Source organism: Gymnoscopelus microlampas, assembly GCF_963454915.1.
Source record: "Gymnoscopelus microlampas genome assembly, chromosome: 16".
Taxonomy (NCBI): Eukaryota; Metazoa; Chordata; class Actinopteri; order Myctophiformes; family Myctophidae; genus Gymnoscopelus; species Gymnoscopelus microlampas.
The window spans coordinates 25,406,787-25,478,875 of record NC_139953.1 but is presented as its reverse complement, the minus strand read 5'-3'; the positions used below and the strand labels follow the sequence as shown (position 1 = coordinate 25,478,875).

The following is a 72,089-nucleotide window of genomic DNA, read 5'->3' as shown; positions in this document are numbered from 1 at the left end:
ATTAGTTCAACTGTCAAAAAAAGAAAGAAAAAGAAAACATCTTCGGAGAATGCTTTGAACTTTGCTATTGTTTTCCCCCCTGGGGCCTAATTTATTTCCTCTGTTGGAGACTTTTGGCAAGGCGATTGAAAAAGGTTTTCACATCACAGAAAGTGAGAACCCAATAAAATTGCCACAGAATAATGTTAGCTCTTGTTTATGCAAACTACTGAAACATAGTAGCATGTCAACGTTTAGGTTTAGGTTTAGGTTACGTTTAGGGCTAAGGTTTATGGTTAGGGGTTGGGTTTACAGATAGGTTTAGTTATTATGTACTTCGACTCTAGGATTGAGTCAACATGGTCCACATCTAGGCCGGTGCACATGCAACATTATTGGGATGAAAAAGTATGGGTTCAAGGCTTTTGCAGAAATGTACAGTGACATTGCCGTCTCTGGCAACCTGGTTGGGATTTTCAGTTCAATGAAAATGATGAAACATTTGATGCTTTTTTTGTAAAGGCTAAGCCAATTATTTGAAGAAAATGGACTGAAGTCTATTAATGAAAAGTCCATACTGTAGCCATGCATGTTTCTAAATGTAATAGGAAGGAAAAGCCATGTCTCATTTTCCAGTGAGAAATGATGAGAGACTAGGAGATCTGAATCAACAGCGAAAAGGAACAGGTTATAATCACAGGCTGACTTCATGGCATTAACATAATATAGTAAGACGAACAAAGGACTTAAAATGGTCCCTTGAAGGATCCCAAATGTTAACGGTTGAGGTGAGGACAGAGTGCAATTCACATCCACCACTTGTTCTCTGCCCCCCTCAGAAAATACCTGCTCAGGTGACTGTGAAGTGAGTGCAGGATGTGATCAGACTGTCAAGAACAGTCCATCAACAATTACATACAGCAGAGATGAATAAAGCATTATAGTAGGGTTGCAGTGCATAAGCCCCTCATTACAAAGTCAAATGCACATTTGAGAGTTCAGTGTGCAAAAACCATTGGCAGAAAAGTCAAAGTGAAATGATCAGATGAGTCATCCTTTGCCATATTCTCCACAAATGGGCGAGGGCGAATGTGCCCAAGAGAACGGTCCAAGCTAGAATGCATGATCCCTAAGTGATCCCACTTAGGTCATTGCAAAAAAAAAAGCTGCAGAGAAACATCTTTCAGAATCAAGTCAACTTAGAGGGCATTTAAGGTTTGGACAAGCGTGTGAATAAATCAACTGGGTAAGATTGATCACAAAATAATGAAAAATCACAAGATACTGGTTTAACCCAATCCCAGACGCAATCCCAGATCACCAGCCAAAACCATTTTTACGTCCTTTAACAGCAAAGTCGGCAACAGTAGTTTAACACAGATGTATTGTAGGCCTATAACAACCAACAAATTATACAGAGGCTCTTAGCAATTTCTACACTCTGCCGGAAAATGCCAGTAATTTACTTGCAAATTGATTCAGACAGAATTACAGTGTTGCTGTTTGTCTCCATCTCTGTATCTCTGTCTCTCTGTCCCCCCAAAAATGGACTAATCAGAACTCAGCTTACACTGCTACAGAACATACAGCCAACCACATAGCTCAGCTCATGCTGCTAATGTACATGTATACAGCAACCAAAGACACCGGTACCATCATTTGCACACAAATCATTGGTGATATGTAGGGCAAGTGATTCTCAACCGTTTTCATTTCAAGGACCCCCAGGTTGATATGAATTTGGCCCACGGACCCCCGTTTGATAACATTTGTTTTCTTTGGGACACCAGTCTACAGTGTAAAATCCTCAGTGTTAAATAACTCTGAGTGACAGACCCAGGAGGGTCCGTTTGGACCCTTGATGGTCCCTGGACCCGACGTTGAGAATAGATTTATAGATAGATACCTTAATTCATCCCGTGGGGGAATTACAGTCGCCCTGAGGCAGCACAGCAGTTAAGAGTTACAAAGTTGCAGATTGTTGGAAATGTATATGCGCAATGGTTTATTATGGGATGGTTCCTTCACTCTTAAGATATGTACACAGTCTTGTACCATTTTTTGCCAATTTCCCAATAATTTTGAATTTTGAATCATGACCATAACAAAAAAGCAAAAATCTGTATATTAAGCAAAGTGATGAATCATGACTCATCATGATTCATCACTTCACTTAATATACATTTTTGGTAGGCAGGTCTCTGACCTGTTCAATGAGAGACTGAGTGGATGGAAATTGTGCCATCATTATACTGTATGAAGATAAGGTGGAAAATGGGTGAAGTGATCCTTAAAAATAAGATTTGTTTTAGCTATGCTCTAGTTCAGACACAGTAGGATTTCCATGTGAAAATAACAGCCTGCCCTGACAGTAAAAACATTCCGTCTTTCTCATTATTCCAATTTTGTCAGCCATTTAAAGTAGAAAAACGAATGTGTTTTGGATCAGTAACTAGCTTGCAAGACTATATGACAGCACGTCATTGCAGTGGCTTGAAGCAAAGCACACTGCCAAAACAGGAGGATGATTTCAGTGCCATGACGCGTGAAATGTTTATGAGCACAGAGTGGAATGGGTGTTGGGCGATAAGACGTGGGAGACTAGACTATAGTGCTAAGGACATGACATTGTAATTGCTTTTCAGAAACTGTGTGGAGCATGAAGAAGAGCATCCAAAGCAGAATATGGGGTAACATGTCTCTACGGAGAAATCATCTCAAATTCTGTCCTTATATTCAGATTTCATACATACTGTATCGTCACTGTCGGGCGGAAACCTTGTATGTCCAAAACGGTTACTTTTCAGAAATTGTGTTCCAGTGGATCCAATGTAGTTATTATTTATTCCCAAGCTCTTGTTAATACTTTTTATTGGTTCAATGTTTATAAAACTCATAGACACACACTTAACCACTTTCACTTTCTAAGTGTGATAGAAGTGCAAAAATAGCAGATTTACAAGGTCACAACGCATCGCGATGCAACACGTCTTGAGTTGATTCATGAAACAACATGAAACGTTGAAATATGTACAGTAGAAACAATGTTTCTGTCCGACAGTGACAATTTGCAACACACTTGTGTGCACACATGCACTTGCACACACACATGCCCAATTCACAAATACATGTACTGTATGCTGCAAACACAAGTGCACACAGGGGAACAAAGTTCAGCCCATTACTCCGCAACAAAAAGCTGAGGTTGGCATTAAACAAAAACCTGAGGTCAGCATTAAAAGAGGCAACCGCATCTGGTGTCACAACATCCTCTCGCATGCTATTGTAATGACAGAAGGGAATAGAAAGGAAACTGCACTGTTCAGAGACGGAATAAGAGTAAATGAATACTGAATGTAGCTGAGTTAGCAAAGCCTTCTGTGCACTCACTCCTCTGCCGGTGAGAGAGCACGTCTCAACAGTGTCGAACTTTAGTCATAGTTTTTTGAACAAAATTCTGTTTAGTTTTAGTCATATTTTAGTCACCTGAAATGTTAACTTTTAGTCTAGTTTTAGTTGACGAAATCTAACATTTATTTTTGGCAGGCGGTGATGGCATCAAAAGGATTTTCACTTAGCTGCATGCCGAAAATAGCCAATCTACAAGCTCACAACACGTCACAGCTTGTAGATCAACTATTTTCGGTCTGTGACCGAACCCACGCGCACCCATGATGACTTGTCCTACAGTAGTTCTACTGGATCTCTTCTCCACCAGTCCCTCCCAAACATTTTAGTCTATAGTTTTTATTTTTTGACAAAATTGTCAGTATATTTAGTCATAGTTTTGGTCATCATAGCTTAGTTTTCATTTAGTTTTTATTTAGTTTTCTTAAGTGAAAAAAGGCAGTCAACAGACATTTTTCAACAAAATCAACACGTCTCTGTAATGGATTCATCGGCTGCGCAGCTGTCTGTGATGCTGGCAAGCACAGGGATCCTGTGATGAGAAAATACTGTTAATAGTGTTAATTGAACTCAGTATCTTCCACAGTTAAATTAACACTTGGTGGTAAAGTGGTTTCAGGAAATACTACGTAAATACTACATCTATTTAGACAAGGCGTAGTGTCAGCTTAAAGGAGTAGTTCACACAAGAAATTACTTATTTTCTACAGTATCAATTACACACCCCAAGCCAATAATTTGATGACCGGCGGAGACTCAAAGGGACTCAAAGAGTCTCCTACTGAGTCTCTTATTGACCGATGACCGGTTATCAAATTATTGGCTCAGGAATGCAAAAAAACAATAGTCCATGAATTCAAGGCTTCATGGGGTGTATAATTGATAGAAAATAAGTATTTCTTTTGGGTGAACTACTCCTTTAACAAAGGCCTTACTGAAACTAAGGCCTGAGCTTACTGAAAGTCTGTGTCATTACATACAGTAGGCCTACACTGCAGCACTACTGCCATTTGACTGACTGCATGCAATTGGCCAATTGTCTCGTCTCTCTTTCGCCCCCGTCTCTGTATGCCTGTTGCTATAATTATCTGTTTCTGCCGGTCATCTACTGCCTTGTCCCCCCCCCCCCTCTCTCTCTCTCTCTCTCTCAATGTCTCAACATTGTACAGTGAGAATCATTTCTATAACTCTGCATCACTATAAGGAGTGATGCAAATCTGGAAATCACAACTTCTTTGGATCTTGGGATTAATGCAAATTTGAAAACTCAGCCCCCTGTTGCTTTATTTCATCCAGCCTACTTTAATAATGGTGTGACTTCCCTGTGAATCTCTGACTTCCCTGTGAATGTTGATGACATAGACGCCTGAATGGCGCACACTCTTTTATTCACGTTTTATTTAAACGTTTTCTGATTTTTACGGGGCCAGGCTTCCAGCATGGACCCGTATTGTTATTCGCATTATTCCATTTCTTCTTCTTCTGCCGTTTTTGCCAGTTCTGGCTGAACCGTGCATACGCTTTTTATGAAACTCGGCCATATGATAGATGGTCATGAAAAACGATCAAAAAATAAATCTCACAATCTTTCGTCAAAAGGTGGCGCTATAGCACTCAGTTGAAAATGCCAACTTTGAACAGGTACAACTCATGCCCTGTTTTACCTACAGCCATAAAACTTCAATACACACATGCGTCTCCTCATGCTGAACAACTTTCACCCTCTGACTTTTGACCTCTGACCCTTAGATCTCCCACCATTTCGAATTATATGAAAAACAGTTAAAACCTATCTCCTCCTGGGATTTTTGAGTAATCTGCACGAAACTTTTTACACATGAACTTTGGACCTATACCAAAAAACGTTTGCAAAATATCTTCCATAAGTGAAAAAATGAAGCTTTAATGAGCCAATGAATATTGCAGTTTTATGACAATTATTCATCTGCCCCTAACACATACATGCAGACTTACCATTCTTTGAAACTTTGCAGAAATGTAAAGGGCCATTCCAAATATCACTGAAACCAATCTTACTCCAATTGGTCAAACGGGGGCGCTATAGCAATTTTTTGAAAATTGAAACTTTAAACAGGCAAAAGTCATGCCTCGTTTGGCCGACAGCCATTAGACCTGCTTACACATGTGCCTTGACTAATGAGGAACACATCTATCACGTTGACCAGTAAGCACCGCCCTTAGATTGTCCGCAATCTTGAGCAGTTTGAAAAACACTTAAACCCAGGATTTTTTAGCTATTTGCGTGAAACTGTATGATCAGTGTGATCTCTTTTTTCCGAGGTTTGTCTGTTGGTCCAATAGCGTCCCGCTTAAGTGTATGTCTCACAACCTCAAGGTCACAAGTTCAAGTCTCACTTGGTGCAGACTTCATCTAAGTTGCATTTCACACAACATGACTATCAATGAATACATCTGCAATTGTTAAAGATAACATGAAATACTTAATTGAGTGTTTTTTACATACTTCATTGTGAAAATAGCTGATCTACAATCTCACAACTTTTCAGATAGCAATGAGAGTATGTTTTTTCAATGTATAACATACTTCATTGTGAAAATAGCCGATGTACAATCTGACAACTTTTAATGGTTTGTGAGCTTGTAGATCGGCTACTTTCACTAGTTTTGCTTCTGAGGAGATGTACAATTTCTTCATTGGTAAATGGTTTGTGAACGAGTGATCTTAGTGTTAGTGAAACAGAGGCTTGGGTCATGACAGAAGGCAAGAGTTTGTAATCCTCAACAGACAATATCAGCCTGGACAAAGCTATAGCACTATAGGTAGTGTTGCAGCTACCTAAGAGTGCCTCACAACCGCAAGGTTGCCGGTTCATGCCTCACTTGATGCAGACTCATTTAAGTTGAATTGCAAAAAACATGGCTCAATCTATTCTGTTTCCATGGCTCTCTCTCTTCAATCTATTCCGTTTCCATGTCTCTCTCTCTGTCTCTTCAATCTATTCCGTTTCTATCTTCAATCTATTCCGTCTCTCTCTCTCTCTCTCTCTCTCTCTCTCTCTCTCTCTCTCTCTCTCTCTCTCTCTCTCTCTCTCTCTCTCTCTCTCTCTCTCTCTCTCTCTCTCTCTCTCTCTCTCTCTCTCTGAGGGGCGGCCATAGCTGAGTGGTTAGGGAGCCAGAGGCTCTGGTTGCCCCAGGTACGATTCCAGGCCAGGTCAGCAAATGTGTCAATGAAATTTGTCCCTGAGCAAGACTCTTAACCCCTAATTGCTCACAGGCCCTCATTGGAAACAAGACCGCAAGGACTTTCATGAACTGACCTGTTAAAGGAATTATCATTTCTCTTTCTCTCTCCTGGCCCCGTATTATCGCTGCTTGCAGCTATATTTGTTTTTGTTTTTTAATCCAAAAAGCCCACAACGCGTTGCAGCGAGACATGTTGAGAGCTTGTAGATCTGCTCTCCTCCAAAGCCGCAAGATATGTTTTCTCCGCCCCCAGGCCCCCTCTGTTCCATTGATTCTACACTCACACAGTCACCGCGGGAAGTGTTGACTGCCTATCTGTTCCGTTATTGGATGGACCGTCTCTTCGGGCAATGGGATAAACCATGACTACACTGTCCGGGAGATGGGGTCTAAAATAGAAGCTGTGCCGTGTGCGGACTTCAAAGTTTTTTTTTAGAGCAGACAAAACTTTGATCTGTGCGCTCATATCCTAAAATGCCTACATGCTGTGTTTAACGGGTTGAGAGTGAAAGTGGCCCATTTGATTAAACTGCAGAGATACTGAAGTGCATTATAATTATAGTCTATCATTCTGAATAACAGTGATCAAAGCTACTGAAGCAACACATTAATTTATCTTTATTCATACAATCGTGCTTGTTGTGCATGGTATGGGCTAGATTTGAATCCATGTCAAACAGCTCATATATGAGAAATACAGCGGCATCTAATAAATACAACATGACATGCGGTAGGAGCAGGCAGGAATCTTTCTACCAGAATGTGTGTGTGTGTGTGTGTGTGTGTGTGTGTGTGTGTGTGTGTGTGTGTGTGTGTGTGTGTGTGTGTGTGTGTATACTGTTCTCGCCAAACCTGGCAACAGTATTTCCATCACCAACTACCCTTCTGCATATAAAATTCTTAACTCGCATCTACTCAAAACAACACCTGCATTGCTCACTACATGTACACAATTACAAAAATGTTCCAACAATTTTCTGTGTTAACCACACAGAAACTCTGCGCCCGAAGGGCGTGTGAGGAATTGGAATGTGGCTGTAAATGTACTGCCCAAGGCCCAGCGACGGGGGTCAAACAAATGTCACTGGTTGAAGATGTCATATAGATGATTTCAGACGTCAGCCCAAATGGAGGGAAGGGGGGGTTGAGATTATGAATTCATGAAAACACAAAATGTTAAAAGAATTGGGGACTGACTTTGTTGGCCTACTCGCAGCATGCACAAAAAATGTGGCACGAATTGGTGTTTTGCAAGATCGGCTGCAGACAGACTGACAATTTGGGGGACATACATACTCACACATATACATGCATGCAGTACATACATACATACATATCGTACAAACATACATACATAGGCTACATACTGTACATACTGTACATGTACCGTATATTTCCAAATTGTAGCCCGGGCGTTTAATACACAAAATCGATTTGTACCCCGGGTGTTTAAAAGGAAACAGGCGGCTGTTTGCAGCAGGCTTTTATTTATTTTTGCACCGGCCTGCACCGGGCCAATTAGGCTGAAGAAACTGAAAATAATAGCCCCGGCGTTTACACAGACCCAAATTAGGCTTAAGTAACTGCAAATAATAGCCCCGGCATTTACACAGACCCAAATTAGGCTGAAGTAACTGCAAATAATAGCCCCAGCGTTTACTTGGACGGGGCTTTTAATACGAAAATACAAAATGGTGTCAGACCCCCGGCGGGTATTAGGTAGTGGGCGGCTATTTGCATTAGGGCTACTATTTGGAAATATACAGTACATACATACACGTACATACCTAAATACATACATATAGAGTACTACATACATACGTACAGTATACATACATACTGTACATACAGACTAGTACATGGACGAACACACTTCTAGATGGCTAACGGCTTTGGTGCCACATGTAATAATAGCAACCTGAAGAGTAAAAGGGAGCGTATAGGTTATTGTGGAGCCAGGATTTCAGCGAGGCTCATTCAGGGTTGATGGATAGAGTACTGATCGTAATAACCACTGGCTGAGTGTTATGGCCAGGTGTGAGTAAGCAGCCATTCGACCGCCTAGTTTCACTGGCTGAGTGTGTGAGATATGAAGTCATTCAACGTGCTGATTGACTATCACCCTGTCACACCCACTTCTGGTTTCACGTGCAATTTGATTTGTGTGTGTGTGTGCGTGTGTGCGTGTGTGCGTGTGTGCGTGTGTGTGTGTGTGTGTGCGTGTGTGCGCGCGTGTGTTTGTGTGCATTTCAATCTGTGATGGTGTTTCTACAGTAGTGCTTTATACCTCCACACAACAGATATTCAGCGTAACCACATGAACCCTAGCAGCATCCCTATCCTGGGCATGTCATGACAGGCAAACATTTGGGGAACATAGCCGATCTACAAGCTCACAATGTAGATTGGCTATTTCAGGTGAAGAAATGTATTTAAGAGGGAAAAAAGGAGAGGACCAAGTACAGACCCCTGGGGGACCCCAGTCAAATACGTATTGTGGATGTATTTCCTGGATACTTGTAGAAATGTGTAGACCAGACAATGCTTTTCTGGGAGTTAACTTAACCTCGAGTTTATTGCCAAACAATTGAACACAGTATACAGGTTGGTTAGTAGTTTGCAGCGGGTTGAGGCATCGGGTGCGTTGGAGCAATCTCTCTGACACAGAGACCTTCTGTGTCTCCCTATATACAGACAGATGGGCACTTATTTCACAATATCGGAAGACACCCCAGATGACAGCTGTCGTAATATCTCACTATTAATATCACACCCACTGACCAGTCCACCTATCATGCGATCGTCTTGACCTTACAAGGGCCAACATTAAGGAGCCTAGGTCAGGTGCTGGTTGGCAGCCTTCAGATGTGGTCACACTAAGGGACCATAATAGCCCTGAATCAGAAGTGCGAAGTCACTGTGTTCTCCTCAGGTTCAACTTCTGGCTATCCTTTCAGGCCTCAGCCTCTAACTCTCTGTTAGTCACAGGGCTGTCTTATAATACACAGCTTTATAAGTAAATTATGCATAGATACTAACAAAAGACATTGACATACCCTCCTAATCCCGGTTACCACCGGGATTCTTACGAATCTATGGCATAAGCAGCTCATGAGAAGAATCCTTCTCATGGGCACCTTGCACCACGATAACCATGGTTTAGCATTGAAAACGTTTCACTATTTTAATAACTGCTGTTCTTACTGTACTCTTTGTTTAGATGAAAACCTGTGACATCATCAGCCAAAAGAGGCTGATGTGTTTTTCCTGTTGAATACCTTTTCTTAACCGTCTTACTCAATAAATGTTAAGTTTTTTACTGAATAAATTCCTTAGCCTATTTTGAGCCTTACGTCATCTTAGTCTGTATTCCAATATTTTCCATAGAACAATAACATTTTTATTTCACACTTGTATATGATACAATCTTTACATTACACTCCATGCGTTTACTGCAATGCCGTTTCAATTTTTTCTAGGCATAAATCATTACATTATATTTAGCAATTACTCATTTCCTCCCGTAATATAATACAATACCCCTAAGGGTCAATCACTTCAAATAATGAAATCATAAAATCATAAACATAGCAAAAACTCTCAGTGTGACAATGATTCGCCAACACCCTCCTATGTCCCTTTCAGATCCATGTCCGTGAATCTGAGATTACTCATGCTACCCTTGTATTGGCATTAATCATTGTCAGGTCCACCTTGAGTAGTATCAGCGTCACTTTCCCTCCGGAGAGAGTCCCAGACGGGGCTCAAATCCGGACGCGGGTTCATAAGGTTGAACCATTTGTCCAGAAATAGGTTGAGCAGTTAAAGCTCTTACCTGTGATCTGACTCTGGACCTTACCGACGCGCACCTGAGAGGTATGCAACAGGAACAAATCACGACAAAGTCAATTAGTTTGTTCGTGCTGCATGTTTAGCTCACCGTTTGTCGCGTGGGGTGATCGCTGAGAAATCAATTTTGGGGGGCGGTCAGTTGTGACAATTTGGGTTTGACTGTCCCGCCGTATCCTTTTCCATCAATTCCAGTGTTATAATCTTCATGAATCTGTGATGAAGACAACACATCCAAAACATCCTGGATTACATTTTTCCTTAACTAATATGTCATTTTCTTTATTTAAAATGTTTTGCCTATCTTTCCTTTCACCTCCCTCCTTGGCTAAAATACCTTTTCGCCACATGTGTCCCATTTTGCTGTTAGTATGACAGATAAATTAATCACATTCTTGGAAGGTCGATGGTCTGAAACACGCTTTTTTCTTGCGCTGAAGAACGCTTTACTTCGCGAAATTACTCCCCTCGTTATCTCCGATTTGATGATTCTGTGATTGAAGTTCCATAGTTCTGTTGACAACGATTGTCCCGACTGTTGTTACCACATCTCTTCCTGTGGAATCTTCTTTGTCCTCCACTCAGCCTCTCTGAGGAGACAGTGAGATGATCCGTGTCATCCACCCACTGACCTTGGGGAGACAGTTCTTGTCTTTAAGTCTCCACTACCAGGCCACCCTGGTCCTGGTAGGAGCCTGTGTGCGTGACAGAATTTCTGTCCACGTGATGTCCTTTGTTACTTGCACCTGGGGCTCCCATCTTGGGTTGCTTATGATGTCTGTGTCACCAATGACCGTAGGCCTTTCTGTAGCCCCATGTCCGGTCTTGTGATGCAAACCCTCTTTACAGCGGACACGTCCACACCAACTCGTTGGATCTGTCCTCTCAGGTACTGGCTTTGATGTCATCATGTACCTTTGGAAACGGTTAGCCATACTCTACCTACCTATCTCATGTCATATAGGCTAATTTTTCTTCTAGGTTTTAATCCTGTATAACATTTTACTTTAGTTCTGGTGTAACTTTATCCACCTTTATTTTGTGCTAGAACGCATGTGTATTTGACTGAAAACAAAAGAAAAAAAACAACAAAAACATTATTTACGTTACAAGCTAATGTCCCATATATATATTGATTATTATTTTTTATCTAGGTTTTCTCTTGCTTTCTTAGTTTGCTCTCCCATCCTCCCCTTAATCCAACCCATTGCCCCTATAGCTCGTGTGCCATTCCACAGATGTTTACCTAATGTTATCATATTATTTATCACTCTGGCCCCCTATCAATGCACACACAATTTTGCAATTATTCCAAATATCTTTATCAATACTTGGCACCCTCCTAGTGTCAATTGGGTACCCTCCTGGTCAATGTTTTTTATTTCACAAAAAACACATCATTTTCCTTTACCATATGGTGCTTTCAAAATGCCAGTTTTCCGTCACTGCCTAAACCATGACAGTGGGTTGTATTGCCTGAGAATCAACCTGTCTATATAGGCCGGCTTTGAGCAAGTGTAATGGATACCTTGTGGCTGTGCAGGTATGTCTGGCCAGAGGCGGGAATCGGGACATGATCACGTGGGACAATATAGTCCTCGTGATCCAGGGAACCCTGCATTGTGCATTCCCCTCCTCTTCCCCCTCCCTTTTATCATTTGGGCCTTTCTTCCTTCCCACCCGTGCAACCACTCTGTCCTTGAGTGACGGACTTGCTATGTTGGCAGCCCCCCTTTTGACGGAACTTGGCTAAAAACGAACCTCTTCCGTCGGATGCCTATAACAGCACGTGATTTGCTGATGTGCTTCCCAGGTCATTGTATGTGTCCTTGACCGCTGGGTAGTAGACGGCTTTACATTTCTTCAGGCAATCTGATTTTCATAGTTTGAAAACCTATAGGCAGCAGGTGGAAAACTGGCGCTTGACTCACAACCTTTCCAAATGTATTAAATATCATAATATATATTCCTTAAATATTACGCTATTCTGTGTGCATTGAATGCTTCCAATATAGGGTGTAAATATTTATCCTACTTTTGTGGAAGCCTTCGGAAGCCTTGACATTCTGGGGCTGTTTGAGGATTCGTGGCACATTAGAAGTATGGACACCATCTAGAAACAAAAACAACAAAAGGGGGAGAGAGACAGAGAGATCCATTATCCTATTTTAATTAATATACCTTCTGTATTTGATTTGTTTAATTGGATATTACTTATTCCTGGTGAATATTGTGTTTCCTGTCTGTCTGTTGGTTTTACAGCTCCTCTCCCATATGATGATTTTCCTAAACAAATCAGAAACATTGTTAGTCTCTATTCTTTTTTTTTTTTTTTTTAATATTTCTCAAACTGTTGTATTGGACACCAATAATTTTTCACTTAGTCTTCTTTGTACCGTCCCTCTGACCCAGATTTTCTAGAGGACATAGAGAGAGTTACTAGCATTATGTTATACCATTTTTAATTAATATTAACAGTTTTCAGTCAAATACATCAATGCATTTTACAATTCTATCGTCTCTTCATGCTTGTATATATATATATATCTCTTTGGTATCTTATGTCTTTTGGCTGTGCTTCCGGAAATACCATAGAGGTGTTAATGTTCCTGGGCTTGCTTATCACTTAGCCTTGTTATGTGGCAAAGTTCCCGGAAATACCTTACTATGAACACCTCTTAAAACATAAATCAAAAAACAAACAAACAAATATCTCCCTCCTTTATAACTAATTAAGTTATAACTGATATTTTTAGTCTGATTTAGTTATCCTATTGCCTATATATCTATCAGGGACTAACGCCGATGCATGCATTTCTTGTATTATTTTACCTTTTAGTCATTATACATTTTTTTACCTAAACAGTGTTAATGTACTGTGTGGTGGCCTCTGTATTAATAACCCTTACTGGGATTTAAACAGTATCTACGATCCTTGATCCTACTGTTTGTGGGCTTTCCTCACATTCAGTAGAGTCCACTGATGACTTTTCTTCCTCCGGTACCTGTATGTTATCGCAAGGTATTCCTACTTTTCTCTCTATTTTATCCATTAACCGTTTCATGCTTTCTAATGCTTCCTGCTGACACAAACCTGGTTGTAACTTTAATTTGTCATTTAGAGGTATGTATTTGACGGATAATATTCCCATAGGACCAACCACATTCCAATCAATGATACCAGATTTTCTAGTTTCAATACATTTCAGACCCCCCTTTTTATGTACTTTGGGAGGCTTCCTGCTCCGACAATTCCTTTGTATATGCCCCTTTCCGCCACAGTACCAGCAACATAAGACAAACTCTACTTTGGTTTGCGACATAACACCCATTACATTTTTAACTGAGACATTTGGGGTAATTTACTGTTTAGAAGACGCTGTCTTATTTTTATTTCTTTATTATTTCTTTAACTGTCTGTTTGCTTGTACTCACGACCTTTGATGCTATGCTTGTACCTCGTCAGGTACTCACCAGCCCCTTTTCCTGCATCATTGACAATAATGTTAGAACATTAGATTATACCTTTCTTATGCTATGGGCAGGAAATATATATATAATATTTATGTATTCCTTTTTACTTTGAACTGTCACATATATCCTTAGGAATGTCACATGCATGTAAGTTTGGTCGTTAAACATTTTTAAAGCTTAAACATTACACTCTTGCAATATCTACACTTTTTTGTCACACTTAGCTTGGTCCAGAATATACATTTATTATTAATTTATACCATTGTTTCTTAAATTTAGGGCAATTACTCAGTTTATTTTACATCTCTTATGAATTATTACCTGATTTATTTATTTATTCATTTATTTTTTAAACAATTGGTTAACAGTTTTTTATATACTGCTTGAAGAGTACATTGTTATCTGTAATTTGCATATTTTCATTTTATCTATACGCAGTTGTAACATGTAACACTTTGCATTTATATTGGATCAGTGACCATATTGGCACTATTAGGTGTGCAGTTCCTAACTTTGTCCATCATATGGTGACATGGTATAACTTATAAACATGGAATGTCAGACTTGGAGAAGGCAACTTGGTGTCTGCAAATAGCAGCTTGTTCCTTAGCAGTACATGCTGATAAGACTTGTGTTTTTTGCTCTAAATGTCCCAAAAATGGCTGTAATGCCTTATTTATGAAATTACAGAGCATCTATGTGTCAGATTTACTTTTAACACTTTTAGAAAAATACATTTTTTACCAGATTTTGAGTGGGTATTTACCCCAAATGGGTTTTTATACTAAGTACCCTGGTACTATATTTTTTGAGAAATTTGGCGCGGTGCCAAGTTATTGATTTTTGATCAACCAATTGATTTTTTACATCAATTTGTTAATTTTATCAACTTTTTCTTTGCACGGTGCCAAATTGCTGAGTGTGTAAATGGTCTGTTTATGTGTGATGCTTTGTGCGACACTTAATTAGGGATGCCTTCCCAGTGCTGGTTAAAGCTGTTAGTAGTCATTTAAGCAGTGACGTCACTTTGTAGCTTCCTGTACAACATGTGTTACAATTGTCATGCATGCACTGAGTTGGGAGCATCCTGCTCAATGAAAGTGGACATCATTGTAGCACTGTGTTATTGTTAACCATAACATTACTTTTAAACATAGAGCAAGTCTTGTCGAATCTTACAATTTGCAGATTTGCAGATGGCCTTACAATATTTAAATGTACGGTCTGGGATCCCTTAGATATGCTATCTACCCTTGCAAATGTACATTTACCTTCTAAAGGTATTTAGGTTTGTAAAACCTTCTACTTAAGAGTGTACAGCAACCTTCCTATTCTATTGTTGAAGGATTTAACGCTCAAATTACCACTCTTTTTTAATTAATCTCTCCTCAAAAGAGAGAGACTTTGCTCTCTTGTGCTCCCAGCCTGCAGTACAATTCATCCCTTTTACTCCCAGCTTGCAGCTGCTAGAAATACTTTCTCCCTTACAGTAATTTTAACGACGTGCAGAACGGACGGCCGGCAGAGCTACAACCCCCCCCACCCTCCCACATCCACCAGGGCCCCTTTCTCTGTGCTACTCTGATATTTTTTATGTTAAAAAAAAATCATACATTTTCTTAAATATATATAAAAAAAATATATATATATTCTGACCTGTTCAAATTCTCTTTGGACGTCCTTTTGCCTTGGCAGGCGTGATCGGAGAGAGAGCGCTGCAGCCGCCAAACCTCCGTTCAGTCGTTATCCTGTTCGATGACGCCAATTGTGGATGTATTTCCTGGATACTTGTAGAAATGTGTAGACCAGACAATGCTTTTCTGGGAGTTAACTTAACCTCGAGTTTATTGCCAAACAATTGAACACAGTATACAGGTTGGTTAGTAGTTTGCAGCGGGTTGAGGCATCGGGTGCGTTGGAGCAATCTCTCTGACACAGAGACCTTCTGTGTCTCCCTATATACAGACAGATGGGCACTTATTTCACAATATCGGAAGACACCCCAGATGACAGCTGTCGTAATATCTCACTATTAATATCACACCCACTGACCAGTCCACCTATCATGCGATCGTCTTGACCTTACAAGGGCCAACATTAAGGAGCCTAGGTCAGGTGCTGGTTGGCAGCCTTCAGATGTGGTCACACTAAGGGACCATAATAGCCCTGAATCAGAAGTGCGAAGTCACTGTGTTCTCCTCAGGTTCAACTTCTGGCTATCCTTTCAGGCCTCAGCCTCTAACTCTCTGTTAGTCACAGGGCTGTCTTATAATACACAGCTTTATAAGTAAATTATGCATAGATACTAACAAAAGACATTGACAGTATATATGTGGTTTAAGTGGTTAATGACGTCACCCCCAAAATGACTTTTTTTCTATCGATTAGTCACGCCATGGAGACTTGAATTCATGGATATTTTATTGTTTTTGACGCATTCCTAAGCCAATAATTTGATGATCGGCAGCGGTTCCGGAAGGAGACACAAAGAGTCTCCTTTGTATCTCACTTGCTGCCTATCATTGGCACAGAGAAAGTTAGCTGCTCATTTGAACGGGCAGACAACACATTTACCATAAGCCATATTTAGGTGGTGCAGTAAGGTTATACAAGTACAACCACTTATGTTGACTGCAGAATCATTATCCTCTGAGTCTGAGGTTATTCTCCTTGACTATGACCCAATGTAAGTTTTACAAAATGATGCTTAATGGGAACTTGAAGCTCTCTCAGAGCAATTCACTTTGACTTTGACCTCAAGACGTGGAGGAGGAGAGTACATCTCACTGTGCATGTACTGTACAGTACCAGGCGTTCAGCTGAAAACTGTCTCATGGATCTGTTTCCATTCTCTATTATTTAAAATCATGTTTTTTAAATATATTTATTGATTAAGACCGAGCTGTAAAATAATCTGTAATTATTAAATGAAATGTAATGAAACTGTACTTTTGGCTTCGTGTAAACCTATGTTTTACTCTGTTCATTGGATTTTCCACAGAAGTATTCAACATCAAAAGTTGGTATTATGGAGATACGTAATAGCGTCCTCCAGTGCAAACCATCAAATACAAAAATTGCAATTAACAGATTGTATTAACAACCAAACACTCAAAACATACAGGAAATAGAGGTTAAAAAAAAAAAAAAAAAAAAAATCAGATAAACACAGGCAGATAAACAAAACAAAACAACATCAGTCAAACAGTACATATTAATGACACATCTATAATCCACATAGCAGCACAAACTCCCCACCACAGCAAGCCCATTGCATCAACGCTACACCAGACCTCACGTATCCTCCATCAGGGATGGCTTTAAATTCTGGACATACCTTCCCAAGCTTACTAATGACTTATCTGAACTTATCTAATCTTTTCTAGTTTTAGACAGTACAAGATGTCTCTTATCCAGTGAGTGTGAGAGGGAGAAGTAGGTGGTTTCCAATCAATCAAAATGAGGGTCTAGGACTTAGCCAATAAATTGACAAAAGCCAAAACATCCTTTTCCAATTTAGAGAGCGAGGGCAGTGAGGGAAAAACCCCAAACAGAGCACTCCGCTCTTTGCCCCACTAAAACCCATGTAGGTTTATAGGGGTTAATAAAATAATGGAATGAAAACAATAAAACATGTAGAAGGTAATTCAATTTTGCATTAAGGATGCCATGTCTAGCCTCCATTTTTTCTTTATCACCTTTGTAATCCTGTTCCCTGTACATCTTTATGGGTCATATAGATAGATTCATACAACAAACTCACATGGAGTTAAAGGACATCATGAACTGTTCTGTTCAAGAGGCCAATGCACAGAATTAATTGACCAAAACCTAAATCAATTTTTTTGAAGTGAGGGAGCGTTGCTCCCTTACACTCCCCCTCCACTAAACACTCTGTCTGTCTGTCTGTCTGTCTGTCTGTCTGTGCGCAGCTCATCTCATAAACCGCTGGACCAATCAGCGGCAAACACAGACGGCTTTCTGTCAGGAAAAAAATATGAAAAGATTTACATATATGTGGGTTTGCACTCTTGCACACCTCTTGCAATCAAAAATCCATCCAAGTTCAATATGACACTCACGTTCAATGGTAGAATACATTCTGGTTGACTAAAAAACAATAATAAGAATGTCTCCATGCGTCTTTGGAGAGCAGAGCAGTGAGGGAAGAGAGAGGGAGAGAAAAGGTTCATGCAATTTATTTAAGTAGCCTATATTACTAATTTAGAGGCCAAGAATACAAGTACTGAGTCCTTCACATAATGCCCAGACTTATGCTTTACTTTTGTAACACAGTTCATTAAGAGATAAAAAAAAACGTCAATGGAATATTTTAAATATCAATAGTACTCACAATAGTTCAGTGTTTCTCAAACTTTTTTTGACTTCTGTACCCCCTTTCCCTGCTTTCTGAATCCAAGTACCCCATTTATAAGACTACTGCATACATAGAAAATATTGACATCAAAAATCAAATTTTGATGTCAATATGTGGTGCAAATAAGTAGATACTTTCTACTCAGTAACAGTTGTGCTATAAAGTTTTTGATTTTGTTTGGTTTAAAACTTTACAGATCATTAGGTTCACACAAAGTTTCTTCATGTTTCATAGTTAAACATAATCTTTTTTCTTTCTTTCAATTTCCACTTTCTTTCACGTACCCCCTATAGTACCTCCGAGTACCCCTAGGGGTACATGTACCCCCATTTGAGAAACACTGCTATAGTTAACGGCAACAGAGAGCTCTAATTATATTGTATAGTGCCAATATGAAGAACAAAAATGGCTTCTCTCTCTCCATTCTCTCCTCCCTTTACACAGAATGTCATTATCTTAATGCAAATGCACAGGAAAATGCAAGCAGAATAATGTCATTACATCACAGAGTGGGAGGATGAAGTTATGCTTCCAATGTGTGAGGGATTATGGCAATAAACACTTGCTGTCAATCACACCCAGAAGACAACAAAACCTTGTTCTACGCCTCGTCTTTAATCCTCAAGTACACTTCTTTGTACGGCCGCGTCGCTCATAGAAAATAACAAATTCTCAGCGGAGAAAACGGATGCATCGTGTCACTTAAGCATCGATTCAACCACACATGTGCGGTCTCTACTCTGCTTTTCTTACCACTTTTTTATTTTCATATAGAATAATAATAAGGGGGGCACGGTGGCGCAGTCGGTAGCGCTGTCGCCTCACAGCTAGAAGGTCCTGGGTTCGATTCCCGCCAGGGACGCTGTGGGCGCTGGGGGCGTGTTCTCTCCTCCACGTCATCGGCGCCCATACCCTAGGTGGGGTTGGTGAAAAGGGCCTACTCTGTGTGGAGTTTGCATGTTCTCCCCGTGTCTCCTAGGGTAGTTAATACCCTCACAAAAACATGTAGTAATCCTGGTCACTATACTGCCTCCCCCTGGTCAGCCGGGGCGCCTGATGGAGGAGAAGGGAACTGGTTGGAATAACGTGTTCCTTCCACGCGCTATGTCCAACGAGGGAAACTCCCCCCTGTCGGGTGATAAGAAGCGGCCTGCTTGCTCCTCATGCATTGAAGGAGGCATGAGCTTCAGCTTGGGCTCTCCCTAGGCTGGCAGAGGGTAGGTAGTGCCCAGGATTACATAGGCAATTGACACTGGGTGAAAAAAATGTGGGTTACAAAATCGTGGGATAAAAATTATTAAAAAAAGAAAAAAAAAAAGAAAAAAAAAGAATAATAATAAGGAGATCATCTGTTCTCAACAAAATTCCTATGCTTAGTCACCATGGTTACTGACATGTAACTAGGATGAAACGGGGGATGATAACAGGGTAGCAGGGATAGAGGGGAAGTAGAAGTAGAAGTACACAAATGCAGTCGGAAGCAGAGAAGACGCAATTCAGAGGATTTATTAATAAGGCAGGAGGTAAAGTATATATTAGAATCCGACCAATGTATCGGTCTGGTCGATATATCGGTCATTATTTGACTTTTTTGACGACACCGAATAGGCGGTTGTTTAGCTGATGTGTGTCCCGGTTTTTAACCAATTTCAACCATTCCGTCCATACAATTTGGGCTTGTCAGTCTGAGTGAGCTAGTAGAATGGCTGTTTTTGAATATTTTTTAGAATAAGTGTTTAAATAAACTAAATTGTAGTTAAATGTTCTCAAACAGAATATTTTATCCGATCAAAGTTTTCTCAATTGATTTGAAAATGTTGCACTTTTTGACAAAATCTCGGTAAAAATCGGTAACCGGTGCTCTGTGACTGTCCCAAATCAGGATCGGCATCAGAGTAAAAATTCTGGCATAGGTCGGTCTTATGTAATGTATGATATTCTGCCAGGAGACTCCTGGAGAGGGATGGAAGCCGCCAGGTTTAATTGCCCAAGACACACCATGATGAGAAAGTGTGAGTTCCTAGCCATAATTGGCACTTAATTTTCATGTGAACCTTCCACTGCCCACAATCCACAAGACGCCTCGGCTACTGTGTATGTGTAACCGTACCCTAGTGAGGGCTTGATTGGTTCTCAAACTTTTTCATGACAAGGACCCACAAATAAATATGTATTTTGGTCACGGACGCCCATTTGAAAACATTTTGTGCCAGGGACTCCCATACAAGATTTGTGTTGTTGAAATGTTTCAAAAATATTCAAAATGTCTTCAACTTTTTGAAAATAGCAGATGTATATGGGTTAAAGTGGTTAAAATGATTTTCATTCTGTATTAAATAATTTTGCTGGGGACCCCAAGGGGTCCCAGGAATGAGGTGCAGGTGGGGAAGCTCAAGTGACTGCATGGCCGAAGAGAAAAGTGGGAAGAGGCGTAGCAGGTCTGGGGAGTTGAAGGAAATGTGGATAGACATACAGAAAGACATAATGAGGATGGAATGGGTGAGGAGAGAGACAGAAAGAGAAAGGCAGGCCCGGACCACGGGGCCTGGCGTAGCGCGTCGCAGGTTCGAGCCCCGATCCCAACGGCCTTTGTTGCATGTCACTCCCCATCTCTCTCCCCATTTCCTGTCAGCCTACTATCCAATCCTATCCAATCAATAAAGGCAAAAAAGCCAATTTTCTTTTTAATCTAAAGAGATAGGCAGAGAGACAGATGTGGCTGGAGAGGAGAGACAGATCATAGACAGGTTACAAGGTCAGGTCAGCAGAAATGCAACTCGTAGCTGCATATTACTGTTTGTTTGCTAACATAAAAAACACGGTAACTCAGCTGTAACTCAACGTATACGTGTTTGTCAGCCTATCCAAACCTTTAGCCACAGTACACACAGATGGAATATATATAAGAAATATAGCTGCAAGCAGCGATAATACGGGGCCAGTGAATAGAGAGAGAGAGAGAGAGACATGGAAACGGAATAGATTGAAGAGAGAGAGAGTGACATGGAAACAATAGATTGATGAGAGAGAGAGATGGAAACATAATGGTTTGATTGGACATCTCAACCTACTGCCATTAACAGGATTCAAACTCTCAACCTTCAGACTAATAGGCTGCAACACTACCTATAGTGCTATAGCTTTGTCCAGGCTGATGTTGTCTGTTGAAGATCATAAACTCTTGCCTTCTTTCATGAACCAAGCCCCTGTTTCACTAACACTAAGATCACTCGTTCACAAACCATTTACCAATGAAGAAATTGTACATCTCCTCAGAACCAAAACTAGTGAAAGTAGCCGATCTACAAGCTCACAAACCATGAAAAGTTGTGAGATTGTAGATCAGCTATTTTCAGATAAAGTATGTCATGCGTTGAAAAAACGTACTCTCAAATAAGCATTTCAGGTTATCTTTACCATTTGCACATGTATTCATTGATACAGTCATGTTGTTTGCAATTCAACTTAAATTAAGTCTGCATCAAGTGAGGCTTGAACTGGCGACCTTGGAATTGTGAGGCATTCATTTAAGGGAGACGCCATTGGCCCAACAGACAAGTAACTGTGAAAAAGGAGATCACACAGATGATACAGTTTCACGCAAATAGCTGAAAATCCTGGGTTTAAGTGTTTTTCAAACCGCTCAAAATTGCGGAAAATCTAAGGGCGGAGCTTACTGGTCAAATCGATACGTGTGTTCCTCATGAGTCAAGGCACATGTGTAAGCAAGTTTCACGACTTTCGGACAAACGAGGCATGACTTATGCCTGTTTAAAGTCTGCCTTTTCAAAAAATTGCTATAGCGTCCCCTTTTGGCCAATTGGAGTAAGATTGGTTTCAGTGATATTTGGAATGACCCTGTACATTTCTGCAAAGTTTCAAAGAAATGTGAGTCTGCATGTATGTTTTAGGCACAGATGAATAATTTTCATAAAACTGTAATAGTTAAAATCTATCTCCTCCTGGGATTTTTGAGCAATCTGCACGAAACGTTTAACACTTGAACTTTGGACCTCTGCCTACAAAAATTTCCAACGGATTTTCCATAAGTGAAAAAATGCAGAAGTTAGGAGCCAATGACTGTTTTTCATATAATTCAAAATGGTGGGAGATCTAAAGGTCAGAGGTGAAAAGTCAGAGGGTGAAAGTTGTTCAGCATGAGGAGACTCATATGTGTATCCAAGTTTCATGGCTGTAGGTCAAACAGGGCATGAGTTGTACCTGTTCAAAGTTGGCATTTTCAATTGAGTGCTATAGCGCCACCTTTGGACGAAAGATTGTGAGAATTATTTCTTGATCATTTTTCATGACCATCTACCATATGGCCGAGTTTCGTAAAAAGCGACAGCACGGTTAAGCCAGAACTAAGATTAGCCTTCAATTGAGAGGGAGCGAAAAACAATTATCAATATAGCTGCAAGCAGCGATAATACGGGGCCAGTGAGAGAGAGACAGACAGACATGGAAACTGGAGAGAGAGAGAGAGAGAGAGAGAGAGAGAGAGAGAGAGAGAGAGAGAGAGAGAGAGAGAGAGAGAGAGAGAGAGAGAGAGAGAGAGAGAGATGGAAACTGGAGAGAGAGAGAGAGAGAGAGAGAGAGAGATGGAAACTGGAGAGAGAGAGAGAGAGAGAGAGAGAGAGAGAGACATGGAAACGGAATAGATTGAAGAGAGACATGGAAACGGAATAGATTGATGAGAGAGAGAGAGATGGAAACAGAATGGATAGATTGGACATCTCAACCTATTGCCATTAACAGGAATCGAACTCTCAACCTTCGGACTAGGATAAGGATAATTCCTTTTAACAGGTCGTTCATGAAAGTCCTTGTGGTCTTGTTTCCAATGAGAACCTGTGAGCAATTAGGGGTTAAGAGTCTTGCTCAGGGACAAATTTCATTTCATCGACGCATATGCTGGGATGGCCTGGAATCGAACCTGGGGCAACCAGGGCCTCTGGTTCCCTAGGCGTGCTCACTAACCACCCAGCTATGGCCGCCCCATGATAGGCTAATAGGCTGCAACACTACCTATAGTGCTATAGCTTTGTCCAGGCTGATGTTGTCTGTTGAAGATCATAAACTCTTGCCTTCTGTCATGAACCAAGCCAACACTAAGATCACTCGTTCACAAACCATTTACCAATAGAGAAATTGTATGTCTCCTCGCTACCGAAAACAGTGAAAGCAGCCGATCTACAAGCTCAGAAACACGTTGCTATCTGAAAAGTTTTGAGATTGTAGATCGGCTATTTTCAGAATGAAGTATGTCATACATTGAGAAATCGTACTCTCAAATAAGCATTTCAGGTTATCTTTACCATTTGCACATGTATTCATTGATACAGTCATGTTGTTTGCAATTCAACTTAAATTAAGTCTGCATCAAGTGAGGCTTGAACTGGCGACCTTGAGATTGTGAGGCACTCATTTAAGGGAGACGCCATTGGACCAACAGACAAGGAACTATGAAAAAGGAGATTAAACAGATGATACAGTTTCACGCAAATAGCTGAAAAATCCTGGGTTTAAGTGTTTTTCAAACTGCTCAAAATTGCGGACAATCTACGGGCGGAGCTTACTGGTCAAAGCGATAGATGTGTTCCTCATGAGTCAAGGCACATGTGTAAGCAAGTTTCACGACTTTCGGCCAAACGAGGCATGACTTATGCCTGTTTAAAGTCTGCCTTTTCAAAAAATTGCTATAGCGCCCCCTTTTGGCCAATTGGAGTAAGATTGGTTTCAGTGATATTTGGAATGACCCTGTACATTTCTGCAAAGTTTCAAAGAAATGTGAGTCTGCATGTATCTTTTAGGCACAGATGAATAATTTTCATAAAACTGTAATAGTTAAAATCTATCTCCTCCTGGGATTTTTGAGCAATCTGCACGAAACATTTTACACATGAACTTTGGACCACTGCCTACAAAAATTTCCAACGGATTTTCCATAAGTGAAAAAATGCAGAAGTTAGGAGCCAATGACTGTTTTTCATATAATTCAAAATGGTGGGCGATCTAAAGGTCAGAGGTCAAAAGTCAGACCACGAAAGTTGTCGGGCATGAAGAGACGCATGTGTGTATCGAAGTTTCATGGTTGTAGGTCAAACAGGGCATGAGTTGTACCTGTTCAAAGTTGGCACTTTCAATTGAGTGCTATAGCGCCACCCTTTGACGAATGAGTGTGAGAATTATTTCTTGGTAGTTTTTCATGAGCATCTACCATATGGCCGAGTTTCGTAAAAAGCGTATGCACGGTTAAGCCAGAACTGGCAAAAACAAGTATTTTTCAAACTGCTCAAAATTGCGGAAAATCTAAGGGCGGAGCTTAATGGTCAAATCGATACGTGTGTTCCTCATGAGTCAAGGCACATGTGTAAGCAAGTTTCACGACTTTCGGCCAAACGAGGCATGACTTATGCCTGTTTAAAGTCTGCCTTTTCAAAAAATTGCTATAGCGCCCCCTTTTGGCCAATTGGAGTAAGATTGGTTTCAGTGATATTTGGAATGACCCTGTACATTTCTGCAAAGTTTCAAAGAAATGTGAGTCTGCATGTATGTTTTAGGCACAGATGAATAATTTTCATAAAACTGTAATAGTTAAAATCTATCTCCTCCTGGGATTTTTGAGCAATCTGCACGAAACGTTTCGTACTTGAACTTTGGACCACTTTCTACAAAAATTTCCAACGGATTTTCCATAAGTGAAAAAATGCAGAAGTTAGGAGCCAATGACTGTTTTTCATATAATTCAAAATGGTGGGAGATCTAAAGGTCAGAGGTCAAAAGTCAGAGTGTGAAAGTTGTTAAGCATGAGGAGACGCATATGTGTATCCAAGTTTCATGGCTGTAGGTCAAACAGGGCATGAATTGTACCTGGTCAAAGTTGGCATTTTCAATTGAGTGCTATAGCGCCACCTTTGGACGAAAGATTGTGAGAATTATTTTTTGATCGTTTTTCATGACCATCTACCATATGGCCGAGTTTCGTAAAAACCGACAGCGCGGTTCAGCCAGAACTGCGAAAAGTGGCAGAAGAAGAAGTGACAGAATAATGCGAATAACAATACGTGTCCAGAGCAGAGCTCTGGCCCCGTAAATATACAAATACAATGATAAATGAAATGACAAAGTGTGCCTACAAGATACATAGTTGAACACATAAACTGCTAAATTACACTCTCAAACGTTCTGCTTTTGTTTGCTATTATTTACTTGCTGTAATTCCCTTATACTGTAGTAATGCACTGTGTGCTATAGTTTTATATTGGCTACGAAGCAATTTCCCTCTTTATTACATGCGGTTTATACTATCCAATAGAGAAGGGATAATAAAAATCCAGCATCTGACTTATGCTGACAGGTTGAATCACATGCTGATGATTTAATAATGTACACCATGAATAATTGTTACGTAAGCTGTATCATATCCGACGTGCCGCGTGACCTAAGGGGAGCTGCTGCACTTCTGTGAGTCCTAGTGGAGTGAGATGCACAATGCATGAAATATAAACAGTAATATGAACAACACAGCAATACTACATTTACCACATTGTAAGGGATTTACATCAACGTACACTCAGGCCATCTGGGCGTTGCCCTTTTACTCTCTTCATGGATGATGAGCTTTATGATGATATTCAATATTGACCAAAAGTTGTTGACAATGTACACAGACAGTATTATAAGCAATATTCAGAAAAATGTAATCTATAGACAGTATGAAAAAAATGACATACTGTGGGAATCAAATGAGTCAGGGGGAGTGTTTTGTCCTACAAGCACATTTTCTAGCTTAATGCATACCCTTTGGAGTACATCTATTATATATACTGTATGCTAGGACAATGTCCGTTGGGAACTGTGGCCTTTGGGAACGCATGCCCCTACGGTTGGTTAGTCATTACCCGTTGTACCCGCTAACAGTGTACCTGTTGTACCTGTTGTTAGATTAAGTGCAGTACCCATTACCGTACTGTGTGTGTGTGTGTGTGTGTGTGTGTGTGTGTGTGTGTGTGTGTGTGTGTGTGTGTGTGTGTTTGTGTGTGTGTGTGTGTGTGTGTGTGGAGTGTGTGTGTGTGTGTGTGTGTACACTTGTATTTAGATTGTGCAGACCAATTCTTTTACAGTAATCGTGCATCTTCTGCGGATGAAAAGACTGAGAGGCAGAGGAAGAATACCATCAATTCCTGGAGGATGCAACAGGATAAGCATGTTAACTGAATGTCTCCTAATAATACCTCAGTTGACCTTCAACAAGCTGAATACAAGACTGAGACTCGAGCTTACCCCCTGTGAAGGTAAAGACTCACACTGTCCATGCATGTCCCTCAATGTAATGGAGGCGCACACACACACACACACACACACACACACACACACACACACACACACACACACACACACACAAAGTATGCTTTTAGCTGTGCATACTGTATGCAGAGCTAAAAGCATACAATTGACCTGCAGTAACAGCACATTGACAGGGAAAACAGAGTTTAACAGACAGACAGACAGACAGACAGACAGACAGATTAGATTGATTAATTCTTCAAATCACCATTCACTCTTCTGCCATTCCTGTCACCCCAAAAGTGGAACTCCTCCAATTTGCCTACAAGGCTATTGCTTGATTTATACTCCGGTGTTGCGTGCCGAGAATAGCAGATCTACAAACTCACAATGTGCTGCATTGCCACGTGTCGCGAGCTTGCAGATTTCATTGAATATAAATCAGTCTAGAACATAGTATAAATCAGGCTTCAGGGGGCCACTGCTTCACCTCCTCCAGTACCTGGCCTCCCTGTGTGCGTGCGTGCATGTGGTGTGAATAGGGACTACCTTCTCTCTACAATTAGCAAAAGAGGAAGCGAAGGCGCTGAATCACTCAGTGTGTATAATGCACTGATGAAAAAGCACCAGTCTCCATCTATGTCAGCAAACAGGGAGTGAGGCGGCGAAAGGAACAGGACAGCTATTAAACATTCATCATTCACTTCTACAGTAGTCTGCATGCGATGGGCTCCATATGGTGAATGTGTGTCACATCACATGGACATAGTAATGTGTGTCTACCAAAACGGGCAACACACCAGTCATTTCTGTCCGCTTTATTTAATGTTTATTCGGATATATGTGCAGTAGAGCCGTGCAGAAGAGTTTGTCAAGTGGGCGAGGAGGGTGTATAGATTTGTACTGGATGTGTTTTGCGGCGCTGGCAGCACTAGGCTTCTAAAATATTCATGGTAAGTAAACATATTGATAGTTTTGAGGTTGTGTTTGGCAATAGCGCATTGGTTCTCAAAGTGGGGTCCGGGGACCCCCAGGGGTCCTTGAGGGGGTTCCAGGGGGTCCCCAGCAAAATGTGTGAATTTAGCATCACAATAATTTTTACCTTTTATACTTTGGGCTATTCAAAAATAGCAGATCTACAAGCTCATAGCGCGGCACCAAGTGCCTATGAGCTTGTAGATCTGCTATTTTTGAAAAATCTTGAATATATTTCCTTTAAAGCGATCATTTTAACACAAATCTTTGCTTCTGGGGGGTCCCTGGCACAACATATTTTCAGATGGGGGTCCGCGGCCAAATATATATCAATTTGGGGGTCCCTGGCATGAAAAAGTTTGAGAAGCACTGCAATAGCGGACCAGTTATAAATACAGTAAAAGCTGAGTCACCATTTCAAGAACCTTTGGGTCATCATGAGGTCTCATAATGTTGTCAAAGTAAGTCACAGATGTCATCTGTCCTCATGACCCTGGTCATACAGGGTGCACGTGACCTGTGTCACATTGGTCCTTGCAGGCCATGTGTGCTGTGTCCCTCTGTGAAAGCAGCAATCTGTTACTGTAGATCTTGAGGTCGGCGTGTGCCAGTGATGACCCGAGGGCATTAGAGCACGGAGCAGAAAATGGGGGATACGGTACATACAGAGGTCAGCAGGTGTACTCAGGAGACATCTTCACATTTTAAACCATTAAGACCCGAGGTCGATTCTACTAATGCCTTCTAGAAACTAGTCTGGGAGGCATTGCCTCGGAGTTTGGACAGCGGGGGCGCGGCCACTGCGTTGTGATTCAAATCAACAGCCAATGAAGAATAGGGGGCGGGATCCACATGCAGTGGGTGTTGCATCTAAATAGGATCGACGGGAAGCAATTTCCCCTTGAGAAATTTCGACCGCCATTGTTGTGTACTGCTGTTTGCCTCTCGTCGGACTTTTTAGACGAGTTGCAACCGGTAAGAGGCGTGTCCGCTCAGATTCAGAGCGTGACGTACATCCCGCCCACAAATACAGGGGGTTTGGCCCAGAAGTTCCTCGCCGAGCCGGCGAAAACTTCTGGGAACTCAGATTATCTAGAAACTGAAAAACGTATGTTGCTATATCAGTGGTGCTCAAAACTTTTTCCATGTCGGGACCCCCAATATTATATGTATTTGTATTACCCAGTCTCATATTTTGTTCGCTTTAACAAATGTTTATATTCAAAGATTTATATTAATGTTCACAATTAAAAAAAAAATAGCAGATCTACAAACTCATATAGCGCGGCACAAAGCCTGCATATCTGCTATTTTTGAATAGCCAACACTAAAATCTAAAACGACACAGGTGCTTTCCCGGTTTTAGTGGGTTAAGTGGAATGTTAAGAAACAACCCTCCACCCACCAAGAACTATAGCATGAAATGTAATCACAAACATTTGAACTGTGTTTAGCCTCTGTGCGCTGCCTTAGGTATTATGTTATTTCACTCATGACCACCTCCTGTCACGTGTGGGGAATCGCCTCACAAAGCAGCTTGAGCTTTGTAAGAGCAATAAAAGGAAAAAGGAAGGGAAAAAGCCCTGTCACGTGTTGTTGTGGTCTTTATCATAGTTTTTCTGTGGTGCCTAGTGTACCTACTGTCTACTCTACAAATGAGCCAGCAGGATTCTCCAGCAGATGTAATGTACAATATTGTAAATCAATAGAACAGATCAATATATAGAGAGTAGAGGTGCAAAAGTCGGACTAATCTATTTAAGATTATCAATAATTTCATAAAATAATACAGTAATAATCGATCCCTATTTTGCGGATGTCATTGCAGTTTTTTTTACCACTATTTTTCAAAAATAGTCACATTACGATGCATTTTCAGCTTGTAGATCTGCTATTTTCACAATGTTTGCACAACACCGTTGTATGACACGGTATAACATGCATGTGGTTAATCAATTTGTTAATATAGAAAAAACATTCAAATATTCGATTAATCAAAAAAGTAATCGATAGTATAATCACTAAGAAAATAATGGATAACAATTGATTCTGTGGCAAGTAACCTGTCTGTGAAAAAAACATCTCATAACTCTTTAATGGACTTTAATATGCTGGCAAAATAAAACTCCCCACCGATCTCTATTGAAAAGCATTTCATCAGAGGAAAGAGCAATGGCATTGGCAAGCAGTCATCTGGGTGATGCATTATTTAGTGATTTATTTTTAAAACCATATGAACCTACATGCATGCATGCACGCACGTACGTGCGCGCACACACACGCGTACGCACACACACACACACACACTTTTTTCCTTTTCTTACACACTACATTGTATTTTTGGAAGTACCATCTGTTGTCGCTCGGTGGGAAGACGTGAGAGTGTACCTGAACTATCTATAAATCCAGAAATTTTACAAAATCCTTCCCTATATATTTTGTCTGCGACTCTATACCGTTCATCAGAGTTCAAGATAACCAGCTGTGTCTGTCAGTGCCTAAAGTACTGCAGTATACTGCAATCTCTGAACAGCCCGTTGTGTATCAAGCATTATGTTTCAGGAGCGTGTTTTACATTAGCTGTCTTAGTTGGCTTTAAACATTTATATCTGCACATACTGTGCATGTGGGCGCGTGCACGCGCTGGTCTGCGTTCCCCTACACCAGTGGTTCTCTCAAACCTCTCTGGGACAGGACCCACTTGAACAGGGTCAAGTATTCACGGCCCGTTAAGTGGTCAGATGGGTGGGCCGCATGCATTTTCAGAGCATGTTTATTTGTGTTGGATCAATGGAACTAACATTAAGTTCGAATTTATCGGTATCACAATGAAAACTAAATTTTCAAAGTTGTTAAAGACGGGGTGCCGTGATTTTCAGTGACCCCCCCCCCCTAAAACATAATCATCAGGTATTATGGTTATACTAGGAGGAAGATTTTTTTCAAAAAAGTGTACAGAAATTGTTAAAATTATGTTTTTATGTGGACACGCCTCCAGTTCATTAAGTATACCTGGTTCTCACCTTAGCAGCTCCTCCACCACCTTAGCACCACCCACCTGTCCTAGTCCCTCCTCCTCCTCATGCCCACACCTGTTGTGTTATGATAATGAGGGGGAGGGTATATATTTACTATGTCACTAAAGGGCTGTTTTTCTATTGGCACGTTTGACCCTCAAGGTTTCAGCCTACAGGTAGAAAAACTCAAAATAGTCAGAGAAGACATAAAACGCCATAAAAACGCCACCAGGGGGCTTAATGAAGTTCTATCAACCTCAGACACATGAAAAACAGAAAAAGTGTAAGAAAAAATACCATGACATTTTCTCTTTTTATGGTAGATTATCATAAAAATCTTAGTGTTTTGCCAATCAGTTAGCAAAACATAATGCCTTATTAGGCATTTTTTATTATTTTGAAAACATTTTAAAATAGTGAAAATACGTTGACGCATTGTGAGCTTGCAGATCGGCAATTTTCACAATTTTAAAATGTTTTTAAAATATTTAAAATCCTAATGAGGATTAGGCATGAGGGATAAGGTGCCCAGTATCTTCACGGCCCACCAGTGGGCCGCGGTCTACAGGTTGAGAATCGCCGCTCAACACATATGCCTTTTGTACAAGCATCTGTGCAGGTGGTGTCACTGAAAGGTTAGGAGCGATAAAAGCAACTTAAGGAACATACTGCGTTGGCTGTCAACTTGATGTGCAAGATAGCTGAACTCAGCAGCCAATCTTTCTCACTCAGGTGGTCCCTTGGGACACGCACAGACGCACGCATGCACATGCGGTACACGTCCAGGTGGACTTGTGCTGAAATACACATGCATATACACAACTCCTCTGGTCTGTCACACAAAAGCATTCACTTTTGTGTGAAAAGCTATTTTCCACCTGTGAAACCAAGGTTCGGCTCGGTCTGTCCTCTAAGGACACACGTGACAGATCAAGAGAGGATGAGTAAAGGACGGGGGAGGTAGAAGCAATCCGTGCTTCTTTTATTTAATGCTCGTCTCAGTTTTTCTTTTTCTTTTTAATCCATTAAGACCGGGAACGCATCTGTGTAATTTTTTGATTTCTTTGGGCTATTCAAAAATAGCAGATATACAAGCTAACAGCGCGGCACCCCGTGCAGCGCTATGAGCTTGTAGATCTGCTATTTTTTGAAAAATGGGTGAAAATTTTTAATACATATATATTTTTAAAGCGAACTTTTGTAACTCAAATGTTTGCTCTTGGAGGGTCCCTGGAACAAAATCTTTTGAGATAGGGGGTCCGCGGCCAAATACATATCATTTTGGGTGGTCCTTGACATGAAAAGTTTGAGCACCATTGATATAGCAACATACGTTTTTCAGAGAACTGTTAGGATTTAGAAGACATTTGTAGATGCGTTCCCGGATTGAATGGGTTATAGGTGAACAGCTCTAAGGCCAGGAATGTCATGTATCTTTATGTCTTTGTCTCTCTGTTTCTCTGTCACTTCACTCCGGCCACTCCTACACTCTGAAACTATTTTGTGCCAGGGACCCTGATACAAGATTTGTGTTGTTAAAATGTTTAAAACATATTCCCAAATACATACTTACTTACATTTTGTCAAGATTTTTTGAAAACACAGATCTACAAGCTCACAGCTTGTAGATTCAACGGCATTCAGCGGCGGATCTACTGTAGGCCCAGTGAGGCCTGAGCCTTACCTCAGTTCAACTGTGCCTTCAGCCAGACAGCTTTTTGTGTATTTACAATGAATATCGCCCCCTAGACTCAAGGCCGACAGATCTATACAAATACACATCTATTCTCTCTCTACATCTATTCTACATCTAGCGTGTCTGGGTGTAGACACGCTGTCTAAAAAGTAACTAGTGACTATAGTTTTCAAATGATTGTAGTGGAGTAAAAGTACAATATTTTCCTCTGAGATGTAGTGGAGTAGAAGTAAAAGTATTGACAATTGGAAATACTTCACTAAAGTAAAAATACCTCAAAATTGTACTTAAGTACAGTACTTAAGTAAATGTACTTATAGTTACTTTACACCACTGGAAATCAGACAATTTTGTGAGGGCACAAAATCCAAAATAAATGACTGTCAGAACAAACACTGGAGCAGGCAAGGCAGAATCTGGGGATCTAGTATGTAGAAAACAGGAAGGCAGAACAGAAACTGAGGCAGACCTCAGAACCACTAAGGAGTATTCTAGGTCTAGGAGAAAGCTTAAGGAGCCAAGACAGGTACACACAGAAGGATAACGTTGCTGTCAAGTGGAAATCCAAAAGTTTTACTTTTCAGGAAATGGAAAAAGGAACCTGTGTTCCAATGGACCCTATGGGGGGGGGGGGTATAAAGCAAGGAGTGGGAGAAAGCAGAGGTGAATTCCCTTACTTAAACTTTCATGGTGAACAGAAACTCTGTGACAGGCGTTTAAGGGGAGTGGGTGGTTGTCAGTGACAGTGGAAGGAGTCATACAGTACATACTCTCATTAGTGAATGCCATGTGGAGGAGAGACTGCTGGAGCAAGGAGGATCATAGAAGCATTGCTGGCTCTGCATGTACAATGCATTTAGTTAGTAGCAGAGGATTGTGTGTTTGTTTGGCTATTATTAGCCAAAGACTGCTTTAAAAGTACATAAAGTACTTTTACTCAAATTGTAGATGGGTCATTTTAGTGTGTGTGTGTGTGTGTGTGTGTGTGTGTGTGTGTGTGTGTGTGTGTGTGTGTGTGTGTGTGTGTGTGTGTGTGTGTGTGTGTGTGTGTGTGTGTGTGTGCGTGTGTGTGCACGCGTGCGTGCGTGCGTGTGCGCGTGTGTGCGTGCGTGTGCACATGAAGCCTGTGTGTGTGCATGTCTTTCAGTGGCGCATGTGTTGCACTCCTGTTTGTGTATAATTAGTGTAACTGGTTGCAGCTTTATGTTGCAATCAGCTGCAGCTGTTGAGGCCGTGCTCAAACGGACGGACGGACCCACACACACGGTCAAGTGTAGGAGTGGGTGGCACCACTCAAAAAACAAGTTCCAGCATACAGGGTCAACTAAGAATAAAGGCAAGGGAGAAAATATGAGTCTATAGTGAGGATTTAAAAACGTCTAACCCCGATCTACTGTAATATGGAGGGGTATAGGCTGTTCCAGAGCCTGGGGCCAGCCACAGCATTGGCTTTGTTTTTTCTCGGAAGGACCAGCTGTAGTGAATGATGTACGAGATGGGCATGGTAGGGAGCAGCCAGCCCAAGAAGAGTTTTAAAAACAAATATTAAAAGTTTTAAATCAATTCAAAAACAAACAGGGAGCCAATGTAGCAAGGCCAGGATTCGGGGTGATATGCTCATACTTTTTGGTATCGGTGAGGAGACTACAGTATGCATTCTGAGCAGCTACAGCCGCTTTAGTGATGCCTGGTCGATACTGGCATGAAGAGAGTTACAGTATTCTAACCTTGATGAAATAAAAGCATGAATTACAATCTCAAGCTGTTTTCGGGGGAGATATCCGGGCCTTTACCTTGGCTAAAAGTTTTGATTGGAAGAAACTGGATGGAATTTAAATGCACTGTCAAAGGTGATGCCAAGGTTCCTAACAGAGGAGCGGATATTTGGGCTTAGAGGGCCGAGTGGATTGGAGGGAGAGAATGGGTTGTCGTGACCGAAAATTATAATTCTTATTGTCATTGAGATTGAGAACATTGGTGTCATCCAGGATTTAACATCATGTAAGCAATCTGGCAGTGGTTTAGAATATTTGGCTGTAAGAGCCATGTATGTTTGGACATCACCGGCATAAAAGTGAAAAGAAATGTTGTGCTTAGTAAAAATAGCTCAGCATATACAATAAGAAAAGCATGGGGCCCAAATGGAGCCCTGGGGCACCCTACAGGAAATGGATGATGAAAATTCCCATTATTTCACTGAGAAAATCCTATCAGTCAGATAAGACCTGAACCAGTTCAGGGCTGTAGCTCTGATGCCAGAGGTATGGTACTGTATGGATATAAGAAAAACATGGATGTACAAGTTCGGTATTAAAAATGTACTTGAGTAAAAGTACAAAAGTTTGGCATCAAAATATATTTAAGTACCAAAAGTAAAAAGTACTCATTATGGAGAAGGTCCCCTTTCACACGTTTTCAAGTAACATTTATAAAAGTCCTTTGAAAATAGCAGATCCACAAGCTCACAAGTTCACAGCTATTTTCAAATTCCCAAAGTAGGCATATATACTGTATATAGGTCTGAAGTGGGTTTGTAATAATAATCCAAATCTACAAAGTAACTAGTAACTAAAGCTTTCAAATAATTGTAGTGGAGTAAAAGTACAATATTTGCCTCTGAGATGTAATGGAGTATAAGTAAAAGTACTGAAAACTGGAAATACTCCAGTAAAGTAAAAAATACCTCAAAATTGTACTTAAGTACAGTACTTAGGTAAATGTACTTAGTTACTTTACACCACTGATGTCGTACTATAGTGACGAGTTGGGGCACATCTAACGATGTGTCACCCGCTGACCTTGCAGGACCAGTTTGGCGCAACAGGTGAAATGGATGCCAACGAAGACCTCAGTCTGGAACAACAGTATCATCCATTCAAATTCATTGGTGGTTCATGTTGTGTGTGTGTGTGTGTGTGTGTGTGTGTGTGTGTGTGTGTGTGTGTGTGTGTGTGTGTGTGTGTGTGTGTGTGTGTGTGTGTGTGTGTGTGTGTGTGTGTGTGTTAGTTTCAGGATGGATGTACTGTATATAATGTATACGTTTGGTTTATTTTTTGTATTCTAGAGAGTGACTGGTCTCCAGTAGATATTTCCCTGTGCCAAGTATGGCCTTTAGAGAACACTCTAAAGTAAAAAAATAAACAATCCAAAACAGGTCACAGAGGTGATTCCTCCTGAATGTTATTTAGTCTGCCTTGGTATTCAGTGCATGTCACATAAAACTGACAGCACAAGTGATTTCACAAGGCTATTGGATATCTATTGGTTTGATCTGAGGATCAATCTGTCATTAGATCTCTTTATAAGCATCGGTTATCCTTCTCTTACAACCAAAAGAGCTGAATTCAGACACTAACAAGTAGCTGAAAACATTTCACTATGTCAATGTGTTTAGGCCTGCTTGATTAACTTTATAAAAAGCTAATTCCTGTGAAGGAATACTCCTAATTGGCACATCTGTCTATGACATGAAAATGTCTTGTTCACAAGAAAAGGTCAACTAAACTGCTCAATATGTTGACTCTGTTCAACCCAGATTACTGAAGCACATTATTTCTGACATTACCCGGCAGACAATGACAGATGGGCACTCACTTTATTAGAGGGTTTTAGAGGATGATTTATTAACTGTTTTTGGGACACACTGTAATAGGGGCACATTCGTGAGGCTAGGAAGCCCACAACTTGATATACTTTAGATAGTAAATGAGGTGCTTATTAGTAGTACAGAATGTCTGGAAAATATGTAGTATGCTGGTCTGGATTTTGGTGGTTAATCAAATGGTCGGATGGTTGGTTTGTTGAATGGTTTGTTGAATGGTTTTTAATTGGGGTGACTGAATTCTTTGGCTCGGGGGTCCGGGTGGTCTCCCTGTAGACGTAGACCCCGAAAAATAACTGACCCAAGTCTTACGAGTTGAAATAATGATGTGAAGCATGGATCTTCTGGGCTTGAATGGATGTACTACTGCAGGTATAAATTGGTCTCGGGAAGACCGAGGATATCACTAGTATAGTCTGAAAGACCTTGGCAGAATGTTGATGATGCCTCAATCCTAAAGCAGTGTTCTGAGTAGTGTGCTTGGCATTTTAGAGGGCTCAGATCTAGTACGGTATATCACTACTAATGAGCGAATAGCAAAGTTTATTTCCTGCGTAATTTTCTCTCACACACGCACGCACGCACGCACACGCACACGCACACACACACACACACACACACACACACACACACACACACACACACACACACACACACACACACACACACACACACACACACACACACACACACACACACACACACTCTCTCTCTCTCTCTCTCTCTCTCTCTCTCGGGGCGCTCATTCATATCAAAGATCAGTCCTGGAGCTCCAAGTCAGCGTGTAGATATTTTAACCTTTACTGATGGCTATTGTGCTCTGGCAATGGCTATTGGACCCCTACAGCTGATTAGTCTCCAGTTCATTCAGTAAGCCCTTCAACAGGAGATCTTGTACTGTATTGTAAGCCAGAGGAAAAGATGTGGATAATTTCCCAACGACCTCACTGCCTCCCAGGCTGCGAGGCAATCCAGGAAAAGGAATATTCCTCCTAATATCAGCCCTACTTAGCCCCACTCCGCACCGCATCATCGCCTCATCAGCACCTACCCATCCCCGCCAGCTCCACCATCCTGTCAAACTGACAACATTCAGCCTCAGCGTTTAGCTGCTGTAGATGTCAACCTACGGCCATGAGTGTGACAAGTCATTTACATTTCAAAGAAAAACTGACAGTGCAACTTGAAGCCCTTTACAGTGTTTTGCTTTTAGTTTTACAGTATAGGCTACCTGTGAACATATGGACACAGAGGTATTTACTCCCAACTCCCATGAAAACTCATGGGGAGGAAATGCACGTGGTGGACACCTTCAAGTTCATGGGAATATACATGAAGAAAAACTGTAAACTGACACGTATGCCATACCACAATTTTATGATATCCAAAATCCCAAACGACATCTAGTCTCATATGACAATACCGATATAATATTGATATATTGCCCAGCCCTAACCTGCACTGTATGTTAGACCTTTGACTACTGACTCCTACATGGACTCATGTCATTATACATATTTTGAATCATTCAGAGACAGAGTACTCATATTTAGTGCCAGAGACTAAGCTCATTCTAAGTTTGACTGTTTTATTTTTATTCTGTTTATCGTTTTATTGGTTTGGTTCTGGTTCTTGACCTCCCCGGGAAGAGCTGTTGGCTGTTCATAATAGCCTGTGTAATGTAGCCTTCAAAACTTGATTGGGATGGCTTAATGTCTCCTCAATGGTGTTTTTATTGCTGTTTCTGCTGCATTAATTTGTAATGATATCTCTGAGCTCTTATTCTGAATCCCCTGGCACTGAATACAGTACAGTATGTGTGTTTGGGTCGCTTATACCTCTTTCCATGCCACTAGAGACTGCTGACAAGTGCATGGGTTCTGTTCTGACTTTGAATAGATGATATTCCAGCCACAAGGTGCTGACAAGCTCCAGGAGCCAGGCTTCTGCCAATCATTGTGTTACTGGGTCTTGAACTTATTTGGCTGCGAGGAGAGATCCCATTGACAACATACAGGTTGTCAATGGGATTTCTCTCTTCACCCCTCATCTAATAATTGATTGCTGGATCAGGTTAAGTTAATAAAGAAAGGTAATCAAAATTGTAATTGGAATACAGTACATTCCTTCTGAATCACAGCTTCATTCATAATTTATTCAGCTGCCTTCAGCTGTATTTTCTTGAGTAAGTTATACATTTATTCCAAGCCAGGGCCAATTCTAACATTTCCCTCTGCAGCACCTTAAAGATGTGATAACAGAGGCAGTCAACTGTACTTATCTTAGACATAATACAGTAGGGCCTGGTTGAACAGTCAATGAGTGGAGCATATCACACTACAAAACAGAAGGCGATTCTAAGTTGACTCTTTAGTGCCACCATATGGCTAAACCTTTGTTTTCTCACAGCAAAAGACGATGCCATAATCTGTGCCAACAGCAATGCTTTTAAAACTGTTATAATTGTTCCAAGTCATTCTGAGAGCGTAATCAATTTGCTAAATGCAAATATTGAGTTAATGTGCTGTAAATCTTGTGATATCATGGGAGGACAAAAATGGGGCATTTTACTTGAAATGCAAAAGCAAAGTAAAACAAATGGCTGCTCACTGTGGACTCTGGATCCAGTGTGTTAAACAGGTAAACCTTTAGAGCAGGGGTTCTCAGACTTTTTTGGACCCCTATAATTCTGACCCCTATATACTCACAGAGTTACAGACCAATAAGGGTGCATTTGGAAGAGAACTACCAGGAGTTGAACTGAAAATGAGTCAGCTCTGACCCTCTCAGATTACTGAGAGATTTGTCTCCTCTAAAAGAAAAGATTGCATAACTGATTATTCCTAATCATAGATAAATTAAGTTGTAATTAAGCTTTCACCGGCTTCATTGTATTGCTCATTATGAATAGCTTTTTATGCAGAGAAATAACAGTGGGTGGCAGGGGTGGGGGGCAGGAAGTACAATCTAACTAGGCTACTGTAAGAGGATCATTATCCCCTCATTGTCCCACTCACATCAGCCCTTAGTGTTTTCTACTTACAATAAGAAAGCGTATTAGGACATAAGCAGGGATTCACACAGACCCCTATTTGATACGATTCTTTTTTTTAGCTTGGTACCCAAATCTAATCTATTTTTAGATATGATTGGTCCGATATGGTCTGCCTCTCATTTGTTCCAGAATTACATTACTGTCTATGCACAGTATACTGTAGTAGTTATAGAGACAACAATGAAACTCTGATCAAAACTGTACATTCTCTAGTTGTATTTACTTGTGCATGAAATAATGGTGAAGATTATCAATCAATCATTAAGGTAGGGACCCCTTGGAACTCCTCAAGGACCCCTGGGGGTCCCCGGATCCCATATTGAGAACCACTGCAGTAAAGCATAACACAACGTTATGATTCTCTCTGTGTGTCATGTTAATACATGGTTGTAAAAGTAATGGCAGTTAATTAAATACATAATAATCACATTACTAGCACTACATAGTAAAGGCAACATAGAGGTGTGCATAGTTGAGCAACAGCACCCTCTGGTGGACTTGTATATATTAGCGAAACATGGAGGGGCGGAATAAGAGAAGACCATAGGCAAGAAAAAACAGCTCAGTGGCTCTCCCTGCTTAGGACTATGCATCAAGAGTTGCATATAAGTCCCTGCAACATACTAGGATCATGTCCCGGGGGGGGGCGGGGGGGTACTTGTACATCAAGCCGCCTCACACCACAAGTGTTATAATGAGGCTATCTGTATGTCTGTATGTATACACCTCCACCCACCTCTCACTGCGAATCCTCTTACAGGTGGATTATGGGGCTAAGATTTCTACTATGCATAATGAGAGAGAGAGAGAGAGAGAGAGAGACAGAGAGAGAGAGAGAGAGAGACACACAGAGAGAGAGACACAGAGAGAGAGACACAGAGAGAGAGAGAGAGAGAGAGAGAGAGAGAGAGAGAGAGAGAGAGAGAGACCGAGAGAAGCACAGACAGAGGATGAACCAAAGGGACAATGCGTGAAAGAGAAGACAAGACAGAGGAAGATGTGAAGCAAACTTAACACAAACTAGGGGAATGGAGAGGATTCCTTGGCAAGAAGTGTGCCAGGAATGGTGTAGGAGATTATTGGGGACTGCGGTGAGTACACTTATTTCACACAGGTAGAAAACGATACCATACTCTCTACAAAGCAACTTTGCTATGCTTCTGACTTGGAAGGATGACAGCATTTTGCAGCGTCATAAGATATAAATATACTGCTCCAAGGTACATTGCTCTGTGTGTGTGTGTGTGTGTGTGTGTGTGTGTGTGTGTGTGTGTGTGTGTGTGTGTGTGTGTGTGTGTGTGTGTGTGGGAGGGGGGAGAGACAGAAAGAGAGAGAGAGAGAGAAGAGAGAAGAGAGAGGAGAGAGCAGAGAGAGAGAGAGGGTGTCAAATTACCGGAGAGATCACCTTAATTGAGCTCACTGAAACTCATGACCTCCTTTAGGCTGCTGAAGCAAAGGTGTTTGTGCGTGCATGTGTACGTGCATGCGTGAAGGAGAGAGAGAGAGAATCATGCATGAAATAAACTTCAACTTCAACTCACAACTAATGAGCTACTTGCTCATTAGTAATGATATATTATACTAGATCTGAGCCCTTTGAAATCCCAACCACACTACTCTTAGTTAGGACATTGCTTTAGGATAGGGTCATTCTCCTCCCAAGACCTTTCAGTCCACAGCACACTAGTGTGTGTGTGTGTGTGTGTGTGTGTGTGTGTGTGTGTGTGTGTGTGTGTGTGTGTGTGTGTGTGTGTGTGTGACAGGACTTGCTTGTGAGTGTTGTGTCAAAGATGTAATGAATTCAATCAGGAGCCCACAGCTGTTTTTCCTCCATTTTGTTCCTAACAGGGAAAGAGAACGGAACCTTTCATGGTGAAACAGACACCTCTGTCAGAGACCCCACTCAACACCAAGCGGACAGGCACAGACTAACCAGGACCTACAGTAAACAACATGTGGTCTGCTCTGTGTGTGCTCTTGCTTGTAGCCCTGGAGGGCAGAGCAGACAACCAGCCCTCTACCACTCAGAACAATGGTGGGGGCTCCCAGTGTGGGGAATACACTAACCAGGTATTTCATGTCATTTTTATAAACACGTCAATACACTGAAGGCTTATCTTTAAAGGACCATACTGCTGATCTGACATGTTTAGCCCATTACGTGACTCACTTCTTGACATTAGATACTGCCCAACATTTCCCAAAGCGTTGTTTGTTCACCATTGGATTGTGTTCATTTCAGTACAGTATGAAAGTCAAGACACTTGCAGACACTTGAAAATTGCTTGATAGGTAATCCAACAAACGAAATACCATTACCGTTATTTTTTGTCATAGTTATAGTGTGGATTATTTTTAAAGTATAACAATGTTCCCTGGAGAAAAATGTATTTATGAAGTGAATTCAAACATCCACATCAAGGGCTTATCAACCGTGTAATGTTTAGCCAACAGCTGAGCTGATAAAATTATTTTGGTTCAGTAACGTTAATGACTTTAGAGTATATGTAAACAAACAAAAACAGTATGATATATGGTCGAAAACCAACAGACAATGAAATTGATGCCGATACCGATCTTTAACGTGTTTTGGATATAAAGCAGTGAGATGCCAACTGTCAACTTTAAAAAGCACTTTTACCTTTTTTGACCTCAGAGATCGACCAAATGACAATCAGCCTACTGGGGGACCAGGGCAGCGGTCTAGCCCCATTTAGAACCTCTCCCTCCGCTATGTATCTATTTTAACTTCTAGCGCGCAATAGAATCTATCGAAGTGGCATCATCCAGACAGCAGGAAAGGTCAACTAGTGCTTTCAGTTTCTCCACGTCTCCCTTCCCACACAGTAATGACCATTTATTTTATCCATTGTGCTGAGGTCCTCACTAAACTGGCCTTGAAATATATGACTATAATCTTTCAGATATATTTTTCAGGGTACAGAATTGTCCTCTGTATTGGAAATGTGTGTACACAAAGTACTGATTTAATCAATTAAAAAACAATTCATAACTTTTTGTGTAGTTGTATACTATATTGCAATAATAATGTGTGGTTGTCACAAGATCCCAAGACACACCTGGACGTGTCTCATGGCACACCAGTGTTCCTTGGCCGTTTGAGAACCACTGCTGTAGATTGCCACTTAATCAAACGAATACAGGGATTTAAAAAAATCATGATTTGCTCAGGAAAGTGCATTTGCAGGTGGCCCTTTCTGGTTATGAGGTTAGGTTTTGAGCTCCTTCTTGCCTTGATGCACATTCCCTTTGAACAGTTTGTATTGTACTCTTTATTAGGAAGCTTGCACAACTTGATTTCACCCACTTATCTATACTTGATTGAACAACTTCACTTTGAGGGCTGAGCTTTCTACGTGCATCAAGGACAGGGAGTGGTGATTGTTTTCTCAGTTGAATTCTGAGTTGTCTGTGGAGGGTATTGTCACTAATGCACTTCTCTCCAATAAATTGACTCATAATTGGAGATGAGGCCAATCAGAGAGCTGTTCGAGGGACTTCGGAGGTACAAAGGAGTGGGTAGGGGGCATAGAGTTCAAAATAATAGAGAGGGCACCTGATATCCCCTCCCATTCACTTGCATTGAGTTGCTCACCCAGCGCATGGGCCGAAAACCCACGTTCTTCCGGGTTGTGAAATGTGATGGGCGAGGCCTATTTGGGGCTTCTGCGACACGTTTTGCGTCACCTCGGTGATGCGTTTTGCGTCACCTCGGTGCGCAGCCCTGTGCGCAAGCTCGTGCGTCGAGCCCATTAGTCGAAACCGTTTTCGCTCGTTCGTGTTAGTGGCCCCAGCCGTTTTGAGCTGCAGTACCTATGAATGGCCAGCATGTCCAACGCGCTTCAATGCAACCACTGGGTTCTGGGGGCTTGGTAGAGGGACTAAATCAGGCATAATGTGTGATCTAGCTGAGGGACACTTTGATCTGAGATGCGTTTCCCCCAGCTGCACATGCTATCAACCATATTCACATCGCGGCCATTTTGCGCTTACAGTACATCATACTCTGTTTTGCTCTTACGTCATACTGCACCTGAGGGCAAAATGGCTGCTATGGGATTGTGAATTATGGTCAATTCCAAGTTCTTTGACCATTTCTCCCTCCTTTCACAGGTGATGGAGAATGGGATGTGTCGGCTGGTGGCCACGCTACCTCAGGTGGACGAACAGAGGTGTCCAGACATGTTCCGCTGCACCGATGAGGTGTCCCACTGGCTGCACCAGAACGAGGACCGGAAACAGCAGATCCTCACACTAAAGGAGACCATCTCTGAACTGCAGGAGGAGCTCAGGAATCACCGGCACCGCATCAAGGTTCTAGAGCTGCAGGTGGGTGATTGACATACGATTCTACAAAAATCCTGTCTTCTAAATCCTAACAGTTTTCTGAAAAACATATGTTGTTATATCAGTGGCTATAGAGTCCAGAGGGAAGCATGCACATCCCGACAAAAACTTTTCAGGTGCTGAACAACAATACGTACTTAGGAGAAAAGGAAGGGAAGTTCACACACTGCAGCTCCCAGCAGAAAATGTATTTAGTTGCAAACAACGTTTCGACCACTGTGGGTCTTCATCAGGTCTAACCTGATGAAGACAAATATATTTTCTACTGGGAGCTACAGTGTGCGAAACCCGAAAATTCTCTTCCTTTTCTGCTATATCAGTGGTTCTCAAACTGCTACATCAGTGGTTCTCAAACAAATATACCCAACTCAAAATATTTACTTCCAGGGACCCCCAGAAGCAAACTATGTTTGCTTCTACATAGTATATTCAAAGATTTGTCACAAATGTTCATGATTTTTCAAAAATAGCAGATCTACAATGAGCTTGTATATCTGCTATTTTTGAATAGCCAACCAATGTACTAGTATGATTAGCTAAAATCTAAAATGATACAGATGCTTTCCCGGTTTTAATGGGCTAGTACCATGCCTGAGTTATGGGAGTTGACAGTATGCTGGAATCTATACAAGTAACTGAAAGGGCAGCGACAGCAGTGCCTTTCAGACAATCAGCTTGGTCCCACATGCCCAAACAAGATAATTCAATAACAGGGAAGTAAGTGAATCCTTTTAGAATTGTAATCTGGCCGAGGTATACAGTACTCCTCGTAGACATATGCTTGTAAACATGTACTGCTGCTGGGTTCTGGTTGCTTCACGCAGTGTGGAAAAAAATGACTTTGATCATGGCATTGAAAGTCAGGTGGAAATAAGATTTCTCTGACCATTACAGTACATTGGCAAAAGAGACATATATTACTAATACATCATTTATTTTTTATAAATAATGTATATTAAAAGTTAATATTAGGATTATTGCAATTCTTCTATTTTAAGCCATTTTGAAGGGAATGATTCACTTCAAGAAAGTGTTTAAATTTTGACATTACCACTGACTTCTCTTCTTCGTTCTTGCAGTACCGCTTGGGGCAGACATGGCATGGCAATATCTCACTGATATTGATCACTTTTCTTTTTTTTCATGCAGCATGTTGTTACAGTTCTGTGTGTGTGATACATTGTCTGGTTACCCAGGCAGTTTTCCCGTGCACGTCCTTGACCCTGGTCACTAACAGGATTAGGCTCCTGCTCTTCCACGTGCGTCTAAGGCAGTGAGCCACCACACAAAGGTTAGCCTAGCTACTGTTGGCCAGTGGCCACAGAGCCAGCTGGATGGTGACCGGGGTTAATGGGTGTTTTACATGGATCCTTCCTATCCCAGCTCGGAATAGATCATGGACTGATGATGCACATCTTAAGTTTTAAGACTGACTGCCTAGTGCCTGTTCAGTACTGTATGTGTGTGTTGCAATGTCTTCTCATGCATGCGTGTCTGTGCATTTACATTGACTTCTAGAGTGAAGAAAAGAACCATTTCAATGTGTCCTTGGAGCAGCGTTTTCATGATTTGGAAGTGCATTACGATGAGGCCAGAACGATGCTGCACTTACAGGGCACTCTCATCCTAGACCTACAGGTATACTCTCATCCTAGGCCAACAGGTATTCTCTCATGCTAGACCTACAAATATACTCTCATTCTAGACCTACAGGTATACTCTCATCCTGTGGATCTACAGGCAAATATATTATCCGAGACCTACGTATATTCTCATCCAACACTCAATTTATTTTGCTCACATTGTATCTCATGCAATAAATGTATTCAATGGACACTTTTCAAAGTCTAAATGGCCTGGAGCAGTTGAGCTGACTACAGTACCTGTGTTGCTGTTTAGAACCAAGTCCACAACCTAACAGCCCGGGCCGAAAGAGACAAAACGAGTGCAAGCTGCATGATCAACATAGTCCAACCTAGTGCACTGGCGAATGCTCAGGAGGCCCTGCACCCAGGTAAACACACACACACACACACCACACACCACACAACACACACACACACACACACACACACACACACACACACACACACACACACACACAACCACTAATGCTGCCATCACAGACAACCTTTACCACAAATACCTTCAACCTACCAGCAGAGGGAACCAGATCTCCCCTTCTTTGACTTTGCACATCTTTGCGGCCTGCAATTTTATCTCACATTTACTTCCTCAGAGGTGCAGCATGTGAGGAACTGCCCCATTGACTGTGCTTCTATCTACTACAATGGTCTGAGGAGATCAGGACTCTACACGGTAGTGCCGGCATTGGGGGGCATGCCTGTGGAAGTCTACTGTGATATGGACACTGATGGTGAGTTACACACAAATAAAGTAACTGTATACACAATCATGTCAATAAGCAGATTAAGCATTAATATGCTATAATATACCATGAGATATTGAGGTTGTAGGCACATGACATGACTGATGGCAGAGTGATGTAGATCAGCATACCAGTGCCAACACACACGTATACATGTATAGAGTACATGATATACTCGAGTGTACAGGTTACAGGTAAGGTAAACAAGGTGGAGTTTTTTGGGACACCGACCAAAAAATGTGTGTACCCCCTAACCCTTCCATTGTTAATGCAAATCGACACTTTTTTCATATCAGCCAATCACATTACAGCTAGTGTCATCACCACTAACTGTAATGTGATTGGCTGACTTTGCAAATTCAGGACTGTGATTGGCTAGCGAAACACATGACACATGTGCAGCCCTATGAATAGCAGTATGGACTTTAAAAAAAGTCATTTATCCTTTTTTTAAAGTGAGTCATGTTGTGATGACCACACACCGCCCACTTCACACTGGGTGTGATTTTTTTTTTCTTTTTACATATTTTGTAAAAACAAAACAATATGTATTAATATATTCTCTGTAAATACACTGTATATATTTTATATTTTTAGCGGTGCCAACCGCTCTATATCTGACTTTGTCTGTGTGTCCGTGTGTCCGGGTGTCCGTGTGTGTCCTCTGTATTCTTATTGGCTGGGCTATAAACAAATATTGATGACAACATCAATACGGGGCTCATCAAAGGCACCGCTTCCTTCACACAGGGTGTGATTTTTAGCGGCGCAAGCCGCTCTATACATAGAGCGGATCCTGCTCTATACCTGACTTTGTCCGTGTTCACCGTCAACATTCTGATTGGTCAGACCCGTCAACAAAGTGATTGGTCAAGCTTCACGTGACACATGGCTATAAACACATTATAAACACATATCGATGACAAAATGTATCAAAGGCGCCGCTACCTTCACACAGGGTGTGATTTTTTATACAGTACTTAAACATTGTATTCTTAATGTCATCACCCTGTGTTATGCCAACATAATTATATTTGGATATTAGCAATATTTTTGATATTTTGTCTTGTAATAAATTGACAATAAAACTTTGCCTAACCCTACTAAAGACATTCTACTCTACTGCACATCTTCCCTTCTTGTTAAGTCACGTGTGTACCATATTAGACACTTTCCTACCAGTGCAATGCCTTCCTACATCCTCAGGCGGTGGCTGGACTGTGATCCAGAGACGAGTAGATGGTTCAATCGGCTTCGACCGACACTGGAGGGACTACAAGGAGGGGTTTGGTGACCTGCACACAGAGTTCTGGCTGGGCAACGACCACATCCATGACCTGAGCACTCAAGGAGACTACAACCTCCGTATTGACCTGGAGGACTGGAGCAACAAGCACAAACACGCCCTCTATCAGAGCTTCAGGTAGACAAATGTGTCCATTTGTTTATACATTAATTAGTATTTAGGCCTTGTTCAGACTGGCAGCGCCGCAAATCTGATTCCCTATCAAAATTGGAGTTGGATTGGTTTTATGCAGTCTGAACAAGGCTAAGGAATGTGATTCAAAAATGTGTTTTTTTTTTTGTGTTCAGACTTGATCAAACCAATCTGATTCCAATCTGGATAGGCCAAATATCTGATTTGGTCTGCCAGTGTGAACATAAGAGTAGCTTTATGGCCCAAAACATAGCTACATGAAGACTCAACTTGGCCACACAACGTGTGTGTGTGTGTGTGTGTGTGTGTGTGTTCATGTGCTTACAGCGTGGATGATGAGGACCATCAGTATCGTCTCCATGTGTCAGGCTTCAGCGGCACTACACAGGACTCTTTCAGCTGGTATCATGACAAGCAGGGCTTCAGTACCCCTGACAGTGGCAACATCTGTGCTGAGATCTCCCATGCTGGCTGGTGGTACAACCAATGCTTCTACGCCAACCTCAATGGAGTCTACTACAGAGTAGGCAGTTATATGTATTAGTAGTACTAGTAGTATTAGTATTCTTGTTCTTAGAATTTGAATTATTATTCATATAAAATATAAAATAAAACTATTATTAATAATACAATCATTATTATTATTATTAATAACAAAATACCTGTTATCCCGCAGGGAGGCCGATATACCCCTAAAGGCCGGGGTCGCCTGGGTCCTGATGGGCTTGTCTGGTACTCCTGGAGAGACACAGACTATTACTCTCTGAAAAAAGTCAGCATGATGATCCGACCACGAACATTCCGACCTCATTTTTCTCCCTGAAGTCACCGTGACAATAACTATAAATGAAGACAAGAGAAATGCAATGGGACAATACATGTATGAATGATGTGGGCTGCACAAAATGCTGATAACCATAACAATATGGGTGCCTCTATCCAAGGTGATGATGTCAAGTGAAGACTGCATTTGGCATATTTGTCTTCATGAAGCAGAACGTGGATGGATGACAATACCGCATTGATATTTGATGTACCTGGAGAGCAATTGACTTGCCACATTTAACAATACGCCCTCTATCTACCCTTAGCATCTGGAAGTGCATATCCTGTGCTATAAGGTATATTTAAACTTAAGCCAATGGCAGCCTCTATGCCAATGATATTTCATAAACACTGGACACATTCCTGATATGTATTTTTTTAAACACAAACTTAATTTTGTACCTATTTTTTTTAGCTTTATAGCAGGAAGAAAAGAGGTAAGTGTAAGATGGGTTGACAGGGCCTTCCAAGCACTGAAGGGGATTGTGTTGAATCGCAGGCATAGGACTGCTACAGACATAAATGCTCTTTTCTCTATTACAGTACATGTGTAGGCAATCCAAAGAACTAGCCTATATTATTTTATCATCCTCTGACAGTATGACTGAAATAAAAATCAATGGTCTGAACAGGTATTTTTTTAATATATATATATATTTATCAGCTGTTCCTAAAACCCTGATTTGATGACATTCACAGGCTTGATCCAAGGGTGTAAGTTTGAGCATTTGTGCGGACTGAATTTTACATTTAACCAATAACCCTGCTGTAATGGCACTGTAGCTGCTAAAACATGTGGTTAATTATCATATATACTTATAATATACCTTAACATACTAATTTCTCTCATTTTGAATTACCTCTTTTCCCAAATAACCAAACCAAGTACACTTTTTATACATGACTGACCACAAACACAGCTTACTGTAGTATCACTATCAACACAGAAAGGGGCCTAATGGTCAAACTGGACCAACATATTTCCTACAACTTATGCAGAATAGTAACCATATTGTTCATACAAGTGCATGTTGCTGAATGTTTCATACTACTCTTTTAACTATACCGCTACTGTACCATTATTACAATTATGTGCTCAAAGGAACTTTGTCTACTTTCTTAACCACTTAAATCCCAGCATCCATATTGTGAGGAAAGCTTTCTTGAGAAAATAGCTGATCGACAAGCTCATCACTGTGGGGCTATTGTGGGGCTATTTTCCGCAGAAAACGGGAAATACAGTAGTATAGAGCCCTGAGGGACTCCAGTTACCCATGACGTTTAGGTTAAGCCAAAACGCCTCACATGTGGCCCTGCATGGCTGCAACACCTACCTGTCTGTCCCAGCGTGATCTATGACGACACCAGCGTTGACTGCCCGAACCGCGACATATGTAAGTGCACGGTGTATTGGGCGGGGGCGGGGGCGCGGGCGGAATACAGCACTATTAATTGTAAAACTTTACTTTGTACTTTTACTCAAGTAGAATTTGTGAGTAACCTACTTCTTCCACCACTGGAGTGATATTTTCATGAGCTAGCTAACCTCAACTCTTGGTTGTAGCCAGTGCCATCTATTAAGAGAGTTACGCCAACTCCGTCCACTTCTTCGGGCCAGGTCTTCTACATACATATACATTGGCGAATAGTGACAAATCCCTAAACCGGAAGTTCATGGAATGCATTGAAGTCGACGGCTCCATTTCCAGCTACATGAACCACGTGACCGACGCTGTTTCTGACCCCTCATTGGCGCAACTCTCTAATAGAAGGCTCTACAGCGAGCTTTTGTTTGAGAAAATTAATCGACTGCATTGAATCGCAATCGCAATAACGGCTGACCTTACTTATTGCTTAATTACTTACACCGCCATTGATTGAAGCACCAACTGTCATAGTAACCATGCAGTCCATATCGGTTGTTGAAGAGTTTTCTGCTGTTGTCAATCCATGCCGTTGTGTTTTGGAGAAAACATAATTATCATTTTTCATAATGGTTAATTAGGCTACTGGTAGAGATAATTTGTTCCTGGTCCCTAGAACACTGTTTCCCGAACAGTGGGTCGGGACCCATTTGTGGGTCGCGGATACATTTTTATGGGTCACAACACAACACTATCCCTTCATATTTTGTTTCCCATTTAGTTTTTAATTATTATTATTTCAAAACATTTAAAAAAAAGCTAAATCTTTCATTTCAATTAAAAACAAATTCAATTACTTAAAAAGGAATTCAAAGAAATTCCATTAATTAGAAAACTTAGAAAGTGTAGATCTGCTATTTTCACTAGTTTGGGTGCTGGGAAAACATCTGGTTTCTCTTTTGGGTCTTGAGTTGAGCTAAAACGTTTGGGAACCACTGGCCTAGAGCACCAGCCCTAAACCTATGCCATGCAATGTCAATTTGACCCGGGCTTGGAAGTGTGCCTGCCCTTTAGCAGTACAGTAAATTACCCATGTAACAAAAATATTTTCTGTGTATGTCACAATGTCAAATGATTGTCAGCAAATCTGTCCACCAGAGGGTGCTGCAGCTCAACTGTGCACGCCTCTAGGTTTGTCAACCGGTTGTAATGCATTAACATACTGTGTGAGCGAGGTCCTGTGAGTGGGAATAAAGTCAGTGTACCCACAGTGGAGATTGTAGATAGGAAGCCTTTGTTTCCCAGTGGAAGTGCAAAACATTAACTAACTCACCACAAGAAACTAGGGCAAAGTAGGCTATATTCTGGTAGTATATGCATCTAGCTTTACACGACTGTAGAATGGCAATACTATTACACAGTGGATTCCACAGTTCTTTACCACTATTGACAAAAATGTGTCAATTTAACAGGCATCTGATGGCAAGCTTTGAGTCTTTAGAGTAGACCATCCAACAGGACACACACAGCAGGTCGAGAGTATGAATATTGTAGCTTTTGCACCATTAAGGATTCAATGACAATTTCTTCATTATTTCTGAATTACTGTCTGGTGATAGACTACAACAATACAGAGACGTAATCCAACCACCTATCTCAGATGCAGATCCTGAATAAAGAAAACTTCCCTCCCCAGCCCTGTGTACAGTATATAAACGTTATATACTGTTCTGTGGCTTTATATTATAAAGCCACAGAACCTGATGTCTAGCTCCTGCCAACCACATACCCCACAAAGCTCTCAAGGTGTCAATCTCAACAGCCCATGAGTGATTAGCAGGTTGGTGCACCATCCCTCCAGTCTAGACTGACACACCGATGTACATGTGGTATATAAGTCATTGCAATATTTGCTTTTAATTAAAGCAATTCAAAATAAGAAATAATTTCAGAATGTAATATACCGATGCTATTCACCAGATAGACAAATCTATAATTTCATGAGCTAAATTGAAGAAATAAAAGTCCTGTGGATGTGGCTGAAATGAGTGAGCTGAACCCAAGTCCATTGTCAAGTACTGCCCACACACAGCAAAACCCTTGGTGCTAATTTAACCATTTGTTCACTCTTAAGAGTTTGACACTGAGGATTTTATTGTACACAGAGTTCATGCTACATCTAAGTTGATAATGCATGTTCTATTTGGTCATACATACGTTGTGTATAGGTTTGTATGTAGGCTTCACGTCCAGCTGCACCTGATGGCATTGGAAAGTGAACGCTCCTTGAAAAGGTTCTTTCACTGCCTCCTCTCAAAGTCAGCACAAACACGCCCTTTGACACGTCGCACAGGCTACCAACTCATTCTCATTCCTACTACATCTCCACATGAAATCTGCTGCAGGGAATAAGGACTCTACTGTGAGTGAGTGACCAAGTGTGTGTCTGAGACATTGAGAGAAATTGTATCTTGTACACACACACACACACACACACACACACACACACACACACATCAAGTATGTAGTCAAGTAGAGTACAAATCAGTGTTTAATAAATCAAAACTGAATTTCTTTGCTCCTCTTTCTGAGTGACATTGTATTGTAAATATTTCTATACATAAAATAGTATCTCAATAACAAAAAAAAGCATGATAGATGATCCAATAGAATATATATTTATATATATATATTTGTATTTTTCAAGTGACAAGCAAACAAAGAGTGCGAGGATGAGATTCATGAGAACGACTGAAGCAGTGAAAAGCAAGTGAAAAATGAGGGGAGAAATCTCATCACGGCTCAGTCCCAAACTCTGGACTAGCTTCTCTTTTTTACTACGGTTAACCAGATTCTTAATGCTGCTTACTTGCTTAATTCTTCTTAATTATTAAGTACTGACATGGACTCACTTCATTTTAAAATCAATAATCTTGATGAAAAAAAGGACAGAAAGGGCTACTTCAGTTTCACTGGGTAGACCCCCTACGTTTGGCACTGACTCAAGGGAGGTATTTGTTCGCTGACCTTTGCCTTCAACGTATCATGCATAAATGAGCTAGCACCAAACTGAGTATATTTCAATCTGGGCTTTCACTATAATTCTCCATCTTTATAGGCATCAGCAGTTCTTTTTCCTTCCGTTTTCTTTTTCTTAAAAAGTAAACAACAGCGTCATGGTATGCAGACGGGGAAACCCCCACTCCCCCCCCCACCCCCCCAAGAATTTCGATTTCACCTGCGAAAGACAAGGCACATTGATCGGAAGGCGGCTGAGCTTCCTGCTAAAGACTGAGGAGGTGAAGCCTGCAACAAGAGGTGAGGCACTGCCAGCAGTGTTGGGACATACCCACAGGCAAGATGCGTAAGTCTCTCTCTCTCTCTCTCTCTCGGCTTGGTTCTTAGTATAAGACAACATACTTGGCCCATGTAAAGGATGTGGTAATGCAGTGGTTCTCAAACCTTTTTAATTTCCAGGACCCCCATAACTCTGAGAGTAGACTCACAGAGTTACAGACCAGTAAGGGTCCATTTGGAACCCCCAAAGGAACCCTGAGGGTCCCTGGACCCCACTTTGAGAACCACTGTGGTAAAGCATGAAATATTCATAACAATTTCTTCTCTGCAGAACTCTCGTTTGTGTAAAGTTACACAATGCATGACAGCAATCTGATTTTTTTACTTCCTTAGTCACAACTTTGGAAACAGGACACATTACATTACTTTCCCCTCTGATTATCAAGCACCTGTGCCCAAACTGTTACTTTTGTTTTTCACATGTATTCATAAGCTATCTTCAAAAACATGATGTGGGCATGAGTTGGGAAAGCAGCTCAAAGGGGCAGGTAGAGAGAAAGGGGTGATTAAAAGAGAGTGTGAGGGAGAAATTAAAACAGAGTGAGGGAGAAAAAGAGGTTAAAGTTCAAAGGAGGGAAGTGAGACGGAGCAAGAGAGATGGTTTGGATGCTGAGCTGGCAGCTGCATCTCTTACATTGTAGTAAACTGACTGTGTGCTTGTCTCAGTTTTTCAGCAATCTGGGGAATAGGGAGAGAAGGAAAATACTGTAAAAGTATGTTGAAAGAACCCACAAAGAACCATTTTCTTGTTATGTTGATAATATCTCAAAATAACATTGGAATTCTCCAAACCAAGGCCCTTCAACCCTGGTCCTTGCGGACCCCTAATAGTACAGCTGCTTGTCAAATGGAAATTAATTGCGTTCGATTCAGCTGATACCTGACTAGACAGCAGATCAATACACTGAACTTCCTGATAGGTCAAACAAAATGCAGTATTAATGGTTGCCCGAGGACCATAGTTGAAAATTCATGCCCTGCACAACAAACAATAACTGTTGAAAAATAAAAATAAACATTACTGTTTCATAAAACTTGACTTGCTCCTCCAGGTACTGTTGCATGACCCTGTTGTAGTCATAGATACGGTTGCTATGGAAATGGTTCATCTCAGCTGTGAGGAGGGGGAAAGAATTTACATCCACTTAACATTAAAAATATCATAATAAAAGTATCACCATTGTCTGACACATTTCTATTATCTTGGCATAAAAAGTTAAAATCTGTGGCCGGTTGCACAAAACCAATTATTTTCTTCTTAACTCTCTCAGTGCCAATGAAATAAAAAAATATGTTCATATTGTGCCAGCAATTATTTTTCAAAGTAAAAAAAAAGTGCTTAGGAAGTGAGATACAGCCTTTTTTCAGTTATAAGTTAAACAAGGAGGGGATGGAATATCTTGGGTTCTGAACATTTTTTTCCAAAAAAATAAAATTATAATAATAATAATAATTTCTTTTTTTAAACTCTGGATTTTTCGTTCTGGCACTGAGGGTATTCAGAAAAAACTAGGCATATCTCGTTGTGTGGCACTGAGAGAGTTAACATTTCACTCAAGGATATATTAAATATCACCTAGCATTTTAATGAACATCTTAATATGTGTTATGCAACTGGCCACTACTGTAGCTTATTCAGTGTGATACCTTGTAGTGCATATGACATGACGCTGACACGTTTAGCCATGGTGACTTTGTCCTGAGGGGAGATTTTACTGGTCGCCACCAACTTGTCACCTTCCTTCACTTTCTCTATGCCTGCCTGGAAGCAATGGAAGCACACAAGTTTTTAAACCATACATTTGTTGACTCGCATGGCTCTAGCCTTGGCCCCCGTCCTTTTTTCCCTCTACACCACACCAAATCTATTCACCAAAAATAGCTGATCTACAAGCTTGCAATGCAACACTTTGTGAGCTTGTAGATCTGCTATATTCGCAGAATGTTTGCATATTATTATTATTCTTAATAATGCCCAGAAAAGAAAGGGATATTAGGATTCAAGTGGTGCAAATTGTTAAATCAATTTTGGAATGTTTAGAGTACATTTTATGACTCATGAGCTCCTCTACTGCAAAACTGTTGTACTGTATATGTGTAGCATTGTTCTTTTTTTCTTTGGGAGCTGGTAATGTTCTATGTATTTGTGTTGGAGACATTGGAGCTGAGGTACCTTATGAACTCCAATGGTGTCTGGGAAGCATCCAAGGAGACCCTTATATTCATTGTTGGTTTCCATGAGGAAGTGAAGGTCTTTCCTAGGCTGGACACGCACCCACACGCACACACACGCAAACATACAAACACAGGTAACGTAACTAAAACATAAAAAAATAGTGAAATGGAAAGACATTCCCATTTTAGGGCATATTGCTGTAAAATGTGGATAATCCCATGTCCAATCATGGCACAGGAAACAGGAAGCTACTACACTCAGACATGAATACAGTAAGAATGACCACAATAAATTAAATGAATCTGTCATCACTGGCGATATTTTTGCAGAACAGCCAGTAGGTACGTTGGAATCTGCAAGTTGACTCTAATATTATCTAAGTTCTAATTAGATCATGGATTCAGCCGAGCATATCACGGAGCCAGACTCTGGGAAATGAGTGCCAACAGTGTGAATGCAAACAGAAAAACGAATACAAAATAATATAAATGCTTATATTACGGTGAATTATCTAATTAAACCATGTGTGACTATGCTACAGTCACGATAACATCTGCATTATTAATGGTAATGCTACATGCAGCTTCCGTGAGACAGCAAAACATAACTAGACTGGTGCATCACATCACCCAAATGGATGCTAAGCTACAGCCAACCGAATCAGGGGGAAGATCAAATCTAAGCTGTCCAAAGGAAAAGGGTTTGGCAAGAGAAGAACAACGTCTGGGACAGCACATGCTTACCAGATGAATCCTCCTTGTGGTTGCTGCTCAGACATCAAAAAAGAGGGCCCAGGTTTGATATCATTACATACCACACAAACCAGATTCCCACATTCACATTAGATGCTCAGGGAAGCTTATACAACTACAGAAGTATATCAAACTTTGACCCACTTCTGGTTGTCACTGATAGTCTGCCCTCCCTTGACCTCTTCCCATTTTAGATAACAAACGCAACTCACAAACAGGACGGCAAGGTAAATGGGTCAACACAAGGTCACAAACAGGATGTAAACATTAGGCGGTGCTAAGAGTTCAGGAAATGTTCATAGAGATTCAGGAAATAGCATCATAGAGTGTAAGTACAGAGTCGGGGTAGAAAATGAACACCAGCTAATTCGGGCGACGGTCAAGGAGCCACAAATAGAGCTTTAAGACCTCTGAGACATCAGGATGTAACACAAAGGGACAGGATGTTTCTCTCCATTTTTTCCCTTTATGATTGTGCGGAGCAGGCAAGGAGAGCGTCAAAAAGGTGTGGTTGGCACAACTTTATACAAATGAGAAGCAAATTTAGCCGAATGGTGGCCAATCAGCCAGCAACTGTAAGTGGCGACAGAAATAGACTCTTACATAACTCTATGGAAACTACAGAATATTGATAACAAAGTTTTAAATTAGCAGTTATAGTTGAGAAATTAATCAAGATTGAGCAACTGAAACTGAAAATAGGGAAACAGAAAGAATTTCCAGACAACCCTCTCCTAGACAGGAGGTCGGTGTGACCACCAACCAGTGGCAAATGTTTAGTGGGAAAGCAATCCGCCCCGCGTCCATCTATCTGCAGTGCACTGACCTTTAAGCATAACAATTCCACACACAAAGAAAGCTTAATAGTAATACAAAATAAGTACTCTGTATGTATTGTACAAATGGCAAATCTGTGAAATTGTGTTTGTCTATATACTATATATTGCTATCCTTCATATATATTCAGTGCAGTCACATATGTGGCTGCAGTAATAGCAGTAAAGAGAACAGTGCTGAACAGTATTCAGCATTATACTGCACTGTTCACTTTACTGCTGTTTACTGCAGCCACATACTGTATGTGACTGCACTGAATATATAAAGTATAGCAATGTACAGTATATAGTCAAACACAATAAACAACAAACACAACATATTATGTTGTGTGCGAGTATGCATGTGTGTGTGTGTGTGTGTGTGTGTGTGTGTGTGTGTGTGTGTGTGTGTGTGTGTGTGTGTGTGTGTGTGTGTGTGTGTGTGTGTGTGTGTGTGTGTGTGTGTGTGTGTGTGTGTGTGTGTACAGTGATATGGGAGACATGTCACTATATTATCAAAATAGCAATAGAATTAGCAATAAGAACAAATGATGCAATGCAGATCCAATAGTAAATTGAGGACAATTGTGAGTATGTCCCTTTAAGCAGCAATCATAAGGAAATCCAAGGTCAAAGTACAAACCTGCTCTGACACCATCTCAGCTATTTCTTCGTATGTCTTTCCTGCTGCCGTCATGGCATCAGTCAGGGTAGCCTCTCCTGCAGAAGGAAGAGGTACACATATATATATAAATGACAATCACATGTGTACAATGATTTCACACATATATCTGTGTTGTAAAACATACTGTATATTATCCCAACGGGACAATGAAAGCTAAGATTAAAACAACCAACTGATTAGATATTATTAATTGATTAATCAGACCTAAAGTGTCCCACCTGGGAATTTAAGAGTTGGTTCAGAATTCAGCCTAATACCATCATAATAAAGGCTGACGTCAAACATTTCAATCCAACTGCAGTACCTTGGTATCCACTGCTGCTGAAGACAGAGGAGAGATTTTGGAAGGCTTTGCCGATTCTCTGGTATTCTTTGGGCAACGCTGGGAAGGTGAAAAGAAAACACATATGCAAGCACATACACGTACACACAGACACAAAAAGAAAAGGTTCTCAGTGAAAGAGTTTCCTTGAGTTGCCAAAACACAAGGCCAAACGTATTGAATCACACTTCATATCATATAAATAATAATTAACGGTGCAGAGCCAGGGTGTGGTCTACAGTGGAGTGTGTACATACGTCCTGTACATCTTTTCCAGTGCTCCTGGCCCACTGTGAGGATCTCCTTGACTCCATCATCCATAGCTTTGGTAAATCTACTGAACTGCTCGCACTTCTGTTCCCTGTGGGGTGCACACACACAGACACACACACACACGCGCGCATGTACACACACACACACACACACACACACACACACACACACACACACACACACACACACACACACACACACATACATACCCGATTAATTTAAAAGATTTCCAACACATAACTGTGCTTTTCTCAGTGGTTTAAAACACAGTGCAGCGTTAACTCACACTTCTACAGGGTCCAGGTCTGGTGCTTCTGGCTCTATAGTTGAGAAGACCATCACTCCCACAGTCTCGTCCTTCTCTGCTTTTCTCTTCCCCACCTTCCAGTCCTGAGTCAGTGCATCATTCAGTGTTACCAACTCAACTAATGAAAGATAATACCTTCTTGCTTAAACTCAAGTCATGGCAGATTAACCACTCAGCGCATATTGATAAAGGCCTTCGACACAGCCTTTTGAATTCGATTCTAAGAAAATCATTCTGTGTATGCATTTCCTTGCACTCAGTGTAAAGAATCAGAGTCTGTCCTCTGTTGGCCTAACAACTAACTAGACAATCGCAGTTTGATAGTCCCTCCAGGCTATGTGATGTAGCGAGTACCACTCAGCAAAGCACCTCCACTACAATGCATAACTATTGTAGAAGTGTTGGCCCAACACTAAAACAGCACTGAGTATGGTACCCAACACTGTTGGGTACCATACTCAGTGATTTTAAGGGTACCAACTGAATTACGTTGATACTACAGAGTACCTCAAAGGGCTTTACAGGCCCGCCTTTATCAAAGGAAACAAACAACAACCCCTGTCCTTAGGCCCTCAAGCAGGTGAGAAAGAACTCCCATGGATCTCTCCTTTAAAGAGATGGCTGAATTTGGACTTTTTCCCTCTCATTTAAGCACTCATCAGTTAAGAAAATAGAAGGTGGAACCGTACTGTAAACACTCCATACCTTTTCATCCTTATATGTCAGGAAGAGCTGAAATACGTCACTGTTTGAGACAACGGGGTGCCTGCACATCCTGGTCATCCAGCCCTGCAACCGCTCCATACGCATTTTTATGAATTCCTCCTCAAAACGCCCTGGCATGGAAGGAGGTAGGGAAGGAAGAGGAAAGGGCTAAGGAGACCAGAAAGTTCATCTCTTTACTAACAGCAGGAAAGTATTTAACTTGGTTGGTGGATGTCAGAGGACCAGTGTCTTACCTGTTACCTGCTTGTCTGGTAAGGAAGGAATGGGGATGGCCGACCCAAATTTGTACAGGAGCCTCTCGTACAACCAATCAAAATGCTTGTATCTGTGATTGACGGGTCTGTTTGTGGTCTGAAAGCCAATAAGCGGAGGAGTTATGCTATACAAGTTGCAATGTGTAATCCTCAGCGGAGCTACATTTAAATTGATTCAAATTAAAGTTTAGTTGTAAAAATGCTCTAACAGCCAATTCATACCAGCAGCATCAAAGCTAGTCCATAATGTTAAAATACAATAAACTGGGCATGTCTGAAGTTATAAGTGACAGCCTGCCAATGTGTGTGTTTGCTGTCAAGGTGAAGGAACGGACTGGAGATGGAGAAGTAGCAAATTGTGAAAACAAAGATTTCAACTAGCAGCTGTAGATGTGAAATTAATCAAATTGAGCAACTACATGACCTATTTATTGGCTACAATTAATAGGTTGCAACAAACAAGCTGTCAGAGACCACCAATGGCTGTCTCTACTTCTAATCTGCAGCGCCTGTCAGCTCTCTTGTCTGGGCAGAGTGAGGCGCAGGAGCACCGTGACCAGATCTGTCCCTGCTCCCCCACACAATACTGGGGATACTTCATGTATGTACTGTATGTCAGCCTGTCTACTTACATGTATCTACTACTGCTAGTTAAAAAATTCTTATTCGCTACTTCCATACAGAAGTTTGTTTCTGTCCATTTAAAGTAGTGTCGTGCGTGACTATAGTCCGTGCCAAGTGAGAGCCGTCTATGCTCTTCGCTTGGGCAGAGCAGACTCGCTCCCAGGACCGCAGCTGCAAAATGACACTAGCAATCTTTATAATCTTAATGAATAAGTATAAACAAACTGCTTCACAAGAACAATGTTGGTGTAACTAAGAGATTCACTGAGAAATATACATTTTATTATATATACCGATTAACAACTAAAAAGAATAAATCAAGATAGCGAGTATTGCCTGGTTTTAATGCGGTGCAAGACGGCGAACAGGGAGGATTATTCTGTCCCTGGTGGGCGGAGAATTAAATTTGGTGATCATTCAAAACGTGCCATTGTCGTGAGACTCGTGAGTCGTAATGCTGCTAGTGTGTACTGACGGTTTAAGCTTTTATGACACCACAAAGACAAAGTGAACAGAGGTGATTAAATGCACCCAACATCTCTTGTTCTATGCCTGTGTATTCCTTAAATATGCTTGATCATGTCAGTTTGACATCGACTTTGATGGTGACCTTGTCCTTGACCTTTAATCCTCTCTTCAGGGCGGCCAACTGATCTTTATCATCATCATTTTGTTCACAGACACACAAATAGGACTGATTACAATACCGAGCTGCCATGCATACATTTGGGCAAGGCAGCAACGCCAGAGTAGAAGAGGTTGTTCGATACTCACATTAGGTATAACTTGGTACTCAATGTAGCTCTTCAGCCCATACATTTTGGTGCCTTTCTTGGGGTCGGCGACCACACAATCGAGCTGGGTTTCGGGGTAGGACCACACTGGACCAACCTCTCCCACCTGAACAGATGAGGTTGAATTTAGAATGATACAAATCTACATAAAAACTAAACAAAAAATGCTAAGTGGCTAAAGAGACATGTGTACGTGTTTTGTAAAGTAATTCATACTAAAATACACTTGGATGCATGTGATGTGGCATAATCATGTTATTTAATCATGTTAAATCCTCAGTGTTCACTTATCCATTTGTAACCCTGAGCATGTACAAATATGTGTACACTCTAAGAGTTAAATTAACACATTTTACTGTGTAGCATAATAATAAGAACCGAATACTCATTCGACACTGTCGACGATGACAATTACAATGCAGCCAAAATCAACCACTTAATATCTGAGATGTAGACGTACATAGATGGTTAACTTTTCTTTGCCCTTCACCAGCTGCTTGCACAGGAGGTAGAGCTCTGGCCCTGATTTGGAGAAACCTGGAAACCTGCACAAAGACAATCAGCAAGTTCAAGAATTACTTTTTAACAGTTACAGATGTTAGTGGATAAGGAGGCAAACCAGTTTCTTTGGCATGCCTCAACCCATCTTCTTACAATAAGCTGAACAGGGAAATGTTCAATGGGATTGAAGATGGCTTCAAGTCAAGTAGTTGTATAGCATGTCATTCAGCCATATACGTAAATACAGATTCGCACAATGAGGCATTTCTCCAGGTTCAGTGTCTACAACAATAATACAGTGATTAACACAACAGTAGACACAACATCAACACGATGCATTGTGAGCTTGTAGAGCTGAATTCAAAACTAAATGCACGCTTACTTGTAGATTTTCATGGATGTTCCAGCAGCTCCACCTCTCTGCATGGCGCCGGCCTCCCCAGACTCCGACTCGCCGTAACCTCCAGAGGCCGACTTGGAATCGTCCCACTCATCGTCCCACTCGTCGAACTCGGCACCTAGGGTCACGCATGCGGCGGATTAATTGTCACACAAATAATTGTGATTAACGGATTCATTGTGTTTTTGGCATTGAACATATCGAACACGTATAAATGAACATTTCTGTTTGGCTTTTAGGCGTTGTACACAAAAATGTCATAGGGCAGATCTGACAAATAACTTGAATATACAAAGAATATGATTGACATTTAATAACTTAATACTTTCAAAATAATCAAAAAATGGCGTAAATAGTCAATCTACGACAAGCTTGTAGATCAGCTATTTCCGCAATTTTTTAAAAATACTTCAAAATGTATGAACATTTTTCAATACGAAAATGATTATGACGATTATGACAATTATAAAATAATTGTGATTATCTCACATAATTGCTTTAGGCTATTATGTAATAACTGTGACAGGCCTAACGCAAACACGCACTTAGAATAACACACACGTCAAGCATTAAAAGAAAACACAGCATACATGCATCATGATGCAATCATTTGAAACAACAGCTAAGCAACGTTATGGTTAAAATCTACATACATTTCATTAATAACAATGTACACTCCAGAGTTTTCATACGCATGCCTTTAAGCATATAAAACAGATCCTTAAAGCCCATGCTAGATTCTTTCAATCTATATTCAGGAAATAAGGGCAGGCAACACTCCCAGCAGGCAATGCACTGGGTACTACCTGTTTCAATAAGGTAGGGATATGGATAGATGTCTTTGGGGAGGGGAGAAAAGAAAGGGAAATCAGTTTCTTTCCCCCTCAATTCTCTTGATCAAATAACAGCTTGTATTGGAACAAAAGACTTAATAAATCAAAGAAAGCAGTGTTTCCCTTTTGACTCATGCATGAGGCCAACTTTTCCATATTGTGGGGAAAACAGAACCCTGACTCGATTACGCTTTCCAAATGCTGAATCATCCCCATAATAGAGTGAGAGCCTGAGGACAGAGCGACTAAGCAGAACCACATCTGGCGACTTCAACAGATTCCAACTCTGAACGGTCCAGCAATGTCAAATAATTTATTATTTAAACACTCTGAAGAGATGGTTTAAACTGCCTGCAGTAGCAGATGGGAAATGTTTACATCATCAGCACAGTTCAGATATTGTCAGTTAAGTTGTACAGTAAGTAAATGCTTCTGCCTAACAGTCCTGTACATCGGAAGTGCTGAAAAGTCTTAGGAAATAAAGCGGATGTCCCGCTTCTCCCCATTTCCTTTTTGCCTTCGCAGTCCCGTAAATGTGTCCTACTGTAAATCAAATTAGTCGAAGCCTATCTAGCTTGCTGCTTAGCAGAAATATAAATTCTAAAGTATTTAAGTATTTTAAATATATCTTAAAACATATTTTGAACGGAATGAACAGAAATGACAGATGACAGCTTTCTGTGTGGAACTTTTCGGGGGGGTAATTGGACTCTCTATAACACTTGAAGATTGTGGAAGAGTTCTCAGGCTTGGAAGACTAAGCAAGCAGGTGGTGATGCGGTGTGTTGACATCATGGTACGTTGCTAATTATCATGTGAACTGAGTGGCTGAAAAGTAATTGAAAAATGGCTTTATTCTCCAATATAAGCCTGACAATCATCATGTAAACCCTATTTCAGAAATTGTGAAAATAGTAGGGCTACAAGCTACAATGCGTCGTACGGTGACGCATATTCAGGGTAAATCATATGGAATTTCATCATTGCCTAATATATATTACAAAAATAAGGAATGATTCAGAAATCTTAAATCTTACACAAATGATGAATTTGTTTATACATTAAAATTACACTGGGTTGTTGATGCTGGCACCAGACATCTACTGTATGATGTAATGGGGACGGCAATCCAGAATAATCAATAAATGTAGGAATTCAAATACATATGGGGTGCGTTCGGAAATTGCGCACCGGAGCGCACTCGCCTATTAGTTTGTATTGGCCAGTGCACTCAGTGCTGTATTTCCGAACGCACCCATGGTATTGTTCAAATTCGAAAAAGAAAAAAAAGGTACAGTCCCGCTTACCTGGGCCCTGATAGGCTTGAGGGTGACTCTGTGCACCCGAGCTCCAGGGATCAGCAGCAGCAGTGTTCCCGGTCTGGGTGCCCTCTGGTTTGGAGGCGCCTCCGGTGGCATCAGAGTTCCACACCGACCATGGGTCATTACCGTTACTAGTCTGGTTAAGTGGAGGGAAGAGGAGAATGTGAATAAAGAAGAAAGTCAGATTGATGACGATTGAGTGAGCAAGTAGGAAGAAACAAAAGAGAGAGACAGACAGAATCAGAGCGAGAGAGACAGGTGTAGGTTTTGTCTGAGGATACGCCAGCAGTGCTCTATTAAAAGCATGCCTTCTCAAAGTCATAATGAAAACCTGGCCTGTAAGAGAAGATATATTACTGTACTGTGAGACTCCACTCATCCCAGTTGTGGACTGAAATAAAATCCTGCTCAACGCAGGCAATAATTTAGCCACATCATTCCCATACAAAGAGACACATGCTGCTTACAGCCAGATGTAATACAACAGACTGCAATAGCAAACTCGCTTTTTACATTACATTAAGGCCAATGATGCATCTGCATGCCATGTACGGGGGAAGGCATCCAACATGCTGTAAACCTTAAAGCATGGGTCTATGTATGTACACATACTCTAACCTTGTTGGTAGAGATGAAAAAAAGCAGAAAGGCATGTCCAAATTAATATTCTAGTTTCATTGCTTGTGCAATTAGTAATACATTAAAACCCTGCAGATGTTTAACAGAGAAAGACTACAGCTCTATTTTTTTTAAAAACAAGACACACAGACATATTAAGCATTTACAGAATTCTACAACATTTTCAAAATCACAAAACACAATAGTCACTTACAGTAGATTAAACAATAGTGATGAAGCTTTGATTCATGTGATAATTTTTAAAAGAAAATATATACAAATACATTACATTTGACAAATCCAATTTGAATGTGATATGTCTATTTAATTAATTGTAGAGTGCATGTCAATCAGCCAGTGATCTAGAATATCTTTTGGTTTTTGTGAGTGCGTACGTTGGTGCCGATACATACAGCTGAGGAGCGTGAGAGAGATAAATGGATTGTATATGTGAGTAATTGTCACAGGGGGGTGACCCGGGAGCTCAGATCATGCATTTCCAGGATATGGTGGTAAAATTTGCAAAGGCAGAACGATCAGAGGGTGGGAGGGAAACGGGGCAGATTGGGGGTGTGAGGGGGGTGGGGGGGCGGTGGTGACTCATGCCAGTGGGTAGACTCATGCCCCCGGTTACCTCGTCGGGGGATGGGAAGGAGGGGGGTGCCGGGGTGTCAGGGGTGTCCGGCTGGGGACTCAATTCCCCAGCATCCACCTTGAGGTGAGGGGAAAAGAAGGTGTCATCATCACAAAGTGTAGCATGTAGTGAAGGGTTACGCTTGTGTGGGGAGGGCCAGGTGCGTGTGTGTGTGTGTGTGTGTGTGTGTGTGTGTGTGGAGGGGGGAGAGAGAAACGGAGACAGAAACACATAGAGATGGACAAGATTGAGCGAGAGAGACATGGTGAGAAGGTTCACCACCTCGACCCACCCACTACTGTTCCACTGTTTAGTTTCAACAGAACCAAACCTCTGCGCCGTCATTATATCCTTTTGTCGTTGTTTTTTAAATATTTTGGGGGTCTTTTTCTGCATTTATTGATAGGAAAGTAGGCTGACAGGAAATGGGGAGAGAGATGGGGGTGTGACACACAGCAAAGGTCACCGCGACACGCTGTCAAGCTGGATTACCAGCGTATGTGGTATGCGCCTGGACCGTTAGGCCAGTGGGCGCCCCCATTATATCCTTTTGTTGCACTATTTTCTAAAAGCTGGTTAACCACTCAAACCCCATATGGGTAACCGGAGTCCCTCAGGGCGCAATACTAGTATATTTTCTGTTTTCTGTTATTGTGAGGAAAGTTTTCGCTGAACATGGCCAATCGACAAGCTCACAATGCGACGCAGCGTGACGCATTGTGAGCTTGTCGATCTGCTATTTTCAGCGAAAGCTTTCCCCACAATACAGATGCTGGGGTTTAAGTCAGTTATAAATGACTTGACCGTGCAGAATATCCACCATGCCAGCTGGTTGCACTTCTGCATCTCAGGGGCCCTTGCAAGGCTAAAAGCATGTACGTGTACGTAACACGTCTGAGGTCATTTCTGCTTTCTTCACCACGCTTTAGCTCCATCACAAGTTTCGCTCTTTCCAAGAAAAGGGTTTAATCATTTTAATACATGGTTACACCCTGATGATTTAGCACTGTTAAGGTATCAAATTATGTCAATTGCTGTCCTCAGTATAGTGAGAAATATGCATTTAATTTGTGAACCCATACCATGCTTAGGTGGGTCTGGTATGAGCATAAGAGGGGGGGGGGGGGGGGGGGCGTTGCGGTTTTGTGGTCATCCACCAGGGCCCCCCTTGGTTTGGTGTAATATACCATGTGTGTTACCTGGTTCTGTGCAGGTGCAGGGGCGAACGCATCAAAGAAGGACAGGTCTGGAGCCACTGCATTTCCTACACTTGGAGCACCTGCTGCTGGTGGGGCTGCAGCTCCTGAGAAGGATGGCTTTCTAAGCTGCAGATGGGGTGACAAGGAGGAGAGACAGACAGACAGAGTGAGTGAAAAAAACAGGTCCATTAAAAGAACAAACTCATATATTCCACTGACATCTAATGTCTTTTAAAGACACATTCCTCTGGGGTTAGGTGACAATGTGATCTGCTTGGTATGCACTGGCCTCCAAGTGAGTCTCTCACTTTTTTGTTCTATCCACAATGTGACGGCACTGCCAGTTAGAAAATATCCAATTCCAATTTAACTCAATGTAAGCAATCACTTTAGAGTATCAAGTCACTGCACTTAGTTCTGCGGCGACCAACACAGACTAATTCCTCATCTTTCTCAATCTCAGCAGCATGGTGTATTAGTTTTATTAACTTTCTACTTGAGAGAGGCTGTGTTTTAGTGTGGCCTCTGCCCTGATGTTTTTTTTTTTTCAATCTTCAAAGTACATCATGTGATGATCAGTTGTCAATAGGAATGTGAGGATCTACACATGGGATGGGATCTAAACAGTCAGGGGGCAATTGTAGAGGTAACTATGAGTCAAAGACATGTGTGCATGCATAGTTACTTGCATGCACACATACACACTCACAAGTGCACACAGGCATGTTAAGTTTTGTTAGTGTGCTGTGGCTGCAGTGCTCTGTAGTGTTTGGAGTCAGGCTAAACTGTTTGACAGACTTATCTCTTTTGACAAACATCCCCGCCCTCTTTCTGTCTCCTGGTTAGATACATGGCTACTGAGTGAATCACCACCACCATGTTGCTATTACCACTACATGAGGGGAAACCCACGCAGGCACGCTTTCTTATAAAGTAAATTCAGCAGAACTTTCAAGGAGTCACATCCTTAAATCTAATTCAGCAGAACTCTAAAGGAGTCACATCCTGCGAGGTTCAGACACAAAAATATTACATACAGCACTAAATGTGGAGACTATAGGAGATATATATATATATATATATATATATATATATATATATATATATATATATTTGTTTTTAAATGTATGCAGACATTTGTATGCATATGCAAACATGTACTGTATCCAGATCAGCATCTATTCTTTAAGTGAAAGTGAAAAGAGTACGTACAGTACAATATTGCAAGTGTTTAACTCTCTCACCTCAATGTAGTCCTCTGGCACTAGACCAACTTCCCCTCTGGAATTCTGTGCTTCCACCCAGCCACCTCCAATGCTCTGAAAGGAAACATGGGACAGTGTGGCCGTAAGACAGACTGTGACTGGCTCAGGGAGACGCCGAACAGTGTAGCTTTAAGATAGACTATGATTGGCTCTGGAAACACAAGTCACTGCACCAATGCCAACGAGAACAAACAGTTGCACATTGATGATGGTACTTGGTGCACAAAGACAGTCCTGCTTCCTGATAAGTTGGCTGGGAACAGATTTCGATAGGAAGATTATCTGAGCTAGTCAGCACACACTGAGTGACCTTTGAACTCTTTAACATGACATCATGTTTACTCACCCTCTTTTCATTGATTTCCTTCTGTCTGTGTAATTTGCAGCTTTATTTGTATGTGATCATGTAAGTTGGTTTCACTGAACACTTTGTGTTCAACACAAAGTGAGCTAGAGACCCCAATGACAAACACTGAGAATTTCAATATTGTGTCTACTGTATGGTAATGGATACAAGTTTGTTTACCTCATTGGTGATAGTGACTGTCTCGCCTTCTTTGACTGTCAGCTCATTGTTTCCAGCTTCGGCAGTGAAGTCATACAAAACCTGCGCCTAAATGAGTCAACAAAATCAGAACAAGTGTCAAGACGTCACACAATAACACCAGATCAGGAGAGCCATACCTGTGACACACACACACACACACACACACACACACACACACACACACACACACACACACACACACACACACACACACACACACACACACACACACACACACACACACACACACACACACACACACACACACACACCTCTAACTGTTTATTGTGTTATAGAGTATATAGCCAAAATGAAGCAGGTCAAACAAGTTCTTCTAGACCTGTTTTGCTGACTCAAAACAGACAGGTACTGCTATACACTGACAACAAGGTATGATCCATCCCCTTTGCCTTAGTAGTCAGCTTTATTAGGTAAGTCAAGGCCAGTTTATTTGCCTAGCACATTTCATACACAACACAAGGGCAATTCAAAGTGCTCTAAATACGTCATAAAAAGGCATTTAAATGTTATTACTCGAGCCCAAAGTCTTTTCATAGTGTCCCAGTTATACTAGTAGTTTACTTGGTTCCCTGAGCAACATAAACATGCATACAACATTACATACAAACAAAATCACATGCAAAGGTGCACGCAACACACACACACACAGTTTCACAAACCAGCTAGTAGTGCTATTCTCACTTCCAGTTCGTGGATTCTTAGCAAACATTCAAGCTGAGTGGTCAGAGTGTACCAGGTTCAGTGAGACGCTGCACTCCTCACAACAGTGTAGAATTCACAGCACTAGTGTATCCTCCATATAATTCATCCTGTCTATTAGCTGCCTCTCTGAATAGAGGATCTATTTTAAACTCAGCCAACCAGCTCCCATGGGTCCAGGAAGATGGGAGGCTTTCAAACAGGGACCAAAAGAAGCAGAGAGGGCCACGTGAACGTATTTAGTTGGCAATGTCAGTTGTGCTAGTTCAGTCATGATTGAATGATATTGTATGTTTTTAGCCCAGAATGTGAACCCTTGGCCCCTAATGTACATTCTTTTTTTTAGCCTAGACTGTGGACCACCCTAATGCAGGCTACAGCAGAGGACCTTCAAGTTGATTGAGAAGTTATATGAGGGTTAACTTAATATAGGTTTCTAAGGTAGTTTTTATTTTACATTTCACATTTTGTGATTTTATGATTGACACAATGAAATCTGGTACTAGACAGAGTTAAGTACTTTTAAGAGGAATCAATCCAACGACTCCTGTACTCAGTGACTGTCGTAATAATTTATAATCACACTTTTACGGTCTGTCAAAAACATGCCTGCCCTGCCTGCATGCATATAGGCTACAGGCCTACATTTCCCAGCATTCCACAGGAGAGAAATGACCCGCTCAGAAGGGGTGGTAAAATGTCACAAGACACTTTAATGAGACATATTTTCCATGTTAAAAAGGGAAAACATTCCCCGCCTGTGTTAAATAACTATTGGAAACCTCCCTTACGTACTTCCAGAACAGAGTATTAATACGTTTTCGGGTCTTGAATGAGGCATAGTAGATAACCTACACCGGGAAAGGAGTTTATTAATGCGAGCAGTGCGCCAGGCTAAACATACAGTACGCCTGGTTCCCAAAACACTCGCCCCAAAACACAGTCGCCCCGGGGCAAATCCGTCGGTATTCACCTGGTATCCCTAAACGTAACCTCAGTAAACATTGCCTAAACCTAACCTTATTCCTAAACTTAACCTCAGCAAAACGGTGCCAAAACCTAACCTTATTCCTAAACTTAACCTCAGTCAAACTATGACTAACCCTAAACTTATTTCTAACCTTATCATCAGTAAAACAAACGCAAGAATACAAGAACCGCTGGTCCACCAAAAAAATGGGGGCGAGCGTGATTTGGGGTGACTCTTCCGGTTACCAGTACGCCTCAGTTAGAACTGTAGCCTGCTTATTTCGATGTCGAGAGATCACTCACAAACGAACACAGAACAAACGTGAAACATACCTTGGTTGTTGCCATTGTCGGAGCGTTGATCAATCATTACAAAACAGTAGGCCCGTGTGTTGCAAAATCCCAAACCCTCAGCTGGACATTATTTCCCCGCTGGCGTCAACTATTAAAGTGCGAAAAAACAAGGCAATTTCAGTTCTCGGGGAGGAGAGTCGTCGCTCGATCGTCGCGGCACCAATTTTAATACATCACTGAATACAGTTTGCCCTTTAACCTGAAACCCGGGAGAGACAGTAGTAGAGGTGGAAGCTCAGCGAGTGAAGTTGTGTTGTTCTGCTACACCGTGTGTAATGATCTGTAGTTCTGTACTACTACTGTCTGAACTCTACGGAGCAGTCAGTGAGCTACACACAGGGGAGCAAAACCGGAAAGCTAACCGCTGTCTAAAGCCCCCCAGACATGACCAGTTGAAAGTTGTAGGCTATAGTTTAATAATAAATAATAATAATAACAATACATAATAAAATGACAACAGTAATAATAATAATTATTGTAATAATAATAATAATAATAATAATAATAATAATAATTATTATTATTATTATTATTATTATTATTATTATTATTATTATTATTATTATTATAACAGTAGGGCCTATATGTTTCTTTAGTCTAAAATGTTTAACCACTTCATCATTTGGGTAACAGGGGAGTCCCTCAGGGCTCAATAATAGTGTATTTTCTGTTTTCTGTTATTGTGGGGAAAGCTTTGGCTGAAAATATCAGATCGACAAATATTTTCAGCCAAAGCTTTCCCCACAATACCGATGCTGGGTTAAGTATCGTTACGGGGTCCTTTAGTCAGAGTATTCAAGGAAATTATTTATTTTTTCCTATTGTATGAAATGAAGCCCACTTCTAGCGGTTTAGATTGTAGGCTACGATTCTGTCTCTCAAGAACCAGTCGGGTGTCGATTATTGCTGTTTCGAGGAGGAATGTGTCTCTTGATTAGATCTTTTTTAAAGTTTTTTTGACAGCTCACAGCTGAGTCGAGGAAAGAGTGACGCTTAAACGAGCTGTGTTCCGTGAGCAGAAATAACGGAGCAGAAATAAGACTTCCGGTTGACGATCTCTTCAGAATAAGAGTACCCTCTAGAGTAAAAAGAAACCATTGAAAACCATTGAAAACGGTTCATTTGCACATAAAAACTATAAATTAAGCATTTAAACGAAGCTATACAACACATATTATGTTTCTGTGTAACAAAAACGTTTTTTAAAACATAAAAAATGTATCTAAATGGATAAATGCTGTTCAAAGGACTGCATAGGGTAGAAATTGGACACTGGACCGGAGACGGCTGGGGATGCCAACACTTGTAACATACGCACGCGTTCAGGGAGACCCCCTCTACACTGCCACACTCTCCGCTAAGCGGGAGAGGTGTAAAAAAAAAAGTGTGGCGGACCGTCTAGTGAGGTCAGAGGTCAGAAAAGTGCCATTTTCAGACAATAGTGGTCACTGGACCGGAGACGGCTGGGGATGCCAGCACTTGTGACATACGCACGCGTTCGGGGAGACCCCCTCTACACTGCCACACTCTCCGCTAAGCGGGAGAGGTGTAAAAAAAAGTGTGGCGGACCGTCCAGTGAGGTCAGAGGTCAGAAAAGTGCAGTTTTCTGCCGTTTTCAGACAATAGTGGACACTGGAACGGAGACGGATGGGGATGCCAACACTTGTGACATACGCACGCGTTCAGGGAGACCCCCTCTACACTGCCACACTCTCCGCTAAGCGGGAGAGGTGTAAAAAAAAGTGTGGCGGACCGTCCAGTGAGGTCAGAGGTCCGAAAAGTGCCCTTTTCTGCCATTTTCAGACAATAGTGGACACTGGACTAAAAGTGCTGCTACAACAGAGACTGCCAAGAGACACTTTTCTGACCTCTGACCTCACTGGACGGTCTGCCACACTTTTATCTACACGTCTCCGGCTTAGCTGAGAGTGTGGCGTTGTAGGGGAGGTGTCCCCGCACTTGTGCGTATGTCACAAGTGTTGGCATCCCCAGCCGTCTCCAGTCCAGTGTCCACTATTGGCTGAAAACTGCACTTTTCGGGGCTCTGACCTCACTGGACGGTCCGCCACACTTTTTTCTACACCTCTCCCGCTTAGCACAGAGTGTGGCGGTGTAGAGGGGGTAGAGGGGGTCTCCCCGAACGCGTGCGTATGTCACAAGTGCTGGCATCCCCAGCCGTCTCCGGTCCAGTGTCCACTATTGTCTGAAAATGGCAGAAAACGGCACTTCTCTGACCTCTGACCTCACTGGACGGTCCGCCACACTTTTTTCTACACCTCTCCCGCTTAGCGGAGAGTGTGGCGGTGTAGAGG

General features: G+C 41.3%; 3 protein-coding genes across 5 annotated transcripts in view; 1 reads left to right on the top strand and 2 right to left on the bottom strand.

Moving 5' to 3' along the window:
* The window catches only part of LOC311062909 (potassium channel subfamily K member 2-like), a gene marked incomplete at both ends in the record, with an annotated part of 73,104 nt that extends 61,735 nt beyond the window's left edge, over positions 1-11,369 (bottom strand). Inside the window, 2 exons of the mRNA XM_084082128.1 lie at positions 10,448-10,481; positions 11,202-11,369. Of these exons, the coding sequence (XP_083938254.1) occupies positions 10,448-10,481; positions 11,202-11,369 (202 nt within the window). The remainder of the gene's footprint in view (positions 1-10,447; positions 10,482-11,201) is intronic.
* A 23,702-nt stretch (positions 11,370-35,071) lies between these two features.
* Positions 35,072-47,964, top strand: LOC311062908 (fibrinogen-like protein 1; the record flags this gene model as incomplete). Its single annotated transcript, XM_084082127.1, has 9 exons — positions 35,072-35,141; positions 40,934-41,016; positions 43,081-43,296; positions 44,833-44,952; positions 45,214-45,328; positions 45,554-45,691; positions 46,910-47,126; positions 47,469-47,664; positions 47,818-47,964. 9 exons carry the CDS (start codon positions 35,072-35,074, stop codon positions 47,962-47,964), a joined length of 1,302 nt encoding a protein of 433 aa, XP_083938253.1.
* Positions 47,965-51,863: 3,899 nt separating this feature from the next.
* On the bottom strand, positions 51,864-70,107 carry snx9b (sorting nexin 9b). Of its 3 annotated transcripts, XM_084081825.1 has the most exons (20): positions 69,757-70,107; positions 67,714-67,800; positions 67,167-67,241; positions 65,923-66,048; positions 64,724-64,801; positions 63,457-63,607; positions 62,123-62,155; positions 61,299-61,434; positions 60,876-60,960; positions 60,396-60,521; positions 58,977-59,094; positions 58,723-58,853; positions 57,997-58,100; positions 57,695-57,798; positions 57,420-57,497; positions 57,074-57,150; positions 54,861-54,950; positions 54,335-54,449; positions 53,710-53,801; positions 51,864-53,365 (listed from the first exon to the last, which is right to left on the bottom strand). In XM_084081825.1, the coding sequence occupies exons 1-20, from the start codon at positions 69,769-69,771 to the stop codon at positions 53,318-53,320; spliced, it is 1,869 nt and encodes a 622-aa protein (XP_083937951.1). In that variant the 5' UTR covers positions 69,772-70,107; the 3' UTR covers positions 51,864-53,317. The 3 variants fall into 3 exon arrangements, with proteins under 3 accessions (XP_083937951.1, XP_083937952.1, XP_083937953.1); XM_084081826.1 differs by lacking the exon at positions 62,123-62,155; XM_084081827.1 differs by lacking the exon at positions 64,724-64,801.
* Positions 70,108-72,089: the final 1,982 nt, after the last annotated feature.

Coding starts and splice junctions, on each gene's coding strand:
- snx9b (XM_084081825.1), bottom strand. Junction 60,961..61,298: donor ACATCCATGAAAATCTACAA/GTAAGCGTGCAT, acceptor GTCTTTGTGCAG/GTTTCCAGGTTTCTCCAAAT. Junction 54,450..54,860: donor ACACCATTGGAGTTCATAAG/GTACCTCAGCTC, acceptor CATTGCTTCCAG/GCAGGCATAGAGAAAGTGAA.